Consider the following 72,089-nt stretch of genomic DNA (forward strand, 5'->3'; position numbering starts at 1 on the left):
ATATGGATAAATTCTTAACAATGAAGAATGGAATTACCCAGTGATTAGTATTTTTTATAGGTAAGTGATTTTTTGGAATTTATACATATTTATTATATTCAAAGTAACTTAAAAAGAAAACCGATTAAAAAAAAAACAAATATTGCATATTTTGCGAATAAACCGGCTATTATTTTAAAATTTGGTCTTTTCTCCTTGTATTGAAAAAAAAAATAGGGTTTAAATTACATTTTTCAAGTAGTTTTAAGCTTTGAAAGATAGTAAGTCTAATTATTCAAGTTTTTATCACGCATTTTTAATGGCAACGCCTGACACTGCTAGTGACGGACATGTCCCAAAAATTGTCTTTCTTCCGTTTTACTTGTAATTTATCCTGGAATATTTTACAAATGAGACACATTAAATCTTCCACTTGTAAAGTATTTCTTTCACCTCCTCATAACTTCTCCAAAATTGGCTCGTATTTTCCACATCCACCATTCAAAGGGTCAATAATGGTAGACGCACTGGTGCCAGATATCACGTGACCTAACTTTTCGGATTTTTCAGAACGAGGCTCGTCTGTTAACCCTACTTCCTTTATTCACACCGAATTTTCAATAAATGTTTTTAAATTATATTTTGATACATTTTTATACAATAAATAAGTAAGAGATTGGTCGAATTCACCGTCGCCTGGTATCACAGCTGTGGTGTGAGCATAGATAAATACCTCTCAACCCTTTTAAAACAATAAATAAATAATAAATCTATAATATAAATCTGAATGTGTGTGTGTCTGGTCGCGAATAGGCTCCTATATGATTGACTATTTAAAAAAACTGATTACAAGATCAAAGTGTAGTATCTGTTCTTCAGATGCTGCACTTCTATTTCTTGTTCTCTTTCGGTGGAGGAGAAGTCCTTCACGACTGAGACAATTTTTATTTTTGTACCTTTTCTCCACGTTAAAAAACGACCCTGGTGTCTAACTCTGTCCCGTGGGGAGGCATTGTAAATAGGTACATATAATGATAGAAGATGTATCGAGACACAGGAATAGGTATGTTTGATCTGGCAGAACGGTGGTTCATTAAAATTGTGGGGTCTGTATTCACGCCTGGCCTCCATAGAATGGAAATAGGCACAAACTTTAATAAAGACTTTTCATATCTATCTGCGTAAGTATACTTTTATAATTATGTTTCAGTTTGAAGAAATATGGTATAATAAAATTATAGGGTGTTCGTTCGCACCTGACCTCCATAGAATGGAAATATGTCACAAAGTTTAACAAGGTTTTTAAATATAGATCCACAGAATATTGTGATAAGTGTTTCAGTGTGAACAGGTATGGCATAATAAATTATGGGGTTTATCTATTTTATTTTTACTTTCGTCATATTTTACTTTTGTTTTGATACCACCAAATTCGAAGCTATCTCTTTACAACCCTTCCTTTTCATAACCTATCATCTATAAATATAAAAGCGAAAATGTATGTATGTGTGTTCGCTTTTTCTGTGTGTCTACAAAAGGCTTCTTTCAGAGAAGCGGTCGTTTGCTTCACAACATTTTAAAACTTATTATATCACATATAAATCGTAATATTTCACAGTTAACAACGAAGCTCGCCTGTCTATTTAATTTGCTCGATTTCGGGAAGATAAATATTCAACATTTGTCGCTCGCCGCATGTGGGTTAGTCCTTTTCCTATAACATCTTGGGGGGAAAAACAAAAAAGTGTTCAGCAGTAAATGAAATCCCACAGTCAAACTTGACCTCATTAACTCATTAAAACACACACCTGCTAAATCCAAGTAATTAAATAAATTCAAACGCATTTCCGTTAGCATGTCACGGTGGGGCAATGGTTAACGTTTCAACAACTCTCCCACAACGGTATAGGTTCGATCCTCATACTTACTTTTTTTTAACCCGCCCCCCCCACACACACACCTCCAAACACCCGGGCAACGACGGGTACCCCTCGCTAGTACTTTCATAAATCAGAGTCCATTTTCTGTAGGCTGTTTTTGAACCCAGTCAACGACGTGTACTTTTGCTAGTAAATAAAATCAAATAAAATAAAAGGTGTCAATGATTAGCAATATGAAGACCGGTTTCAACATTTGATATAGTAAATTTATTGAAGGAAACATCTTATTTTTTATGCATGTGCGCTCTGTTGTTGCAGAAAAGAAGAAATGATGAAATTTGTTTTTGATTCCGAAATTAAATGTGCGATTTTTCTGGACTTGCGGAAGTAATTATTCAATAAGAAACAACGAAATGGAGTTTCATTCTATATTCAAAAGCAACTTTATTTGTCATCTTTGTTAGCAGCGTGTACAAGAGAGAAACAGGTTAGTAGAAGAGTTCGGTGTTCGTGCGCGCTTGTATTTATAGTCGTGAAAAGAGTTCCTCATGTGGAAACGAAGATTAGATATCCGACAATTCGATATAGGTCAAGCCTGTTGAAAGAGAGAAAGAGAGAGAAAAGGATTTAATGTATTTACGCATGTAGGAACGTGCGTCCAACAGTAGAGACAGGGTAAAGGGTTAGTGTTTTGTGGTAAGAAAGAGTACGTGCGCTTGCCGCTTCACGCACGTGGAAGCAAGTTTTCACGCTAGACATGTTAACTTGTATTCACGTTCGGCCTGGGGCCAAAGCCTCAGGTTAAGTCTGCTGCCCGGCAAGGTCAGGAGGAAAGAGAGAGAGAGAGAGAGAGAGAGAGAGAGAGAGAGAGAGCGGTTTGTGATTTCGCCTTTTATGTACTCAGTCAGAATAAATTAGTTCCAGTTATGGGGAAATTCTTTACATGCAAATATGTCCGAGTCGATTGTCCAAGTAGTTATCCTGCTCGGCTTGAAAAACGAGCAATGTTGAGCGGCAAAAACATATTTTATCTTTTAGATGGGTCATGCGTTTTTGTGCTATATTGGTTAGCCTGGGGCCAAAGCTCACAGGCGGTTTGCTGACAGCCAGTAGGAAGAAAAGAGGCGATTTATGCATGATGTCTTTTATATGCTTTGGGTGGCTCCAACAAAGCTGTCAGAAAAAGATTTGAGAAATGTGTTTTTCTTTGAACGTTGATTGGATGGAAAGTGGATACCCTCAATCACGTGATCCCAGCCAGCCTGAATGATCGGCCCATCATCGGCCCATTACAAAACCGACGATAATGGGCTGATGATGAGCCGATCATTCAGGCTGGCTGGGATATTGCTCTGTTTTATGTCCACATGAAAAGACAAAATTTACTTTTTATCTCCACAGAATTTGCATGGGTTAGCAAATGTGCGCATCATAACTGAAATGTTATTTATTTTAATATCGCTGACGTATTCCTACAAATGTTTTGGTCTTAAATTATTTTTCTGTTTAGAAAAAAAAGTCTTGTTTGTTATCCATTTGCCGTGTTATTTGAGCAAGAAGAAATTAGAGTTAAGCCTCCCCCGACAATGGCGCCGCCCCTGTAATGCAGAAGTGCCAAACGTTTTAGTTTTTAAAGTTTTATTCATTTAAAAACACATCATATCACAAACTTATTTTAATTATAAATTATGTACAAATAAAGGGTAATTTTATGATTTTATAAATTTCCAACAATTGTTATTTGTTTTTATTTCAATAAATTGCTTCACAATAAAAATTATTACGTGATGAAAAACCTTTCTAATAATTAAAAAATAAATAAATGAACAAAAGGGACGATTCTGAGTCAGCACTGCTCTGGTAAGACGATCGCATAAAATCTCGAGGAACTTTAGTTGACTATAACTGATTAGAATCTCTAAAAATCATAAACTTTTGTTAATTTTTACAACTTACCCCAGCGTATTATAAACACCTCAACCTCCCCATATTAAAAACGGCTTTCAGAAATGGAGAGTAGAAAACGTAATTGAGAGTAGAAAACGGATTGTGGATGCATTATCGGCAGCTCCCATTACCCTCGCTTCTCTGTCCTCAATTTTTAATGAGTGATTTTTCTGACAAAGGGAGAAGAAAAAGCTGTTTTCTAGCTTGACAGTATTTTGCAGAGATGTCAGAAATTTTCTATTTCTATGTCCTTGTAGCCATGTCACTAGTAAGGGTGCTGGAGATAAACGTTTTATCTGGGCTGATGTTATTCGCCTGATAGTCAGGGATGCGAACCTTGGTTTAACCACTAAGGAGGCTGTCCTATCACCAGGTGCAAAGTACTGGAGCTGCTTTATTGCCATTTGGTGAATGGATTCTGGACCATGCAGTAGCTTCTGGTGGGGCCTCTCGATGCCATATTAGTGGGTAATTGTTACGGTTTTACCTTATCATGTTCTACAAATAAAAAAAACATTTCTTTGTTTCTTTTTCTCTCTTAGTTTCCCCTCTCTGTCCTGCTCTATGCAAGTCTGACGACCTAGTCCACAAATTCCAAAATTCCATTATGGCAAGTTTCAAGAAAAAATACACGATCAAACCCGGATCTCCAACTTCCAACGCAGACCCCCACTACCATGTCTCCTTCTCCAACATCAGGGGTCTACGTTCTAACCTTCTAGAGATTGAAACCGAATTACAGGAAACTAAACCTGACCTTTTATTTTTAAGTGAAACTGGCATTGGACAGGCTATTTCCCTAGATAAGTTCGTAATTAAAGGATACTCTAACTTAACTTCTAAATCTGACCCCCAAGATCGCCATGGGCATGGAATATGTGCCTATATTAAAGATGGCTTTTCATGTGGTAGGGATATCTCCAGAGAAGATTCTAACTTACCCTATATGTGCTTCCGGGGTACACTAGCTCACAGTACTGTATTTATATTTACTCTCTATCGCCCCCACAACAGCGGAGTTACTATCTTTAAAAGCATATCTGAGAAAATTGACCACGTCCTATCTGCTTATCCTTCAGCTAACATTCACATATGTGGAGACATCAATGTTCACAACGTGGAATGGTTGACCCACTCAAACAAGACCAATGGTGAGGGGAGGTTCTGTCATGATTTCTTCATATGCTTATGACCTCACTCAGATTGTTCACAAACCCACTCGTGGGCCCGACAATGACGACCAGTATGCGAGTCTACTAGACCTTTTTCTCACAACTTGCCCTGAACTATGTTCAGTTTCTGTTCTGTCTCCTCTTGGATCTTCCGACCACTCTGTTGTATCAATTATGATAAAAATGAAATATAATAAGTCCCCAGACGTACCACTCTATCATACAGTATATCAATACACTATGGCTGACTGAGACAGCTTCCATACATTTATATCGGATCTACCTCTGTGTTCCATGTTTAAAAATGATGTGTCCTCTATAGTATCATACCTGACGGAATGGTAAATTGTGGGTATAGACCGTTTCATACTCTCGAAAAAGTTCCAACAAAAACCTAACAGCCAGCTATGGTTCTCTCCAGAATGTGCTGCTGCCATTATGCACAGAAATCACTTTTTCCACTACTTCCAACGTAATAGACGTATGGAAACTAAGGCCGCTTTCAGGACTGCCAGCAACCATTGTAAGAAAGTAATAAAGAACACAAGAGAGTTGTATGCTCAGTTCGTCAAGTCCAAAGTTTCTGAGAAGCAGCTTGGTTTCCACCAGTTTTGGCAAATAGCAAACAGAATCCTGAACACAAGTGTGTGCTCTATCCCAACTATCATCAATATCTAAGGCCTTTGATAGGGTATGGCATGAAGGTTTACTTAACAAGATATCTTGCTATGATATAGCTGAAAATGTCTTTTAAATTATTAAATCATTTCTTTCTGACAGGTTCATAAGAGTAGTAGTTGATGGGCAAAAATCATAAGCTCACAGTATTAATGCTGGAGTCCCTCAGGGGTCCATTCTGGGCCCAACTCTATTCCTGATCTACATTAATGATCTTCCAAATCACATCCTTACATCATTTGTAGACATTTATGCTGATGACACTACCATTTATGGTAGCACATCTAAGTCAGTAAACGAGCAAGTTCTCTCCAATTCTCTCTCCTCTGATCTTGAACATGTGGTACAATGGGGAAAGGAGTGGCTGGTTACTTTTAATGCATTTAAAACCAAGCTTCTCTCTTTACATCATCAACGTTCTGATTCCCATCTGGCATCAGTTGAAATGAATGGCTCTCGTCTTGAGGAGGCCTCAAGTTTTGACAAGCTTCTAGGCTTGACCGTTACTCAGGATCTTAAATGGAACACGTACATCAAATCTGTTGCCAAGGCCGCTGGAAAAATGGTGGGATCTTTCTATCAATCCAGTAGATATCTCACTTCTGATGCAATTCTCTATCTATATAAGAGCCAGGTACGTCCAAGGATGGAATACTGTTGCCAAATCTGGGCAGGAGCTGCAACCTTTATTTCACAGAAGAGATGTTGCGAGTTTGTCTCTGCTGTATCGATATTTTCATAGAAAGTGTTCGACTGAGCTTCAGTCTATGATCCCCCCTCATCAAACTTTCACAAGAAATACTCGTCTAGCTGAAAACACTATCAATAATTCTCCCCACCCCCAATCGTTATCTGTGCCCAAACCTTAACGTAGATTCCATGAACAAAGCTTCTTTAACTGCACGCCTATGGAATTGTCTTCTGTTTTCCTGCTTTCCAGCTGACTACAATATGGTTGTCTAACGTAAACAAGTTCTTGATGAGCCGTTCCATATAAGTTAACAAATTTACCGAATCTGCATTACTAACGATTGCTATTGTACAATTTCTATTGTATACTCTTTAACCCTTATCTTCCAGTGGCCTCTTGGCCTTGATAAGTGGTGATGCCTATGTAAAAAAAAAAAAAAATATATCCCTCTAAGTCGTTCTTAACATGGGGTGGTCGGTTGGGAGGTGTTTAGTCCAAAAGCCGTTTTTAACATGGGGAGGTTGGGGTGTTTATCATACTCTCGTCGCTGGACGCTGGGGTAAGTCGTAAAAATTAACCTTTTAATGTGTATGTGTGTGGGGGCCAGGCTCCCCAAAATGGGGGGGGGGCAATTTAAAGCCGAATAAAAAAAATTATTTCAGCGCGTTTGGTCCACCGTAGTCGAAAGGCGGCAAACGTTTTCAAACGTGATCGAAAAAAATGATGCTATTTTTAACACAAAGGGCACAATATTTATCGAATTTTTTTTTTGTATCGATTATTCAAAGCATGCCCTGTTTAATAATGGTCATGCATTATTCAGCTCGCTAAAAAAAAAAATTGTTAATTTATTTATCAAAAATTTAAAAATGGCTTTTTTCGTGTAAATATTAAAAAAAATTTTTTTTTGTTTTGCTTAACTTAAATTAATTATTTTACTTAACATATTCACCGAATTTCACACTTCAAAACTCAAAAGCGGGATAATTAAACACAATCGAAGTTCTGATATTCAGACGTCAAAATAAGGTATGCAAATAATTTTTTTTTTTAATCTATAATTCTGTCCCTTACAACAACACAATATGTTGTGTTCAGTTTCAGATGATTATTTTAAGCATATTTGTTCCCACTTCAAAACAAGGGGGGGGTTGTAAGCAAAAAATATATATATATATATAAATATCGTTTATGAAAAATAAGTACACTGTTATAAAGTTCATTCTTCTCCTAATAATCGCTGAAAATTTCGTATTGATCGGATAATTACTTGATTTTTGGTAGATTTTTAAAAAGACGGTCCGTCAAAAAGTACTGACCTGCCCCTCCACCTCCACCCAGTTTTGGCGGTTCCTATCTTTAACCCTCATCCTCGAGTGGCCTCTTGGCCTTGATAAGTGGTGATGCCTATGTAAAAAAAAAAAAAAAAATATCCCTCAAAGTCGTTCTTAACATGGGGTGGTCGGTTGGGAGGTGTTTAGTCCAAAAGCCGTTTTTAACATGGGGAGGTTTGGGGTGTTTATCATACTCTCGTCGCTCTGGGGTAAGTCGTAAAAATTAACCTAATTTTTTTTATTTTCTTTAAGCTAATTGATCATTTTACGTGATTTTTTTAACAATAAGTTTATTTCTGAATAAAACCGAAAAATATATTGCTTTGGTCTTTATTTTCAACATTTTTGATTTTATGCGGAGCTGATTTTCGGCGTCACCCACCATTTTGAATTTTGACTGCGGACTGGATACTAAATTCGAAAATCTTTCCACGCGTTCATTTTTAAGCGAAAGAAAATCAGATAAAAGTAAGTATAATGTTACTTGAATTAGTTTATGTCTTTGGAGATGTGTTTTTTTTTGTTTTTTTACATTTTTCTTTATTAAAAAAAAACAAAAACAAGAAAAAACTTTTCAATTATTTGGTCAATGTGTACTAGTGTCGGTTGTCCAACCTGCAAAGGGTGTTTATTCCGAAAGCCGTTCTTAAGATGAGGAGGTTGAAAATAAGATAATGCAGGTTACAATACACAGGTGTATGAAAAAGTAAAAAATAAATTAAAATAAAATATTACCAAAGGCAAGATAAGTTACTCTTCTACCTATCTGGAAAAGTTTTTAGTGCTTTTACTCACTTTAAAACGTGTAATCGGTTCGAAAATTATACAGTGCTTATCGATATATGCAAAAAAGGGGCACTTGTACAGTTTAATCAAGAGATTAAAACATGAAAATATCGAAAAAAAGTTTAAATTGTACGTATCCGTTATGGAATGAAGTTTTCCAAAAAAAAATTTCACATCAAGTAGTTTTTGTTTTACAGCGAAAAAAACAATTTGTTATGATAACAGCAAAAGGTTCGATTTTTATAGGCACCGCCAAAATTGGGGGGAGGGGGTACTTTTTGACGGACCGTCTTTTTAAAAATCTACCAAAAATCAAGTAATTATCCGATCAATACGAAATTTTCAGCGATTATGAACTTTATAACAGTGTACTTATTTTTCATAAACGATATTTATATATGTATATTTTTTTTGCTTAACCCCCCTTGTTTTGAGGGGGTAGAAATATGCTTAAAATAATCATCTGAAACTGAACACAACATATTGTGTTGTTGTAAGGGACAGAATTATAGATTAAAAAAAAAAATGTTTGCATACGTTATTTTGACGTCTGAATATCAGAACTTCGATTGTGTTTAATTATCCTGCTTTTGAGTTTTGAAGTGTGAAATTCGGTGAATATGTTAAGTAAAATAATTAATTTAAGTTAAGCAAAACAAATATTTTTTTTTAATATGTATAGGAAAAAAGCCATTTTAAAATCTTTGATGAATAAATTAAGAATTTTTTTTTAGCGAGCCGAATAATGCATGACCATTATTAAACAGGGCATGCTTTGAAGAATCGATAAAAAAAAAATCGATAAATATTGTGCCCTTTGTGTTAAAAATAGCATCATTTTTTCGATCCCGTTTGAAAACTTTTGCCACTTTCGACTACGGTGGACCAAACGCGCTGAAATAATTTTTTTTTATTCTGCTTTAGCCTGGCCCCCACACACATACACATTAAAAACCAACTCAGACAAATGGTCACCCATCTGGTACTGGCCAGCCTCAGCGTTAATAATACATTGAAATTTTCGTCACTGAAAAATAAGTTATTTTTGGCCTGTTTGGTCTTCCATAGTTTGCTTTTTATCGAATACAAACGTAAACATTGTCGATCTAGAGTCTAGATCGACACAAAGTAACTGGTTGCCTATATGAAGAAGTGGAATTATTTGAAATCCAGGTACTTATATTATAATATTTTTGCATATTCTCATAGAAAATCATCCTAAATCTTACTTAAACAACAACTAAATAAATTATTTCAAAAACGTTTTTTTTATATATATATATTTATGTACGTTTTTTGTGCAAGACAAAAAATGTCAATTGTTAACTTTTTGGGGAAATTTAACATTATCAATTTAATTAAAAATAGAAAAAGGTTTACATTATTCTGTTTTCTATATGATAAAATTCAGGGTTTTATCTTTCTGGGGGAAAAAAAGTTACTCAGAAATAATGGATTTTAATAAATGTAATTTCGTTTTAAAAAACAACAACAACTTGATTTTTCGGCCATTTTTGGCGGTGCCTAGATTTTTAGGAAGAAAAGCTAGTATTAAAGATGGGGAGGGAGTGTCTGCGTTTTAAATGAAGTTATCTCCCCGTGGCGTTTCTAACCTCCAAACAAAAATTTAAAAAAATCGTTACTCATGCAGAGAGTGAGCAGTGCTGAAATAACGTTATTATTTAAAAAGCCATTCTTAACATGGGGAGGGAGGGTGTTTTGTAGATATTCTGTACTTTAACCTTACAATTGAAAAAAAAATGGGTTTGTATTACTATACACATTGATTCGAAAAAGTTGTCAAAAAACAAATATGTAACAAATAAATGTTATCAAAGGCAAGATAAGTTAACTTTCAACCTAACTGGATAATTTTTTTGTGTTTTTATTTATTGTAAAATGTTTATTCAGCTTGAAAAACATCCAGTGTTTACTGATGCGTTGGAAAATTCAAAATGGCGCTGAACTATCTGCTAAACACTGTAAGTTTGGGAAAATGAGGTAAAAATAAAAAACTATATCACATACTGTTAAAAACCCACCGAATATATGTCAGCGTATGTCACAGTAACATATATTGTGCTAGTTTCTAACAGTATTTTGCATATTTTTTATTTTAAACTCATTTTCCCAAACGTACTGTGTTCAGCAGAGAGTTTGGTGCCATTTTGAATTTGCCAACACATGTAAACACTGTATGTTTGTGGAACTGAATAAACATGTTACATTAAATAAAAACACTAAAAAATTATCCAGTTGGGAAGAAAAGTAACTTATCTTGCCTTTGATGAGATTTATTTGCTATATATTTGTTTTTTGACAACGTTTTCGAATCTATGTGTACAGTAAAACAAACCCCCAAAAAACATATAAAACTTCAATTAAACGTGGAAATCACTCTCTGCATTAGCACCAAAAAATCTAAGACGTCTGCCTTCAACGCGCTCTAATAAAAACGTGTTTTTCTGCTGTAAAAAAACAAAAAAACTACTCGATCAAATTAAGTGTAATTTTTTTTTTCGGAGATTGTCACTTCAAAACGGATATGTACAATATAACCTTTTTTCGATATTTTCATTTTTTTAATGTCTTGATTAAACTGTACAAGTACCTCGTCCATTTTTGCAAGGTAGGAAAACTGGTTAGTTAATGAATAAATATCGATTGAAAACACATTTTATGACCGTTCTTGAAGAAGATATTGTCTTTAAAAGAGAATACACATCCAATAATATTTTTTAAAATATTTTTACTTGTTTACTGTTGTTTGAAAAAATAAAATAGATTTTTCTAAGTTCGTTTTCTACCTAGCTTGGTAAGTCATTTAAAAGTGTTTATTTAGTTAAAAAACAAACAAACAAAAATAACAAGTAATGTTGTGTGTTACTTTTGAAAAAAAATAGATGTCTTCAAAAATAGAAAATTAAAGAAAATACTGAGGTAAATATAGTTTTAAAACGAGCCCATCCCTTCCAAAAGAAAATAAATTTGTATATTTTTCAGGTAATGTCCACGATCACTGCTCAGAAATAAATCAAACAACCAGAAGTAAATACAGTTGATTATGTAACAAAACTGAACAGAAGACACGGAAAACGAAATCATGTATATATTAAAAAATTACTTTAGTTTTTAACATTTCTTGTGTTATTATGAAACAAAAAAAAAAGAAAAGAAAATGCTCCTTGTATTATCAAATAATAAAACAAAGATGGAGTACTGCTGCCACATCTGGGCTGGAGCTTCAAAAAACAGCCTACCTGCCTTGACAAAGTACAAAATAGACTTCGTGGCTTAGTGGGGGATGCTCTCTTCTCTTCCCTGCAACCTCTCTGCCACAGAAGAGACGTTGCAAGCCTGTCTTTGTTTTATCGTTATTCCCATGGCAAGTGCTCATCCGAGCTCCAATTTCTTGTTCCCCCTCGCCAATCCTTCATGATAAACATCCGTCTAGCTAAAACCACTGTCAGTAATTTCTCCCACTCTTTATCTGTGCCTAAATCAAAACGTAGATTCCATGAACATAGCTTTTTTCTGAGAAGTCCACGCCTGTGGAATTCTCTTCCGTATGTTTGTTTCCCACCTGACTACAACTTGGACGTCTTGAAGTCCAACATATACAAATTCCTGATTAATCGCCCTCTTAAGTAAGATGCTTTATCAAATCTCCAACACCAGCTATTACTATGATATTATCCCATTAATTATTGCACACAAAATAACCCTTATCCCCGAGTGGCTTACGGGCCTTGATAAGTGGTGATCCTCATGTAAACAAAAAAAAACAAATATTTTATTTAGAAAAATTAATTTAATTTTAACACTTTTTCTGTTCACAAAACACCAAGAGGCACTTCTGCAGTATGCGGATAACAACTATCTTTTCTTCATGTGTTTCATTAAACTGTCGCAAGGTGGCACTTCTCAGTCAAAAAACATTTAAATTATTAATTTGTTGTTGACCCTTCAAAGTTGCTTTAATTAAAAAATGTTTCATTTAAAATATTTATGTGCAAGACTAAACAAGTAAAAATAATTTAAAAAATATTATGGAGGTGCATAGTCACCTTTAAAATTGTTATTGAATTGAAAATAAATCATGTCAGTTATAAGTTTAATCATTTTTATAAAAGTGTTGGGAGGAAATGGTAATTTTTTGTTTGATTTTTTTAGGTGTTTATGGAGTAAATTTAAACATTTTTTTGATTGGGACATTTGTATATAATAATGGTATATCTTAGCTGTGTATAGTTTTATTGGGAACATAATTTTCATTTCCTAAATTAACAATTTAAATATGCTATAGTGTTCATTTCTTATGGTCTCTACATGTCTTCCAGGACAAGAATTCATCTAGTCTGGTGGAATATCCAGATTCTTGCTCTTACTTGAAATAACATGCCTTGGAGAAGGTGCTTTATTCCTCGTAAAAGATTGAGTTAATAAAGAAGTTGGGAACATAATTTTCCTCTCCGCAATTGACCATTTGAATATGTTATACTATCTTCTTTGTGACGTCTTGATCTTACTGGATTCCAGGACAAGAATTCATCTAGTCTGGTTGAGTATGAAGCTTCTTGCTCTTACTTGAAGTAAAATCACTTGGAGAAGGTGCACTATTCCTCGTAAAAGCTAATGTAAGTTAGCCATAGTGAAGAGATCTTATTTGGGCACAGAATACTATTATGCCAGGTTATAGAGAGGACCTTAGACACTCAAGGCATTCAAGTTTCTCAGGAAAATTGTTTTATTTTGCATGGAAATTTTTTTCATTTTTGGCCTTGATTGAGTTTTGACAATGTTTCCATGCTTCAAGTTCTTTATATCTTCAAATATTTATTTATTGGGTTTAGTTTGATTGTTTTTCAGAAAAAATTTGGGTATTTCCATCTCAAAGCATCCAGACCATGACACCCTTACCTCACAGACTTTTTTCCAAACTTTCGCCATATGTTGGTATCATAAAAACTAGGGAATCCTGAAAATTTGAGCTTTTAACTCTAAGCGGTTCCAGAAATATCGCAATTTTGGTATTTTATGTACATCGTGTCGAGGCGCAAATTCGCAAAATTGTGAAATTACGTTTTTGGGCATAAATCAATTTCTAGACTAGGTAGAACCTTAAAAATTTGCATGGACTAGGTTTTCCATACAAGGAATCCAAAAATCACATTTAGAACCTCTGAAAATGAAGTGTTTCTGAGTTATTGAACTTTTAAGCTGAAATTTGGGTATTGGTCTAAGGTGACCTCCCAAAAAAAACATGTGGCACTATTGGTAATTGAATTTTTTTTATTCCTAAACATTCTTGATAGTCTGAACTTAAATTCCTCTAAAAAAATTGTTTGGTTCTTTCCTCGTTGGCTCACAATCGAACCTCAAAGATGGACAGTTTTATGGACCTCACTTCCAGACAGACGCCTCGAGGTGATATGTGTAAAATACCAAAATTGCGATAATTCCAGAACCGTTTGGAGTTAAAAGCTCAAATTTTCAGGATTCCCTAGTTTTTATGATACCAACATATGGTGAATGTTTGGAAAAAATCTGACAGGTAAGGGTGTCAAAGATGTTTTTTTCTAGATAATTTGAGATGGAATTACTCTATTTTGATTTTTGACTTTGCAGAGCATGACCGAGGAAAGAAAAAAGAAAACATTAATGTTTGGTGCATTTTAGTTTAGAATGCCAGTATTGGATATATTTCGAATATATTTTTTAAATACCAGCTTTTAAATAGAATGACATATTTAATAATACCTTCCTTAGAATATCAGCACTGGCTTTATAGGTGATGTCACTATATTTAAGTTCTTTAAAAGAGATTTTAAAAAATAATGTCAAAGTTAACTTCATGAACACGTATGGTTATAAAATTCATGATACAATAACAATTTATTTTAAGGGCTTTGGACGTATAAATTTTCAATAATAATGTTCATTCATTTATTATTATTATCCTAAAATTTATTATTATTATCCTAAATTTTATTATTATCCTAAAATTTATTATTATTATCCTAAAATTTATTATTATTATCCTAAAATTTATTATTATTAATATCCTAAAATTTATTATTATTATCCTAAAGTTATTATTATTATTATCCTAAAATTTATTATTATTTTTATCCTAAAATTTTATTATTATTATTATCCTAAAGTTATTATTATTATTATTATCCTAAAATTTATTATTCTTTTTATCCTAAAATTTTATTATTATTATTATCCTAAAATTTATTATTATTATTATTATCCTAAGATTTTTTATTATTATTATCCTAAAATTTATTATTATTATTATCCTAAAATTTATTATTATTATTATTATCCTAAAATTTATTATTATTTTCATCCTAAAATTTATTATTATTTTTATCCTCAAATTTATTATTATTATACTAAAATTTATTATTATTATACTAAAATTTATTATTATTATACTAATATTTATTATTATTATCCTAAAATTTATTATTATCCTAAAATTTATTATTATTTTTATCCTTAAATTTTATTATTATTTTTATCCTAAAATTTTATTATTTTTATCCTAAAATTTATTATTATTATTATCCTTAAATTTATTATTATTATTATCCTAAAATTTATTATTATTTTTATCCTAAAATTTATTATTGTTATCCTAAAATTTATTATTATTATCCTAAAATTTATTATTGTTATCCTAAAATTTATTATTATTATCCTTAAATTTATTATTATTATCCTAACATTTATTATTAATTTTATCCTAAAATTTATTCTTATTATCCTTAAATTTATTATTATTATCCTAACATTTATTATTAATTTTATCCTAAAATTTATTCTTATTATTCTAAAATGTATTATTTTTATCCTAAAATTTATTATTTTTCTAAAATTTATTATTGTTATCCTAAAATTTATTTTTATTATCCTTAAATTTATTATTATTATCCTAACATTTATTATTAATTTTATCCTAAAATTTATGCTTAGTATTCTAAAATTTATTATTTTTATCCTAAAATTTATTATTATTTTTCTAAAATTTATTATTATTATTATCCTAAAATTTATTATTATTATTATCCTAAAATTAGTTATTATTATTCTAAGATTTATTATAATTATTATCCTAAAATTTTATTATTATTATTATCCTTAAATTTTATTATTATTTTTATCCTACAATTTATTATTATTATTATTATCCTAAAATTTTTTATTATTATCCTAAAATTTATTATTATTATTATTATCCTAAAATTTATTATTATCCTAAAATTTATTATTGTTATCCTAAAATTTATTTTTATTATTTTTCTAAAATTTTTTATTATTATCCTAAAATTTATTATTATTATTTTTCTAAAATTTATTATTATTTTCCTAAAATTTATTATTGTTATCCTAAAATTTATTTTTATTATCCTTAAATTTATTATTATTATCCTAACATTTATTATTAATTTTATCCTAAAATTTATTCTTATTATTCTAAAATTTATTATTTTTATCCGAAAATTAATTATTATTTTTCTAAAATTTATTTTTATTATTATCCTAAAATTTATTATTATTATTATCCTAAAATTTGTTATTATTATTCTAAAATTTATTATTATTATTATCCTAAAATTTTATTATTATTTTTATCCTACAATTTATTATTATTATTATTATCCTAAAATTTTTTATTATTATCCTAAAATTTTTTATTATTATCCTAAAATTTATTATTATTATTATCCTAAAATTTATTATTATTATCCTAATATTTATTATTATTATTATCCTAAAATTTATTATTATTATCCTAAAATTTTTTTATTATTAGTATCCTAAAATTTATTATTATTATACTAATATTTATTATTATTATCCTAAAATTTATTATTGTTATCCTAAAATTTATTATTGTTATCTTAAAATTTATTATTATTTTCCTAAAATTTATTATTGTTATCCTAAATATTATTATTATTATTATCCTGAAATTTATTATTATTATTATCCTAAAATTTATAATTTTTATCCTAAAATTTATTATCATTGTCCTAAAATTTATTATTATCCTAAGATTTATTATTATTTTTCTTCTAAAATTTATTATTATTATCTTTAAATTTATTATTATTATCATCTTAAAATTGATTATCATTATCTTAAGATTTATTATCCTAATATTTATTATTATTACCCTTAAATTTATTATTATTATTACCCTTAAATTTATTATTATTATTATCCTAAAATTTAGTATTATTATCCTAAAATTTAGTATTATTATCCTAAAATTTAGTATTATTATTATTATCATTGTTATTATTATTATTATTATTATCCTAAAATTTATTATTATTATGATCCTAAAATTCTGAATTTGTCACAATCTCAAATCTTAATGTCATTATCTCATTTCTAGCAAACCTTTCAAACTTAATGATTAATGAAATCTGCATGAATTAAAATATATTTAAGCATATTTTACAACTTGGTCATGCCAGGGGTTACAAATATATATTGGGTACAATATAATAATAGAGAATTGACTCTATAACAATACACACACAATCTACACACATCAAATCATCATATTCAAGTTGTTTTCTGAAGGATATAGAAAAATTTATTATTATTATCCTAAACTTTAGTATTATTATTATTGTTATTATTATTATTATTATTATTATTATTATTATTATTATTATTATCCTAAAATTCTGAATTTGTCATCATATTCAATTTGTTTTCTGAAGGGTATAGAAAATTTATTATTATTATCCTAAAATTTATTATTATTATGATTCTAAAATTTATTATTATTATGATTCTAAAATTTGTTATTATTATGATTCTAAAATTTATTTTTATTATCCTAAAATTTAGTATTATTATCCTTAAATTTATTATTATTATTATTATTATTATTATTATTATTATTATTATTGTTATTATTCTAAAATTTATTATTATTATTATCCTAAAGGTTATTATTATTTTTATCCTAAAATTTATTATTATTATCCAAAAATTTATTGTTATTCTAAAATTTATTATTATTATTATCCTAAAGGTTATTATTATTTTTATCCTAAAATTTATTATTATTATACTAAAATTTATTTTTATTCTAAAATTTATTTTTATTCTATAGTGTATTATTATCAGAAATATCAGGATATAGAAAAGGTTACAGATATTCCATGTTTTAAACTATAATTCGAATAAAATTTTGTTTGAAATGTAATTTCACAACTTTTGAGGTCAGAGTTACAAGTATATTTTCTTTTTAATGTTATGAGTTCGCAAATACAGATTTTATTTTAGGAGTATTCCATTACACATGATGTACCTTAAACTTTCTTGTAATTGTACCTATTTACTCTGCCTCCCCACGGGACAGAGTTAGACACCAGGGTCGTTTTTTAACGTGGAGAAAAGGCACGAAAATAAAAATGGTCTCAGTCGTGAAGGATTTCTCCTCCACCGAAAGAGAACAAGAAATAGAAGTGCAGCATCTGAAGAACAGATACTACACTTTGATCTTGACCAAAAGGCCAAGGATTAAACTTTCTTGTAATTGTAGTGAGCTTTTAAATTCTTAAATTTAAAATATTGTAAATATTTGTGTACATCTATTTTTTTGTTGACACTAAAAATCTTTTTAAAGTTTATAAGTAAGAATACTCACATTTCAGTATTTTTGTTTTAATAAAAAATCGAAATATTTTAGTTTAGTGTTAGTCAACTAATAAAATACATGAATATGTTTTAAAAAATATTGTTTGTTAATTGAATCTCCGATTTCACAAGGTCACTGGAACAAATCATAATTGTTTTTAGGATATGTAAACAAAAAAATAATCATTTAAATATATAAAAATAACCAATATCTTTTGCTTTGATTGAAATTCAAATAAATAACTCATATTTTGTGTGGAAATTCAATTTTTCTCCATTTTGTCCAATTAAATATGATCAATTTTCTAGTGGATTTTTTAAAAAAATGTAAGTATTTTATGTGTAGATTTCTGTTGTTACTGAAATCTCTCATTTTACTTTAGGATCACTATAACAAACCATTAATTTATGAACACATACAGAATTAAAAACAACAACAAAATATATCATGTTTACATAATAATTCAAATAAAATTATTATGGTTTCTTAACTTAAATCTCTGTTTATATTCACAGAGTTAATGGAACAAACCATTATTTTTGTGCATATAGGGGAAAGGAAAAAATACTGTTTGTTTTAAGGATATATAAAATATAAAATATCTTTGCTTAAATAATAATTCAAATAGAGACGATAAACAAAAAATATGGTTTATCAACTTAATAACTCTGTTCGTGTACATTAATTTTTTTAGATATGTGGAATAGAAAATACTCTTTATTTTATAGATACATTAAAACACAGTATGTTTCGTTCAAGTATAATTTATATAAATAATTCTTATTTTGTGTCAAGGTATAACTGAGCATGTGTGAGCGCATGTGAGAAAATTATCACCAGCAGACAAAGGATAGCTGACTGACGAAAATATTAGCAGCAGCTGTTAAAGCACGTATGTAAATTACCAAGTGTGTGTGAGCTTGTGTCGCAAAAAAAAAGGAGACAAAAATACAAGACAAGCAAATTGGACGCCAGGAAAGATGGTTGCGTAAATTTTAGGGATGGTTGGCTCGTGTCAGGGTGAAGTGATGGCTACAGAGACTTTTAAAAATCACATGTGTGCAAACAAGGCTTAGGAAAGATAATGAAATGCGTTCTTTTGGAGGAACCTTGAATAAATGCATTTAACTTGCACTTAAAAAATGCTTATTTGTTTTATGTGTTTGTTCTTCTGTGATGGTATCTAACAGTGTGTGAGCCTGAGACATTTGTAGTGTAATGACACAGTAAAAAAAAATAATGGCCACGTAACAAAGCATATGTCTCATAAATTGAGGTTGAATAATAATTAAATGAAAATCAGTTTCTTTAAAGTTTATGCCCCACACTTCTCACAACTATCGGGTTAGAATCATAAAAATGCAGTTGAATTGTTGATAAAACATTATGTTGGATATGAAGCTTGGGCAAGGCCGATGAAAGCAAAGGTGTGCACACATGCAGATTTTAGATGGATTTTTTATCTACATTCTTGTGTTCCATAATAATAACCAGAATTGTAATTATCACCAAAAACAAAGAAATGTTTATATTTCAGGTCACGAAGTTGTGAATTGTGAAAAATAAAAAATAAAATTGTAATAGTTTTAATATTACATTTCTGGAATGCAGGTTGATGTCTATGTAAGACAGTTGATATAAACTACAGAAAAAGAGAGAAAGGCAAAATAGAAGACGGACAGCCTTTAACCATGATTGACATTTCTCCACAATGCTAAGACACACACACAAACAAACCCCTACAACGAAACATCTCTCTCTTTGTTGATGGGGAAAAGCTTAATTTTAAATAAAACTTGATAAATTCGTTTCTCTGTTGATTTTAAACGACAGAAAAATTGTCAGGTGTATATATGATTTTAGCAAGCATATTTATTTTCAGAGTCAGTAGTATCCCATTTTTTTATATATACTAAACTATATACACATAATTATCATAACTATTTAGATTAAAATTTGTCATCAATGTAATGAATTCACAGTACAATTTTTATACTAGAAATATTCCATTTCACATGACATACTTAAAATATTCTTGCAATGGTGATAAGTATTCTAATGCTTATATTGAACATATTTGAATATTTGTGTACAATTTATTTTTTAAATAATATTATTGTACAGTTTATTAACAAAACCTCTTATTTTATTTGCAGGGTTTATAGCACAGACTATTACTTTATGAACTTGTGAGGAATAAAAGTATACATAGTCACATTCACAAAAGGCTCATTTTCGTATTTGAAGATCATATGAATTAAATGTGAACATGGGAAAACAAGCTGGAAAAAAAGCTTTTCCTTGCCAAGAGTGTAACTCATCACTCGCGACGATGTCAGATTTGAAAAAAACATATGAGAATTCACACTGTTAACAAACTTTGCAAAGTGTGTGGGTTATCATTTCCTAAGGGAATCAAGTTACAAAAACACATGCAAACGCACAAGAAAGAAAAACATTGTCCATGCCAAGTTTGTGGAAATTCATATTCAAACAAATCTAAATTGAAAATCCACATGATGACACATACTGGCGAAAAACCCTTTTCTTGTGAACTTTGTGGCTCATCTTTTACAATGAAGTCAAGTCTGAAAATCCACCGGCGAACACATACAGGCGAGAAACCTTATTCCTGTCAGGTCTGTGGGGCATCATATGCGCAGAAAGGTGGTCTGCAGGCACATATGTACGTCCATACAGGAAATAAACCTTATTCGTGTAAAGTGTGTGGATATGAGTGCATAGCAAGGTCACACTTGCGTGACCACATGCGTATACACACTGGAGAGAAACCTTTTTCGTGTGAAGTCTGTGGAAAAGCATTTTCACTCCAATCGACTCTAAAAAAGCACATGTATACACACACTGGTGAAAAATTCCATTCTTGCGCCGTATGTGGCGCCTCGTTTGTAACAAAGTCTGATCTGAAGACCCATATGCGTGTACATACTGGAGAGAAACCATATTCTTGTGCAGTTTGTGGCTCTTCTTTTAAATCAAGCAGCGGATTAAAATCACATGAACGGACACACAGTAGAGAAAACCACTACACTTGTTCCATCTGTGGATCTTTGTTTGCATCGCTATATGGACTAAATACACACAGAATAAAACACACTGGAGAAAAACCTTCCTGTGATATATGTAATGCGTCGTTCGCAGGCAAATATCATTTGAAACGACACATGAGAGTTCATACTGGAGAGAAACCTTACTCTTGTGACGTTTGTCCTTCATCGTTCCCTGTTAAATCCAGCCTTATTGCCCACATACGAACCCACACTGGAGAGAAACCATATGCTTGCAAAATGTGCAACTCTGCATTTAATACAGTAAACAGTTTGAAACTTCACACATGGACGCACACAGGAGAAAAACCTTTTACCTGTGAAGTGTGTGGTGCAGGATTTAGAGAGAAAGCAAAGGTTACAGTACACATGCGAACACACACCGGAGAGAAACCTTATCATTGTGAATTTTGTGGGTCAACATATGCCAGCAGGTCACAGCTAACAAGACACAAAAGACTAATTCATGGATATGTAAAGAAAGTTTAAGTGCCTACAAGACACTACCCTCAAGTGTGTTCAGTCGCTTTATACAGGGGTTTGTTAAGACACTTTTTAGTTATAGATGATGAAACACAGTCTCTAAATTACGAATATATATAAATGGAAATTATGTAGAATTACAGTTAAATTTATTGTTTGAAAAAAGAATACGATTATTAAAGTATTTCCTTATCTCATGGATTATCAATGAATGGCTCATTTCATCAGAGGAAATGCTATTTGCAAAATAGATATTCGTAATTATTAAGTTTGCTTATCACATCAATTGGAGATTAACGTTGACAGTATTATACAACCTGTAATTGTTTTAATATATAAAAAGATACAATTGAAGACTAAATTATCATTTACAAGAATTTATTTATGTCTTGATTATATATATATATATATATATATATATATATATATATATATATAGTCATAATATATTAAATCAGGAAAACTTATTTTTTCTGACAGTGACTGAGACAACAATACTAATTCATTGATATTCCAAGAAAATCTGAATGTCTACTAGATACTGCCTTTGCATTTATTTTATTACTTTATACAGTAGTTTGTAAGACACTTTGAAATACAGATACTTAGAAATAAACCCTGATGAAGTTGTACGAGCCTTTTTCAAGTCTCACACAAAACACATTCATATTTCAAGCTGTCATATACATACGCGCACACAAACATACGCGCCCACGTCCACACATGTACATACACTAACATTCACGTATATATACACACACACTTACGTATACACATGTACTCACACATGGACGACGTCACTTCCGCTTTCTAAGGAAATACACATGCGCAAAATACACTCTGGAAACGAGTATAAAAACAAGGCGATAAGCTGTTTCTAACTCTCTTTGGAACCAACTCTCAACTAGAAAGGTTGGGCGAACAAGCCGCGCGCCGTTTCGGCGCACGCGCACGTGCACCTCATGCCCACTTCCTACTATGTATGGGGCACGAGCTAAAGGCTGTATGTATACATTCTCACCCTTTCTCTTTCCACCTACTTCTGGCCACTAAGAACACCTTCGCGTCGCTGACTACTAACTGATGACAACTCTGATATCCTCTCCTTTGTCTACACGCTGGGCTACCATTCTCAATTTTCCTACAACATTTATTTCTCTTCCCACGCGCGGACATGTTATAACTAAAATGTTCATTTCTTTCAACAGCAAATAAACGACATTTATCTTATCCATTAATTGTGTCTTTGTTTCCTTCAATTCCCATTCGTTTCATTATTATTTTGTAACGGGATTAGGGTATTTATATATCCTAGTCCCCTACAAAGTCTTCCCACAAATAGCCTGTGCAACCCTATGCCCCTCTTGCTCAACAACACTCAACAACCCATGGGTTTTCTCTTTCATCTCTTCTAATCATGTAGTCTTGACGAGTTCACATGTATAAAAAAACAAAACACAGAAAACAAAAATTCAGACACATTCTATATGCATCAGTTGTACTCTGGGCCTCTTTGCGACCATGTCAACCCTCTTAATTTTAATGTCTTTATTATCAGTCGACTCATGTCGACCACCTAAAGGTCTCTTTTGTTGGTCCAAGTTGCAACCTGCCTTCTATTCTTCTCATGATAGCCTGCTAAAGATCTCTTTATTTGGTCAAAGCTGCAACCTGCCTTCAACTCTTTTCATCTCAGTCTCATAAATGCCTCTCTATTTGGTCCTTTTATTCTTTTCATCATGCCTGCTAAAGGTCTCTCTATTTGGTCCAATTGACAACCTCTTCAAATCTCTTCATCTCGGCCACATATAAATGTATCTTTTATTTGAACAAAGATGCAACCTGCTTTCACCTCTCATATAAATAGACATTTTGCCATTTTGTTTTCTCATTCCCAGAAAAAAAAAATTCAGGAGTATTTTTCATAGAGTGTGTTATTCACACCCATAAACTTGTCTGGCATTCTACTTTATTTTACAAAAGATCAAAACAATGTCCTTTTAACATAAAATAAAATGTCTATATCTTTTGAACTCATGAACAAAAATGTAAAGACAAGACTAATTCCATGAAGAAAATACAACGTGTAACACATATAAGTCTCTTGTTTGTTTTTTTCATTCTGAATTTTTTTACACAGAAAAAAACCCCTAAAAGTCTTTTTTATAACAAATAGCATATTTGACATGAAATACAATATCTCTGCAGTTTCCATTTTTTAACTCATAAACAAAATTTCAGTCAAGACCGATCACAAAGAAAATACAACTGTAACATATCATATGTATATAAATATATATGGAAGTTTTTAAAAAGCTGAGAGCAATGCAGAAAGGACTGGAGCCACAATAGTAAGGAAAGGAAAAACAAACAAACAAATAGACAAGTGTGTTTGACTAATTATTTATTCATTTATCACTCTCTCATCTTGTTAAATAATCAGCTGCAAGTTATTGGGATGTCAGGTGTATATCAAGTCTGTTGGTGGTATGGAACTTTAATTTTCATACCACCAACAGACTTGATATACACTGGTCCTTTTTGCATTGCTCTCGGGTTTTTTTAAAACTTCCATATATTCCTTTACTAGCAATGCTTCAAGCAAACTATCATTTACTTGCATATAAATATATATAATTCAAGCCTATGCATATTTCAATTTTATGAAAAAAAATGCATTAACTGATATTTTAACATTTTTCATGCAATATTGTAAATTTTGGTCCAAATTTGAACAAAGAAATGTTTGGTGTTTTTATTTCTTAACTGGATAAAATTATAAAAGAAAAATTATGATTTTACTAACATCAATATCATATCTAAACAATTTACAATGTTATGAGTAGGACTAGGACAACAGCATATTCTAGCCTTTTTTTACACAGGCATCACCACATTATCAAGGCCAAGAGGCCACTCGAGGATAAGGGTTAAAGAGTGTACAGTAGAAATTGGACAATATAGTAATCAATTCGTTAAATTTGTTAACTTATATGGAATGGCTCATCAAGAACTTGCTTACGTTAGACTTGAAGACAACCATATTGTAGTCAGCTGGAAAGCAGGAAAACGGAAAACAATTCCACAGGTGTGCAGTTCTAAGAAAGAAGCTTTGTTCATCGACTCTACGTTTAGGTTTAGGTGCAGATAAAGAGTGGGGGAAATTATTGATAGTGTTTTCAGCTAGACGAGTGTTTCTTGTGAAAGTTTGGCGAGGGGGGACCTTAGACTGAAGCTCAGTTGAACACTTTCCATGAAAATACTGATACAGCAGAGACAAACTTGTAACATCTCTTCTGTGAGATAGAGGTTGCAGGGAAGAGAAAAGGATCTCCTACGAGGCTACAAAGTATATTTTGAACTCTATCAAGGCAGGACAAGTCCTTTCTAGCTGCTCCTACCCAGATGTGGAAACAGTACTCCATCCTTGAACGTACCTGGCTCTTATATAGCTAGAGAATTGCATCAGAAGTGAGATATCTACTGGATCAATAGAAAGACCCCACCATTTATCCAGCGGCCTTGGCAACAGATTTGATGTACATGTTCAATTTAAGATCAGGAGTAACATTCAAGCCCAGAAGCCTGTCAAAACTTGAGGCCCCTTGAAGACGAGAGGCATTCATTTCAATTGATGCGAGATATGGATCAGAATGTTGATGATGTAAAGAGAGAAGATTGGTTTTAGATGTATTAAAAGTAACCAGCCACTCCTTTCCCCATTGTACCACATGCTCAAGATCAGGAGAGAGAATCAGAGAGAACTTGGTCGTGTACTATCTTAGATGTGCTGCCATAAATGGTAGTGTTATCAGCATAAATGTCTACAAATGATGAAAGGATGTGATTTGGAAGGTCTATATATCACAAATTGAAGATAAAAGATAAATAAATGAATAATCTAATTAAAAAAAAGAATAGTTTTGTGCAAATTTACCTTTAAAGTCAAAAGTTTAAAACCTTTTTTTTAAACCATGTTGATTTTTTTTAAGTGGAACCTCACATTTTTAAAATATTGTCAAGTAAATACAAAGCACTTACTATAATTTTTTCTATTTCATTCAATGTTGTTTTATTTTAGATATTTAAAAAAAATGATTCGATAAAGAAGAAATAAAATATTTTAAATCAAAAACTGACGCATTTCTTTAAGAGAATAATAAAAAATATGGAAAATTTGTTGAAGGCTTTTTTTTTATAAAAGTAAACTTGCTTATGAGTGAAATGTGATCATTTTCAAATACGGTGACCAATCTTTAACTAACTTTGGTTGACAGCAAACACATGTCAGAAATAGAAAGGGGAGATTAATTATTGCGCTTTTAGGCCACCAAAGTTCTCAACTGGAAGAAAGGGACACGTTTGTCTCCCTTTCTTCCAGTTGTGACGATCTGATATGACGCAGTATTTTTGAATCCTTGCTTAAAAAATATTTTATTTAAAAAGTACATGGAATATAAAATATAAATATGGTTAAATTCTTAACAAGGAAGAATGGAATTACTCAGTGATTAGTATTTTTTATAGGTAAGTGATTTTTTGGAATTTATACATATTTATTATATTCAAAGTAACTTAAAAAGAAAACCGATGAAAAAAAAAACAAATGTTGCATATTTTGCTAATAAACCGGTTGTTATTTTAAAATTTGTTCTTTTCTCCTTTTATTGAAAAAAAAATAGGGTTTAAATTACATTTTTCAAGTAGTTTTAATCTTCGAAATATAGTAAGTCTAATTATTCAAGTTTTTATCACGCATTTTTAATGGCAACGCCTGACACTGCTAGTGACGGACATGTCCCAAAAATTGTCTTTCTTCCGTTTTACTTGTAATTTATCCTGGAATATTTTACAAATGAGACACATTAAATCTTCCACTTGTAAAGTATTTCTTTCACCTCCTCATAACTTCTCCAAAATTGGCTCGTATTTTCCACATCCACCATTCAAAGGGTCAATAATGGTAGACGCACTCGCACTGGTGCCAGATATCACGTGACCTAACTTTTCAGATTTTTCAGAACGAGGCTCGTCTGCTAACCCTACTTCCTTTATTCACACCGAATTTTCAATAAATGTTTTAAAATTATATTTTGATACATTTTTATACAATAAATAAGTAAGAGATTGGTCGAATTCACCATCGCCTGGTATCACAGCTGTGGTGTGAGCATAGATAAATACCTCTCAACCCTTTTAAAAAAATAAATAAATAATAAATCTATAATATAAATCTGAATGTGTGTGTGTCTGGTCGCGAATAGGCTCCTATATGATTGACTATTTAAAAAACTGATTACATATAATGATAGAAGATGTATCGAGACACAGGAATAGGTATGTTTGATCTGGCAGAACGGTGGTTCATTAAAATTGTGGGGTCTGCGTTCACGCCTGGTCCACAAAGTATGAAAATAAAAAATTTAAAAATTAAAAAAAAAAAACGTTTACAAGTGTTTGGATATAGATGTACATAATAATACTTTATAAGTATGTTTTAACTTAAATAGTGATGATATAATAAAATCGTGGGGTCTGCATTCACGCCTGGCCTCCATAGAATGGAAATAGGCACAAACTTTAATAAAGACTTTTCATATCTATCTGCGTAAGTATATTCTTATAATTATGTTTCAGTTGGAAGAAATATGGTATAATAAAATTATAGGGTGTTCGTTCGCGCCTGACCTCCATAGAATGGAAATATGTCACAAAGTTTAACAAGGTTTTTAAATATAGATCCACAGAATATTGTGATAAGTGTTTCAGTGTGAACAGGTATGGCATAATAAATTATGGGGTTTATCTATTTTATTTTTACTTTCGTCATATTTTACTTTTGTTTTGATACCACCAAATTCGAAGCTATCTCTTTACAACCCTTTCTTTTCATAAACTATCATCTATAAATATAAAAGCGAAAATGTATGTATGTATGTATGTATGTATGTATGTATGTATGTATGTATGTGTGTTCGCTTTTTCTGTATGTCTACAAAAGGCTTCTTTCAGAGAAGCGGTCGTTTGCTTCACAACATTTTCAAACTTTTTATATCACATATAAATCGTGATATTTCACAGTTAACAATGAAGCTCGCCTGACTATTTAATTTGCTCGATTTCGGGAAGATAAATATTCAACATTTGTCGCTCGCTGCATGTGGGTTAGTCCTTTTCCTATAACATCTTGGGGGGAAAAAAACAAAAAAGTGTTAAGCAGTAAATGAAATCCCGCAGTCAAACTTGACCTCATTAACTCATTAAAACACACACATGCTAAATCCAAGTAATTAAATAAATTCAAACGCATTTCCGTTTGCATGTCACGGTGGGGCAATGGTTAATGTTGCAACAACTTTCCCACAACGGTATAGGTTCGATCCTCATACTTACTTTTTTTTTAACCTCACCCCCACCTCCAAACACCCGGGCAACGCCGGGTACCCCTCGCTAGTACTTTCATAAATCAGAGTCCATTTTCTGTAGGCTGTTTTTGAACCCAGTCAACGACGTGTACTTTTGCTAGTAAATAAAATAAAATAAAATAAAAGGTGTCAATGATTAGCAATATGAAGACCGGTTTCAACATTTGATATAGTAAATTTATTGAAGGAAACATCTTATTTTTTTATGTATGTGTGCTCTGTTGTTGCAGAAAAGAAGAAATGATGAAATTTGTTTTTGATTCCGGAATTAAATGAGCGATTTTTCTGGACTTGAGGAAGTAATTATTGAATAAGAAACAACGAAATGGAGTTTCATTCTATATTCAAAAGCAACTTTATTTGTCATCTTTGTTAGTAGCGTGTACAAGAGAGAAACAGGTTAGTAGAAGAGTTCGGTGTTTGTGCACGCTTGTATTTATAGTCGTGAAAAGAGTTCCTCATGTGGAAACGAAGATTAGATATCTGACAATTCGATATAGGTCAGCCCTGTTGAAAGAGAGAAAGAGAGAGAAAAGGATTTAATGTATTTACGTATGTAGGAACGTGCGTCCAACAGCAGAGACAGGGTAAAGGGTTAGTGTTTCGTGGTAAGAAAGTGTACGTGCATGAAGCGCATGTGGAAGCAAGTTTTCACGATAGACATGTTAACGTTGTATCCACGTTCGGCCTGGGGCCAAAGCCTCAGGCTAAGTCTGCTGCCCGACAGGGTCAGGAGGAAAGAGAGAGACAGAGAGAGAAAGAGAGAGAGAGAGAGAGAGAGAGAGAGAGAGAGAGAGAGAGAGAGAGAGAGCGGTTTGTGATTTCGCCTTTTATGTACTCAGTCACGTGATTGAGAGCTGGCTTGTGACTGGACAAGCCAGGGAGAAAATGGATTTCAAATCTCGAGCCGCAAGAATTAGCTCCTGCCTGTTATTGTAGCAAGTTCTGACTCTTTCATAATGTTCCTTAAAGAAAAATAAGGCAAAAAGGAATTAAATTTCTTCTTAGAATAAATTAGATCCAGTTATGGGGAAATTCTTTACATGCAAATATGTCCGAGTCGATTGTCCAAGTAGGTATCCTGCTCGGCTTGAAAAACGAGCAATGTTGAGCGGCAAAAACATATTTTATCTTTTAGATGGGTCATGCGTTTTTGTGCTATATTGGTTAGCCTGGGGCCAAAGCTCACAGGCGGTTTGCTGACAGCCAGTAGAAAGAAAAGAGGCGATTCATGCATAATGTCTTTTATATGCTTTGGGTGGCTCCAACAAAGCTGTCAGAAAAAGATTTGAGAAATGTGTTTTTCTTTGAGCGTTGATTGGATGGAAAGTGGATACCCTCAATCACGTGATATTCCTCTGTTTTATGTCCACATTAACAGACAAAATTTACTTTTTATCTCCACAGAATTTGCATGGGTGGATATAGCAAATGTGCGCGTAACTGAAATGTTATTTATTTATTTTAATATCTCTGACGTATTCCTACAAATGTTTTGGTCTTAAATTATTTTTCTGTTTGGAAAAAAAGTCTTGTTTGTTATCCATTTGCCGTGTTATTTGAGCAAGAAAAAATTAGGGTTAACCCTCCCCCGACAATAGCGCCGCCCCTGTAATGCAGAAGTGCCAAACGTTTTAGTTTTTAAAGTTTTATTCATTTAAAAACACATCATATCACAAACTTATTTTAATTATAAATTATGTACAAATAAAGGGAAATTTTATTATTTTATAAATTTCCAACAATTGTTATTTGTTTTTATTTCAATGAATTGCTTCACAATAAAAATTATTACGGGATGAAAAACCTTTCTAATAATTAAAAAATAAATAAATAAACAAAAGGGACGATTCTGAGTCAGCACTGCTCTTGTAACACGGTCGCATAAAATCTCGAGGAACTTTAGTTGACTATAACCAATTAGAATCTCTAAAAATCATAAACTTTTGTTAATTTTTACAACTTACCCCAGCGTATTATAAACACCTCAACCTCCCCATATTAAAAACGGCTTTCAGAAATGGAGAGTAGAAAACGTAATTGAGAGTAGAAAATGGATTGTGGATGCCTTATCTGCAGCTCCCGTTACCCTCGCTTCTCTGTATTTGTCCCTCAGTCCTCAATTTTTAATGAGTGATTTTTCTGACAAAGGGAGAAGAAAAAGCTCTTTTTCTAGCTTGACAGTATGGCAGAGATGTCAGAAATTTTCTGTTTCTATGTCTATCCTTGTAGCTATGTCTGGAGGTAAACGTTTTATCTGTGCTGATGTTATCCACCTGATAGTCAGGGACGCAAACCTTGGTTTAACCACTAAGGAGGCTGTCCTATCAGCAGGTGCAAAGTACTGGAGCTGCTGTATTGCCATTTGGTGAATGGATTCTGGACCATGCAGTAGCTTCTGGTGAGGCCTCTCGATGCCATATTAGTGGGTAATTGTTACGGTTTTACCTTATCATGTTCTACAAATAAAAAAAATTTCTTTGTTTCTTTTTCTCTCTTAGTTTCCCCTCTCTGTCCTGCTCTAAGCAAGTCTGACGACCTAGTCCACAAATTCCAAAATTCAATCATGGTAAGTTTCAAGAAAAATACACGATCAAACCCGGATCTCCAACTTCCAACGCAGACCCCCACGACCATGTCTCCTTCTCCAACATCAGGGGTCTACGTTCTAAACTTCTAGAGATTGAAACCGAATTACAGGAGACTAAACCTGACCTTTTATTTTTAAGTGAAACTGGCATTGGACAGGCTATTTCCCTAGATGAGTCCGTAATAAAAGGAAACTCTAACTTAACTTCTAAATCTGACCCCCAAGATGCCATGGGCATGGAATATGTGCCTATATTAAAGATGGCTTTTCATGTGGTAGGGATATCTCCAGAGAAGATCCTAACTTACCCTATATGAGCTTCCGGGTTGCACTAGCTCATAGTACTGTATATATATTTACTCTCTATCACCCCCACAACAGCGGAGTTACTATCTTTAAAAGCATATCTGAGAAAATTGACCACGTCCTATCTGCTTATCCTTCAGCTAACATTCACATATGTGGAGACATCAATGTTCACAATGTGGAATGGTTGACCCACTCACTCAAGACCGATGATGAGGGGAGGTTCTGTAATGATTTCTTCATATTCTTATGACCTCACTCAAATTGTTCACAAACCCACTCATGTGCCCGACAATGATGGCCAGTATGCGAGTCTACTAGACCTTTTTCTCACAACTTGCCCTGAACTATGTTCAGTTTCTGTTCTGTCTCCTCTTGGATCTTCCGACCACTCTGTTGTATCAATTAAGATAAAAATGAAATATAATAAGTCCCCAGACGTACCACTCCATCGTACAGTATATCAATACACTATGGCTGACTGGGATAGCTTTTATATCAGAATACTTTTATATCAGATCTACCTCTGTGTTCCATGTTTAAAAATGATGTGTCCTCTATAGTATCATACCTGACGGAATGGTTAATTGTGGGTATAGACCGTTTCATACTCTCGAAAAAGTTCCAACAAAAACCGTACAGCCAGCCATGGTTCTCTCCAGAATGTGCTGCTGCCATTATGCACAGAAATCACTTTTTCCACTACTTCCAACGTAATAGACGTATGGAAACTAAGGCCGCTTTCAGGACTGCCAGCAACCATTGTAAGAAAGTAATAAAGAACACAAGAGAGTTGTATGCTCAGTTCGTCAAGTCCAAAGTTTCTGAGAAGCAGCTTGGTTCCCACCAGTTTTGGCAAATAGCAAACAGAATCCTGAACACAAGTGTGTGCTCTATCCCAACTATCATCAATGGACCTCAGGTAATATCATCAGCATCAGACAAAGCCAAACTCCAAGAACTTTGCAGCTAATTCTACCCTTTGCGACCAAGGCCGCCAACCCCCAATATTTCCTCCTGTATCAGAAAACACACTATGTGATATATATATATCTGTACGTGATGTTGCCCCGCTAATCAAAAACCTTGATTCCAGTAAAGCAACTGGCCCTGATGATATTCCAATTATAGTACTCAAAAAACTTCAACCAGAACTAGCGCCCATACTTACAAAACTGTTTAAACGTTGTCTTAAGGAGAATTGCTTCCCATCACCCTGGAAAATCTCACCAGTATACCCTGTATTTAAGAATTCAGGTGATTACTCATCCCCCCTCTCAGTATAGGTCAATAAGTCTCCTGTGTGTCATGAGTAAGTTGCTGGAATCTGTGTTAAATAGAGAAGTAATTAATCATCTCAGCAAAAATAACCTTCTTAGTGACACTCAATATGGTTTCCGTTCTGCTAGATCTATAGCAGATGTGCTTACAGTTATATCTCATAGGATTAGCAAATCTCTCAACGGAGGCAACCTTTCTATGGCAATTGCTCTTGACATATCTAAGGCCTTTGATAGGGTATGGCATGAAGGTTTACTTAACAAGATATCTTGCTATGATATAGCTGAAAATGTCTTTTAAATTATTAAATCATTTCTTTCTGACAGGTTCATAAGAGTAGTAGTTGATGGGCAAAAATCATAAGCTCACAGTATTAATGCTGGAGTCCCTCAGGGGTCCATCCTGGGCCCAACTCTATTCCTGATCTACATTAATGATCTTCCAAATCACATCCTTACATCATTTGTAGACATTTATGCTGATGACACTACCATTTATGGTAGCACATCTAAGTCAGTAAACGAGCAAGTTCTCTCCAATTCTCTCTCCTCTGATCTTGAACATGTGGTACAATGGGGAAAGGAGTGGCTGGTTACTTTTAATGCATTTAAAACCAAGCTTCTCTCTTTACATCATCAACGTTCTGATTCCCATCTGGCATCAGTGGAAATGAATGGCTCTCGTCTTGAGGAGGCCTCAAGTTTTGACAAGCTTCTGGGCTTGACCGTTACTCAGGATCTTAAATGGAACAGGTACATCAAATCTGTTGCCAAGGCCGCTGGAAAAATGGTGGGATCATTCTAGCGATCCAATAGATATCTCACTGCTGATACAATTCTCTATCTATATAAGAGCCAGGTACGTCCAAGGATGGAATACTGTTGTCATATCTGGGCAGGAGCTGCTAGAAAGGACTTGTTCTGCCTTGATAGAGTTCAAAATAGACTTCGTAGTCTCACAGAACATATCCTTTTCTCTTCCTGCAACCTCTATCTCAGAGAAGAGATGTTGCGAGTTTGTCTCTGCTGTATCGATATTTTCATAGAAAGTGTTCGACTGAGCTTCAGTCTATGATCCCCCCTCATCAAACTTTCACAAGAAATACTCGTCTAGCTGAAAACACTATCAATAATTCCCCCCACCCCCAATTGTTATCTGTGCCCAAACCTAAACGTAGATTCCATGAACAAAGCTTCTTTAACTGCACGCCTATGGAATTGTCTTCTATTTTCCTGCTTTCCAGCTGACTACAATATGGTTGTCTTCAAGTCTAACGTAAACAAGTTCTTGATAAGCCGTTCCATATAAGTTAACAAATTTACCGAATCTGCATTATTACTAGCGATTGCTATTGTACAATTTCTAAACCCTTATAACCTCGAGTGGCCTCTTGGCCTTGATAAGTGGTGATGCCTATGTAAAAAAAAAAAAAAAAAAAAATATCCCTCAAAGTCGTTCTTAACATGGGGTGGTCGGTTGGGAGGTGTTTAGTCCAAAAGCCGTTTTTAACATGGGGAGGTTGGGGTGTTTATCATACTCTGGTCGCTCTGGGGTAAGTCGTAAAAATTAACCTAATTTTTTTTTATTTTCTTTAAGCTAATTGATCATTTTACGTGATTTTATTAACAATAAGTTTATTTCTGACTAAAACCGAAAAATATATTGCTTTGGTCTTTATTTTCAACATTTTTGATTTTATGCGGAGCTGATTTTCGGCGTCACCCACCATTTTGAATTTTGACTGCGGACTGGATACTAAATTCGAAAATCTTTCCACGAATCCACGCGTTCATTTTTAAGCGAAAGAAAATCAGATAAAAGTAAGTATAATGTTACTTGAATTAGTTTATGTCTTTGGAGATGTGTTTTTTTTTGTTTTTTTTACATTTTTCTTTATTTAAAAAAAAAACAAAAACAAGAAAAAACTTTTCAATTATTTGGTCAATGTGTACTAGTGTCGGTTGTCCAACCTGCAAAGGGTGTTTATTCCGAAAGCCGTTCTTAAGATGAGGAGGTTGAAAATAAGATAATGCAGGTTAACAATACACAGGTGTATGAAAAAGTAAAAAATAAATTAAAATAAAATATTACCAAAGGCAAGATAAGTTACTCTTCTACCTATCTGGAAAAGTTTTTAGTGCTTTTACTCACTTTAAAACGTGTAATCGGTTCGAAAATTATACAGTGCTTATCGATATATGCAAAAAAGGGGCACTTGTACAGTTTAATCAAGAGATTAAAACATGAAAATATCGAAAAAAGTTTAAATTGTACGTATCCGTTATGGAATGAAGTTTTCCAAAAAAAAATTTCACATCAAGTAGTTTTTTTTTACAGCGAAAAAAACAATTTGTTATGATAACAGCAAAAGGTTCGATTTTTATAGGCACCGCCAAAACTGGGGGGGAGGGGGTACTTTTTGACGGACCGTCTTTTTAAAAATCTACCAAAAATCAAGTAATTATCCGATCAATACGAAATTTTCAGCGATTATGAACTTTATAACAGTGTACTTATTTTTCATAAACGATATTTATATATGTATATTTTTTTTGCTTAACCCCCCTTGTTTTGAGGGGGTAGAAATATGCTTAAAATAATCATCTGAAACTGAACACAACATATTGTGTTGTTGTAAGGGACAGAATTATAGATTAAAAAAAAAAAATGTTTGCATACGTTATTTTGACGTCTGAATATCAGAACTTCGATTGTGTTTAATTATCCTGCTTTTGAGTTTTGAAGTGTGAAATTCGGTGAATATGTTAAGTAAAATAATTAATTTAAGTTAAGCAAAACAAACATTTTTTTTTTAATATGTATAGGAAAAAAGCCATTTTAAAATCTTTGATGAATAAATTAAGAATTTTTTTTAGCGAGCCGAATAATGCATGACCATTATTAAACAGGGCATGCTTTGAAGAATCGATAAAAAAAAAATCGATAAATATTGTGCCCTTTGTGTTAAAAATAGCATCATTTTTTCGATCCCGTTTGAAAACTTTTGCCACTTTCGACTACGGTGGACCAAACGCGCTGAAATAATTTTTTTTTATTCTGCTTTAGCCTGGCCCCCACACACATACACATTAAAAACCAACTCAGACAAATGGTCACCCATCTGGTACTGGCCAACCTCAGCGTTAATAATACATTGAAATTTTCGTCACTGAAAAATAAGTTTTTTTTGGCCTGTTTGGTCTTCCATAGTTTGCTTTTTATCGAATACAAACGTAAACATTGTCGATCTAGAGTCTAGATCGACACAAAGTAACTGGTTGCCTATATGAAGAAGTGGAATTATTTTAAATCCAGGTACTTATATTATAATATTTTTGCATATTCTCATAGAAAATCATCCTAAATCTTACTTAAACAACAACTAAATAAATTATTTCAAAAACGTTTTTTTTATATATATATATTTATGTACGTTTTTGTGCAAGACAAAAAATGTCAATTGTTAACTTTTTGGGAAAATTTAACATTTAAAATTTAATTAAAAATAGAAAAAGGTTTACATTATTCTTTTTTCTATATGATAAAATTCAGGGTTTTATCTTTCTGGGGGAAAAAAAGTTACTCAGAAATAATGGATTTTAATAAATGTAATTTCGTTTTAAAAAACAACAACAACTTGATTTTTCGGCCATTTTTGGCGGTGCCTAGATTTTTAGGAAGAAAAGCTAGTATTAAAGATGGGGAGGGAGTGTCGGCGTTTTAAATGAAGTTATCTCCCCGTGGCGTTTCTAACCTCCAAACAAAAATTTAAAAAAATCGTTACTCATGCAGAGAGTGAGCAGTGCTGAAATAACGTTATTATTTAAAAAGCCATTCTTAACATGGGGAGGGAGGGTGTTTTGTACCTATTCTGTACCTTACAATTGAAAAAAAAATGGGTTTGTATTACTATACACATTGATTCGAAAAAGTTGTCAAAAAACAAATATGTAACAAATAAATGTTATCAAAGGCAAGATAAGTTAACTTTCAACCTAACTGGATAATTTTTTTGTGTTTTTATTTATTGTAAAATGTTTATTCAGCTTGAAAAACATCCAGTGTTTACTGATGCATTGGAAAATTCAAAATGGCGCTGAACTATCTGCTAAACACTGTAAGTTTGGGAAAATGAGGTAAAAATAAAAAACTATATCACATACTGTTAAAAACCCACCGAATATATGTCAGCGTATGTCACAGTAACATATATTGTGCTAGTTTCTAACAGTATTTTGCATATTTTTTATTTTAAACTCATTTTCCCAAACGTACTGTGTTCAGCAGAGAGTTTGGTGCCATTTTGAATTTGCCAACACATGTAAACACTGTATGTTTGTGGAACTGAATAAACATGTTACATTAAATAAAAACACTAAAAAATTATCCAGTTGGGAAGAAAAGTAACTTATCTTGCCTTTGATGAGATTTATTTGCTATATATTTGTTTTTTGACAACGTTTTCGAATCTATGTGTACAGTAAAACAAACCCCCAAAAAACATATAAAACTTCAATTAAACGTGGAAATCACTCTCTTCATTAGCACCAAAAAATCTAAGATGTCTGCCTTCAACGCGCTCTAATAAAAACGTGTTTTTCTGCTGTAAAAAAACAAAAAAACTACTCGATCAAATTAAGTGTAATTTTTTTTTTCGGAGATTGTCACTTCAAAACGGATATGTACAATATAACCTTTTTTCGATATTTTCATTTTTTTAATGTCTTGATTAAACTGTACAAGTACCTCGTCCATTTTTGCAAGGTAGGAAAACTGGTTAGTTAATGAATAAATATCGATTGAAAACACATTTTATGACCGTTCTTGAAGAAGATATTGTCTTTAAAAGAGAATACACATCCAATAATATTTTTTTTAATATTTTTACTTGTTTACTGTTGTTTGAAAAAATAAAATAGATTTTTCTAAGTTCGTTTTCTACCTAGCTTGGTAAGTCATTTAAAAGTGTTTATTTAGTTAAAAAACAAACAAACAAAAATAACAAGTAATGTTGTGTGTTACTTTTGAAAAAAAAAATAGATGTCTTCAAAAATAGAAAATTAAAGAAAATACTGAGGTAAATATAGTTTTAAAACGAGCCCATCCCTTCCAAAAGAAAATAAATTTGTATATTTTTCAGGTAATGTCCACGATCACTGCTCAGAAATAAATCAAACAACCAGAAGTAAATACAGTTGATTATGTAACAAAACTGAACAGAAGACACGGAAAACGAAATCATGTATATATTAAAAAATTACTTTAGTTTTTAACATTTCTTGTGTTATTATGAAACAAAAAAAAAGAAAAGAAAATGCTCCTTGTATTATCAAATAATAAAACAAAGATGGAGTACTGCTGCCACATCTGGGCTGGAGCTTCAAAAAACAGCCTACCTGCCTTGACAAAGTACAAAATAGACTTCGTGGCTTAGTGGGGGATGCTCTCTTCTCTTCCCTGCAACCTCTCTGCCACAGAAGAGACGTTGCAAGCCTGTCTTTGTTTTATCGTTATTCCCATGGCAAGTGCTCATCCGAGCTCCAATCTCTTGTTCCCCCTCGCCAATCCTTCATGATAAAAATCCGTCTAGCTAAAACCACTGTCAGTAATTTCCCCCACTCTTTATCTGTGCCTAAATCAAAACGTAGATTCCATGAACATAGCTTTTTCTGAGAAGTCCACGCCTGTGGAATTCTCTTCTGTATGTTTGTTTCCCACCTGACTACAACTTGGACGTCTTGAAGTCCAACATATACAAATTCCTGATTAATCGCCCTCTTAAGTAAGATGCTTTATCAAATCTCCAACACCAGCTATTACTACGATATTATCCCATTAATTATTGCACACAAAATAACCCTTATCCCCGAGTGGCTTACGGGCCTTGATAAGTGGTGATCCTCATGTAAACAAAAAAAAACAAATATTTTATTTAGAAAAATTAATTTAATTTTAACACTTTTTCTGTTCACAAAACACCAAGAGGCACTTCTGCAATATGCGGATAACAACTATCTTTTCTTCATGTGTTTCATTAAACTGTCGCTAGGTGGCACTTCTCAGTCAAAAAACATTTAAATTATTAATTTGTTGTTGACCCTTCAAAGTTGCTTTAATTAAAAAATGTTTCATTTAAAATATTTATTTGCAAGACTAAACAAGTAAAAATAATTTAAAAAATATTATGGAGGTGCATAGTCACCTTTAAAATTGTTATTGAATTGAAAATAAATCATGTCAGTTATAAGTCTAATCATTTTTATTGAAGTGTTGGGAGGAAATGGTAATTTTTTGTTTGATTTTTTTAGGTGTTTATGGAGTAAATTTAAACATTTTTTTGATGGGGACATTTGTATATAATAATGGTATATCTTAGCTGTGTATAGTTTTATTGGGAACATAATTTTCATTTCCTAAATTAACCATTTAAATATGCTATAGTGTTCATTTCTTATGGTCTCTACATGTCTTCCAGGACAAGAATTCATCTAGTCTGGTGGAATATCCAGATTCTTGCTCTTACTTGAAATAACATGCCTTGGAGAAGGTGCTTTATTCCTCGTAAAAGATTGAGTTAATAAAGAAGTTGGGAACATAATTTTCCTCTCCGCAATTGACCATTTGCATATGTTATACTGTCTTCTTTGTGACGTCTTGATCTTACTGGATTCCAGGACAAGAATTCATCTAGTCTGGTTGAGTATGAAGCTTCTTGCTCTTACTTGAAGTAAAATCACTTGGAGAAGGTGCACTATTCCTCGTAAAAGCTAATGTAAGTTAGCCATAGTGAAGAGATCTTATTTGGGCACAGAATACTATTATGCCAGGTTATAAAGAGGACCTTAGACACTCAAGGCATTCAAGTTTCTCAGGAAAATTGTTTTATTTTGCATGGAAATTTTTTTCATTTTTGGCCTTGATTGAGTTTTGACAATGTTTCCATGCTTCAAGTTCTTTATATCTTCAAATATTTATTTATTGGGTTTAGTTTGATTGTTTTGCAGAAAAAATATTGGGTATTTCCATCTCAAAGCATCCAGACCATGACACCCTTACCTCACAGATTTTTTTCCAAACTTTCACCATATGTTGGTATCATAAAAACTAGGGAATCCTGAAACTTTGAGCTTTTAACTCTAAGCGGTTCCAGAAATATCGCAATTTTGGTATTTTATGTACATCGTGTCGAGGCGCAAATTCGCAAAATTATGAAATTACGTTTTTGGGCATAAATCAATTTCTAGACTAGGTAGAACCTTGAAAATTTGCAAGGACAAGGTTTTCCATACGAGGAATCCAAAAATCACATTTAGAACCTCTGAAAATGAAGTGTTTCTGAGTTATTGAACTTTTAAGCTGAAATTTGGGTATTGGTCTAAGGTGACCCCAAAAAAAAACATGTGGCACTATTGGTAATTGAATTTTTTTTTATTCCTAGACATTCTTGATAGTCTGCACTTAAATTCCTCCAAAAAAGGTGTTTGGTTCTTTCCTCGTTAGCTCACAATCGAACCTCAAAGATGGACAGTTTTATGAACCTCACTTCCAGACAGACGCCTCGAGGTGATATATGTAAAATACCAAAATTGCGATATTTCCAGAACCGCTTGGAGTTAAAAGCTCAAATTTTCAGGATTCCCTAGTTTTTATGATACCAACATATGGTGAATGTTTGGAAAAAATCTGACAGGTAAGGGTGTCAAAGATGTTTTTTTCTGGATAATTTGAGATGGAATTACTCTATTTTGATTTTTGACTTTGCAGAGCATGACCGAGGAAAGAAAAAAGAAAACATTAATGTTTGGTGCATTTTAGGTTAGAATGCCAGTATTGGATATATTTCGAATATATTTTTTAAATACCAGCTTTTAAATAGAATGACATATTTAATAATATCTTCCTTAGAATATCAGCACTGGCTTTATAGGTGATGTCACTATATTTAAGTTCTTTAAAAGAGATTTTAAAAAATAATGTCAAAGTTAACTTCATGAACACGTATGGTTATAAAATTCATGATACAATAACAATTTATTTTAAGGACTTTGGACATATCAATTTTCAATAATAATGTTAATTCATTTATTATTATTATCCTAAAATTTATTATTATTATCCTAAAATTTATTATTATTATCCTAAAATTTATTATTATCCCAAAATTTATTATTATTATCCTAAAATTTATTATTATTATCCTAAAATTTATTATTATCCTAAAATTTATTATTATTATCCTAAAATTTATTATTATTATCCTAAAATTTATTATTATTAATATCCTAAAATTTATTATTATTATCCTAAAATTTATTATTATTATCCCAAAATTTATTATTATTATCCTAAAATTTATTATTATTATCCTAAAATTTATTAATATCCTAAAATTTATTATTATTATCCTAAAATTTATTATTATTATCCTAAAATTTATTATTATTAATATCCTAACATTTATTATTATTATCCTAAAATTTATTATTATTATCCTAAAATTTATTATTATTATCCTAAAATTTATTATTATCCTAAAATTTATTATTATTATCCTAAAATTTATTATTATTATCCTAAAATTTATTATTATCCTAAAATTTATTATTATTATCCTAAAATTTATTATTATTATCCTAAAATTTATTATTATTACTATCCTAAAATTTATTATTATTATTATCCTAAAATTTATTATTATTATCCTAAAGTTATTATTATTATTATCCTAAAATTTATTATTATTTTTATCCTAAAATTTTCTTTTTATTATTATTTTTATCCTAAAATTTATTATTATTATACTAATATTTATTATTATTATCCTAAAATTTATTATTATTTTTATCCTAAAATTTATTATTATTATTATCCTCAAATTTATTATTATTATACTAATATTTATTATTATTATCCTAAAATTTATCATTATTATCCTAAAATTTATTATTATCCTAAAATTTATTATTATTTTTATCCTTAAATTTTATTATTATTTTTATCCTAAAATTTTATTATTTTTATCCTTAAATTTATTATTATTATTATCCTTAAATTTATTATTATTATTATCCTAAAATTTATTATTATTATCCTAACATTTATTATTAATTTTATCCTAAAATTTATGCTTAGTATTCTAAAATTTATTATTTTTATCCTAAAATTTATTATTATTTTTCTAAAATTTATTATTATTATTATCCTAAAATTTATTATTATTATCCTAAAATTAGTTATTATTATTCTAAAATTTATTATAATTATTATCCTAAAATTTTATTATTATTATTATCCTACAATTTTATTATTATTTTTATCCTACAATTTATTATTATTATTATTATCCTAAAATTTTTTATTATTATCCTAAAATTTATTATTATTATTATTATCCTAAAATTTATTATTATTATTATTATCCTAAAATTTATTATTATTATCCTAAAATTTATTATTGTTATCCTAAAATTTATTTTTATTATCCTTAAATTTATTATTATTATCCTAACATTTATTATTAATTTTATCCTAAAATTTATTCTTATTATTCTAAAATTTATTATTTTTATCCTAAAATTAATTATTATTTTTCTAGAATTTATTATTATTATTATCCTAAAATTTGTTATTATTATTCTAAAATTTATTATTATTATTATCCTAAAATTTTATTATTATTTTTATCCTACAATTTATTATTATTATTATTATCCTAAAATTTTTTATTATTATCCTAAAATTTATTATTATTATTATCCTAAAATGTATTATTATTATCCTAAAATTTATTATTATTATACTAATATTTATTATTATTATCCTAAAATTTTTTATTGTTATCCTAAAATTTATTATTGTTATCTTAAAATTTATTATTATTTTCCTAAAATTTATTATTGTTATCCTAAATATTATTATTATTATTATCCTGAAATTTATTATTATTATTATCCTAAAATTTATAATTTTTATCCTAAAATTTATTATCATTGTCCTAAAATTTATTATTATCCTAAGATTTATTATTATTTTTCTTCTAAAATTTATTATTATTATCTTAAAATTTATTATTATTATCATCTTAAAATTGATTATCATTATCTTAAGATTTATTATCCTAAAATTTATTATTATTACCCTTAAATTTATTATTATTATTATCCTAAAATTTAGTATTATTATCCTAAAATTTAGTATTATTATCCTAAAATTTAGTATTATTATCCTAAAATTTAGTATTATTATTATTATTATCATTGTTGTTATTATTATTATTATTATCCTAAAATTTATTATTATTATGATCCTAAAATTCTGAATTTGTCTCAATCTCAAATCTTAATGTCATTATCTCATTTCTAGCAAACCTTTCAAACTTAATGATTAATGAAATCTGCATGAATTTAAATATATTTAAGCATATTTTACAACTTGGTCATGCCAGGGGTTACAAATATATATCGGGTACAATATAATAATAGAGAATTGACTCTATAACAATAAACACACAATCTACACACATCAAATCATCATATTCAAGTTGTTTTCTGAAGGATATAGAAAAAATTATTATTATCATCCTAAACTTTATTATTATTATTATTGTTATTATTATTATTATTATTATTATTATTCTAAAATTTATTATTATTATTCTAAAATTTAGTATTATTATCCTTAAATTTATTATTATTATTATCATTATCCTAAAATTTATTATTATTATTATCCTAAAATTAGTTATTATTATTCTAAAATTTATTATAATTATTATCCTAAAATTTTATTAATGTTATTATCCTTAAATTTTATTATTATTTTTATCCTACAATTTATTATTATTATTATTATCCTAAAATTTTTTATTATTATCCTAAAATTTATTATTATTATTATTATCCAAAAATTTATTATTATCCTAAAATTTATTATTGTTATTTTTCTAAAATTTATTATTATTTTCCTAAAATTTATTATTATTATTTTTCTAAAATTTATTATTATTTTCCTAAAATTTATTATTGTTATCCTAAAATTTATTTTTATTATCCTTAGATTTATTATTATTATCCTAACATTTATTATTAATTTTATCCTAAAATTTATTCTTATTATTCTAAAATTTATTATTTTTATCCGAAAATTAATTATTATTTTTCTAAAATTTATTTTTATTATTATCCTAAAATTTATTATTAATATTATCCTAAAATTTATTATTATTATCCTAATATTTATTATTATTATTATCCTAAAATTTATTATTATTATCCTAAAATTATTTTATTATTAGTATCCTAAAATTTATTATTATTATACTAATATTTATTATTATTATTCTAAAATTTATTATTGTTATCCTAAAATTTATTATTGTTATCTTAAAATTTATTATTATTTTCCTAAAATTTATTATTGTTATCCTAAATATTATTATTATTATTATCCTGAAATTTATTATTATTATTATTATCCTAAAATTTATAATTTTTATCCTAAAATTTATTATCATTGTCCTAAAATTCATTATTATCCTAAGATTTATTATTATTTTTCTTCTAAAATGTATTATTATTATCTTTAAATTAATTATTATTATCATCTTAAAATTGATTATCATTATCTGAAGATTTATTATTATCCTAAAATTTATTATTATTACCCTTAAATTTATTATTATTATTATCCTAAAATTTATTATTATTATCCTAAAATTTAGTATTATTATTATCCTAAAATTGTGAATTTGTCACAATCTCAAATCTTAATGTCATTATCTCATTTCTAGCAAACCTTTCAAACTTAATGATTAATGAAATCTGCATGAATTAAAATATATTTAAGCATATTTTACAACTTGGTCATGCCAGGGGTTACAAATATATATTGGGTACAATATAATAATAGAGAATTGACTCTATAACAATAAACACACACTCTACACACATCAAATCATCATATTAAAGTTGTTTTCTGAAGGATATAGAAAAATTTATTATTATTATCCTAAAATTTAGTATTATTATTATTGTTATCATTATTATTATTATTATTATTATTATTATTATTATTATTATTATTATTATCCTAAAATTTATTATTATTATTATCCTAAAATTCTGAATTTGTCATCATATTCAATTTGTTTTCTGAAGGGTATAGAAAATTTATTATTATTATCCTAAAATTTATTATTATTATCCTAAAATTTGTTATTATTATGATTCTAAAATTTATTATTATTATTCTAAAATTTATTATTATTATTATTATTATTCTGAAGGGTATAGAAAATTTATTATTATTATCCTAAAATTTATTATTATTATCCTAAAATTTATTATTATTATTATTATTATTATTATTATTGTTATTATTCTAAAATTTATTATTATTATTATTATTATTATTATTATTATTATTATTATCCTAAAATTTATTATTATTATTATCCTAAAATTCTGAATTTGTCATCATATTCAATTTGTTTTCTGAAGGGTATAGAAAATTTATTATTATTATCCTAAAATTTATTATTATTATCCTAAAATTTGTTATTATTATGATTCTAAAATTTATTATTATTATTCTAAAATTTAGTATTATTATTATTATTATTCTGAAGGGTATAGAAAATTTATTATTATTATCCTAAAATTTATTATTATTATCCTAAAATTTATTATTATTATTATTATTATTATTATTATTGTTATTATTCTAAAATTTATTATTATTATCCTAAAATTTATTATTATTATCCTTAAATTTATTATTATTATTATTATTATTATTATTATTGTTATTATTCTAAAATTTATTATTATTATCCTAAAATTTGTTATTATTATGATTCTAAAATTTATTATTATTATTCTAAAATTTAGTATTATTATTATTATTATTCTGAAGGGTATAGAAAATTTATTATTATTATCCTAAAATTTATTATTATTATCCTAAAATTTATTATTATTATTATTATTATTATTATTATTGTTATTATTCTAAAATTTATTATTATTATCCTAAAATGTAGTATTATTATCCTTAAATTTATTATTATTATTATTATTATTATTATTATTGTTATTATTCTAAAATTTATTATTATTATTATCCTAAAGGTTATTATTATTTTTATCCTAAAATTTATTATTATTATTCTAAAATTTATTTTTATTCTATAGTGTATTATTATCAGAAATATCAGGATATAGAAAAGGTAACATATATTCCATGTTTTAAACTATAATTCGAATAAAATTTTGTTTGAAATGTAATTTCACAACTTTTGAGGTCAGAATTACAAGTATATTTTCTTTTTAATGTTATGAGTTCGCAAATACAGATTTTATTTTAGGAGTATTCCATTACACATGATGTACCTTAAACTTTCTTGTAATTGTACCTATTTACTCTGCCTCCCCAGGGGACAGAGTTAGACACCAGGGTCGTTTTTTAACGTGGAGAAAAGGCACGAAAATAAAAATTGTCTCAGTCGTGAAGGATTTCTCCTCCACCGAAAGAGAACAAGAAATAGAAGTGCAGCATCTGAAGAACAGATACTACACTTTGATCTTGACCAAAAGGCCAAGGATTAAACTTTCTTGTAATTGTAGTGAGCTTTTAAATTCTTAAATTTAAAATATTGTAAATATTTGTGTACATCTATGTTTTTGTTGACACTAAAAATCTTTTTAAAGTTTATAAGTAAGAATACTCACATTTCAGTATTTTTGTTTTAATAAAAAATCGAAATATTTTAGTTTAGTGTTAGTCAACTAATAAAATACATGAATATGTTTTAAAAAATATTGTTTGTTAATTAAATCTCCGATTTCACAAGGTCACTGGAACAAATCATAATTGTTTTTAGGATATGTAAACAAAAAATAATCATTTAAATATATAAAAATAACCAATATCTTTTGCTTTGATTGAAATTCAAATAAATAACTCATATTTTGTGTGGAAATTCAATTTTTCTCCATTTTATCCAATTAAATATGATCAATTTTCTAGTGGATTTTTTAAAAACATGTAAGTATTTTATGTGTAGATTTCTGTTGTTACTGAAATCTCATTTTATTTTAGGATCACTATAACAAACCATTAATTTATGAACACATACAGAATTAAAAACAACAACAAAATATATCATGTTTACATAATTCAAATAAAATTATTATGGTTTCTTAACTTAAATCTCTGTTTATATTCACAGAGTTAATGGAACAAACCATTATTTTTGTGCATGTAGGGGAAAGGAAAAAATACTGTTTGTTTTAAGGATATATAAAATATAAAATATCTTTGCTTAAATAATAATTCAAATAGAGACGATAAATAAAAAATATGGTTTATCAACTTAATAACTCTGTTCGTGTACATTAATTTTTTTAGATATGTGGAATAGAAAATACTCTTTATTTTATAGATACATTAAAACAGTATGTTTCGTTCAAGTATAATTTATATAAATAATTCTTATTTTGTGTCAAGGTATAACTGAGCATGTGTGGACGCATGTGAGAAAATTATCACCAGCAGACAAAGGATAGCTGACTGACGAAAATATTAGCAGCAGCTGTTAAAGCATGTATGTAAATTACCAAGTGTGTGTGAGCTTGTGTCGCAAAAAAAAAGGAGACAAAAATACAAGACAAGCAAATTGGACGCCAGGAAAGATGGTTGCGTAAATTTTAGGGATGGTTGGCTAGTGTCAGGGTTAGGTGATGGCTACAGAGACTTTTAAAAAGCACATGTGTGCAAACAAGGCTTAGGAAAGATAATGAAATGCGTTCTTTTGGAGGAACCTTGAATAAATGCATTTAACTTGCACTTAAAAAATGCTTATTTGTTTTATGTGTTTGTTCTTCTGTGATGGTATCTAACAGTGTGTGAGCCTGAGACATTTGTAGTGTAATGACACAGTAAAAAAAAATAATGGCCACGTAACAAAGCATATGTCTCATAAATTGATGTTGAATAATAATTAAATGAAAATCAGTTTCTTTGAAGTTTATGCCCCACAATACTCACAACTATCGGGTTAGAATCATGAAAATGCAGTTGAATTGTTGATAAAACATTGGATATGAAGCTTGAGCAAGGCCGATGAAAGCAGAGATGTGCACACATGCAGATTTTAGATGGATTTTTTTATCTACATTCTTGTGTCCCATAATAATAACCAGAATTGTAATTATCACCAAAAACAAAGAAATGTTTATATTTCAGGTCACGAAGATGTGAATTGTGAAAAATAAAAAATAAGATAGTAATAGTAATATTACATTTCAGGAATGCAGGTTGATGTCTATGTAAGACAGTTGATATAAACTACAGAAAAAGAGAGAAAGGGAAAATAGAAGACGGACAGCCTTTGAGCATGATTGACATTTCTCCACATTGCTGAGACACACACACAAACCAACCCCTATGACGAAACATCTCTCTGTTTGTTGATGGGGAAAAGCTTAATTGTAAATAAAACTTGATAAATTCGTTTCTCTGTTGATTTTAAATGACAGAAAAATTGTCAGGTGTATATATGATTTTAGCAAGCATTTGAAAAGTATATATACATTTAATACAAAAATTATTGTAAAGTGAAAAGTCCTCACGGGAAAGCAGGCTAAAAAATGATATTCTGGCAATGAATATAGATCATTCCACATCGACAATTATTGTGATAATAATGCAAATAAAATAAGATATTTTAGTTAATAAACCATATAAAAATAATTGAAAAATAGATGTGTACAAACATTTACAATATTTTAAATATGAGCATTTGAATACTTACCAATATTGTAAGTATTCAAATGCTCATATTTAAAATATTGTAAATGTTTGTACACATCTATTTTTCAATTATTTTTATATGGTTTATTAACTAAAATATCTTATTTTATTTGCATTATTATCACAACTATTAAGTAGATTTTATTTTTAATATACAATTTTTATCTATAAGTATTCCATTTCTAATAGTAATAAGTATTTTAATGCTTACATTCAAAATATTTAAATATTAGCACACATCTATTTCTAAATATTATTTATTATTGTACAATAATAAACTAAAATATCTTATTTCATTTGCAGAGTCAACCATTATTTTATGAACCTATGTATACTAAACTATATACACATAATTATCACAACTATTTAGATTAAAATTTGTTATTAATATAATGAATTCACAGTACAATTTTTATACTAGAAATATTCCATTTCACATGACATACTTAAAATATTCTTGCAATGGTGATAAGTATTCTAATGCTTATATTGAACATATTTGAATATTTGTGTACAATTTATTTTTTAAATAATATTATTGTACAGTTTATTAACTAAAACATCTTATTTTATTTGCAGGGTTTATAGCACAGACTATTTATGAACTTGTGAGGAATAAAACTATACATAGTCACATTCACAAAAGGCTTATTTTCGTATTTGAAGATCATATGAATTAAATGTGAACATGGGAAAACAAGCTGGAAAAAAAGCTTTTCCTTGCCAAGAGTGTAACTCATCACTCGCAACGATGTCAGATTTGAAAAAACATATGAGAATTCACACTGTTAACAAACTTTGCAAAGTGTGTGGGCTATCATTTTCTAAGGGAATCAAGTTACAAAAACACATGCAAACGCACAAGAGAGAAAAACATTGTCCATGCCAAGTTTGTGGAAATTCATATTCAACCAAATCTAATTTAAAAATCCACATGATGACACATACTGGCGAAAAACCCTTTTCTTGTGAACTTTGTGGCTCATCTTTTACAATGAAGTCAAGTCTGAAAATCCACCGGCGAACACATACAGGTGAAAAACCTTATTCCTGTCAGGTCTGTGGGGCATCATATGCGCAGAAAGGTGGTCTGCAGGCACATATGTACGGCCATACAGGAAATAAACCTTATTCATGCAAAGTGTGTGGATATGAGTGCATAGCAAGGTCAAACTTGCGTGACCACATGCGTATACACACTGGAGAGAAACCTTTTTCTTGTGAAGTCTGTGGAAAAGCATTTTCACTCCAATCGACTCTAAAAAAGCACATGTATACACACACTGGCGAAAAATTCCATTCTTGCGCTGTATGTGGAACTGCGTTTGTAACAAAGTCTGATCTGAAGACCCATATGCGTGTACATACTGGAGAGAAACCATATTCTTGTGCAGTTTGTGGCTCTTCTTTTAAATCAAGCAGCGGATTAAAATCACATGAACGGACACACAGTAGAGAAAACCACTACACTTGTTCCATCTGTGGATCTTTGTTTGCATCGCTATATGGACTAAATACACACAGAATAAAACACACTGGAGAAAAACCTTCCTGTGATATATGTAATGCGTCGTTCGCAGCCAAATATGTTTTGAAACAACACATGAGAGTTCACACTGGAGAGAAACCATATGCTTGCAAAATGTGCAACTCTGCATTTAATAGGTACAACAGTTTGAAACTTCACACATGGACGCACACCGGAGAAAAACCTTTTACCTGTGAAGTGTGTGGTGCAGGATTTAGCGAGAAAGCAAAGGTGACAGTACACATGCGAACACACACCGGAGAGAAACCTTATCATTGTGAATTTTGTGGGTCAACATATGCCAGCAGGCAACAGGTAACGAGACACAAGAGACTAATTCATGGATATGTAAAGAAAGTCTAAGTGCTTACAAGACACTACCCTCAAGTGTGTTCAGTCGCTTTATACAGGGGTTTGTTAAGACACTTTTTAGTTATAAATGATGAAACACAGTCTCTAAATTACGAATATATATAAATGGAAATCATGTAGAATTACAGTGAAATTTATTGTTTGACAAAAGAATACGATTATTAAAGTATTTCCTTGTCTCATGGATTATCAATGAATGGCTCATTTCATCAGAGGAAATGCTAATAGCAAAATAGATATTGGTAATTATTAAGTTTGCTTATCACATCAATTGGAGATTAATGTTGACAGTATTATACAACCTGTAATTGTTTTAATATATAAAAAGATACAATTGAAGACTAAATTATCATTTACAAGAATTTATTTACACCTTGATTATATATATATATATATATATATATATATATATATGTGTGTATATATATATATATATATATATATGTGTGTATATATATATATATATATATATATATATATATGTGTGTATATATATATATATGTGTATATATATATATATATATATATATATATATATATAGTCATAATATATTAAATCAGGAAAACTTATTTTTTCTGACAGTGACGGAGACAACAATACTAATTCATTGATATTCCAAGAAAATCTGAATGTCTACTAGATACTGCCTTTGCATTTATTTGATTATTTTATACAGTAGTTTGTAAGACACTTTGAAATGCAGATACTTAGAAATAAACCCTGATAAAGTATTCCCAAAATAGTCTGTGCAACCCTGTGCCCCTCTTGCTCAACAACACTCAACAACCCATGGGTTTTCTCTTTCATCTCTTCTAATCATGTAGTCTTGACGAGTTCACATGTATAAAAAAACAAAACACAGAAAACAAAAATTCAGACACATTCTATGTGCATCTCTTGTACTCTGGGCCTCTTTGTGACCCTGTCAACCCTCTCAATGTTAATGTCTTTATCATCAGTCATCGGCTCATCTTGACCACCTAAAGGTCTCTCTATTTGATCAAAGCTGCAACCTGCCTTCAACTGTTTTCATCTTAAATGTCTCTCTATTAGATCCAAGTGAAAACCTGCCTTCAAATCTCTGCATCTCGGCCACATGTGCTTTTTTTCTACATAGCCATCACCACTTATCAAGGCCAAGAGACCACTCGAGGATAAGGGTTAAAGAGCGTACAGCAGAAATTGGACAATATAGTAACCGTTAGTAATGGAGATTCGGTAAATTTGTTAACTTATATGGAACGGCTCATCAAAAACTTGTTTACGTTAGACTTGAAGACAACCATATTGTAGTCAGCTTGAAGAAACAGGGAGGACCATAGAATGGAGCTCAGTCGAGTACCTGCCATGAAAATAACGATAAAGCAGAGACAAACTCGCAACATATATACTTCCACAAAATTCGACACTACACAAACATATTTTACATTAATTTAGAAAATCTATTATTTGCTTTAATTGAATTATTTTTAGTGATTGTTTGTTTAGTTATTAACTGCAGCAGCAGTTTGGGAAGACATAAGGAAAAAGCGCGATCTCAAATAACTTTGGGGCGTATTTTATTAAATTGCAAGCAGTTTTGTTGCAATAAATCCCTTGTGATTAACCGATACATTAGTGGTTTCTTAGACGTCTTTACTCGAATGCATTGATTAATGACGTTTTACTAAAAGAAAACTTTGCATGATCGACATGCTAAGGTGAACACAATAAGCAAATGTACTTAAAAAGGTTGTCTAATAGGAATCACAGTCTAATATAATAAAAATCAACGATAAATGCGTGGAAAATATTGTGAGAAAGAGGTTGCAGGGAAGAGAAAAGAGCATCCCCCACTAAGCTATGAAGTCTATTTTGAACTCTATCAAGGCAGGATAAGTCATTTTTAGCAGCTCCTGCCCAGATGTGGCAACAGTACTCCATCCTTGGACGTACCTGGCTCTTATATAGATAGAGAATTGCATCAGCAGTGAGATATCTACTGGATCGATAGAAAGATCCCACCATTTTTCCAGCGGCCTTGGCAACAGATTTAATGTATGTGTTCCATTTAAGATTAGGAGTAAAGATCAAGCCCAGAAGCTTGTCAAAACTTGAGGTCTCCCCAAGACGAGAGCCATTCATTTCAATTGATGCCAGATGGGAATCAGAGCATTGAAGATGTAAAGATAAAAACTTGGTTTTAGATGCATTAAAAGTAACAAGCCACCTATTTCCCCATTGTACCACTTGCTCAAGATCAGAGGAGTTTATGGTCTTAGATGTAGTAGTGTCATCAGCATAAAAATGTCACATAAAAGTCTCTTTTATTTGAGCACAGATGCAACCTGCTTTCAACTCGAAAAGAGTTGAAAGCAGGTTGTACCTGCATCTCGACTTCCTACAGGTCTCTCTTTTTCGTATAATCCGCAACCATCCTTCAATTCTAATCCTCACCACCGAAATGTCTCTCTATTTGGTCTATTAGGTCAAAGCTAAAACCTGCCTTTAACTCTCCTCATCTCGACCTCTTAAATGTCTTTCTATTTTGTCCAAACTGCAACCTGTCTTCAACCCTCCTCATCTTGGCCTCTTTAAGGTCTCTCTATTTTGTCTTCTGTTTAACCTGCTTTCAACTCTTTATATCTCAGCCTCCTTAATATCTCTTCATTTGGTCCAAGCTAGAACCTAACTTCAAATCTCCAACTGAAGCAAACTCCAGACTGTCTACAAAATGTCACTTACTGCCGACTTGTCACAAAACTAACTTTAACTAATGACAGTTAGGTGTTTCTGTGAATGCTGAAAATATATGAGATACAAACTCTTAACAATATTTTAGAATCCAGTTTCGTTGTCCGGCAACCTCTTAGCGAACAATCTCGCCTTGCAATCTTAAGGACTAAGTCAAATTTATCTTTGACTGTGTGTTGCAGTTGCCCCAAGGATGCTCAGAGAAACTAGTAAGAAAGACATTTTCAGGACAAACATGAGCATCGCGACACTTACCAGTCTCTCTATAGCCAAGACATTGCTCACTGTGACATTTGCTTGTCTTTTTTCTGGAAATGTATTTAAGGCACTTCGAATGCATTAATTCTTTGACTTTTATATCTGCTCTTTTGTCATAGTTACTGCCAGTATCTTAATAAACAATTCTATTTCAGCTTTCTTTTGTCTGCCTTAGTGAACAACTTTCTCCCCATTGTTTTTCTACTCACTCCATTTGCTATACCTTTATTCTGATGATTAACTATTCCTCTTTTTGTTATGGATTTCCTTTTTTTCACTTTTCTTTTGGGGGAATACCCAGAGTATCATACACATACCATTCTCGACTTATCACTACAAAAAAAGCATGCATTCGTATTCCATAAATTTACACAATTCTTACATCCCTAAGTAAGCCAGAAACAAGAACAACAAAACTAAACCTGATCAGATAATTTCAGAATCACAATCATGCATCTAACCCTCACCAGCCATAGTGTTGCACATAGTGACGTGATGATGTACATTTGAAATCAGAGGTGTGCACACAGATACATTCCAGATGGAGTTGACCTACATTTTTCATCCCATAAAAGTGACTGGAATTGTAGTTATCACGAAAACAAAGAACTGTTTTCATTCCAAGGTCAGAAGTTATGAATTGCACATTGCAAAATAGAAAAGAAGAATGTAATATCTTGATGCTTACAATTCCAGGAATGTCTATTTAATACATGAGAAAAATAAACCACAGAAAAGGGAGAGGACAAACATTGGCAAGCAAAATTTAACATCTTGACGCTTCTTCATTGGCGAGCCACACACCAACCAATGTCTCTCGCTTTGTCAATGAAGTAGAAACTTAATTGCAAATAAAACTTATACTTTTAAATCCGTCTTTGTGTTGATTTTCAGATTAGTGACAAAAGAATTGTCAGTGTGTATATATTATATAAATTATATATACATTCAACAACACAACAGTAGGATATATTGGAGACCTTAAAAAATATACAGCAAAACAACTTTTTGGACAGGCTCCTGTATATGCTTCTATACAAGAGAGGAAATTAACTCCGTTCCTCCATCAAGGTAAAAAAAATGACAGTAAGAATTTTAACTCCTGTCTGACAGGATTTTTAACACACCTTCTATCACCACCTCCCATTTGAACAGCCTTATATCATTGTATTTCCCCTACAAAAAAATCAAAATTCTTTTTTATCTCCTACCAGAAGAAGTTTTAAATCACTTTTCATATAAATAGGCTATTATACATTCTTAAGTTTAATTGAGGCAGCAGGAGGTTAGAAACTCGCGGAACTGGCAATGATGGACAGCCCTATTAACCAGGCGTAAAGGTCGAATCGCAAGGAGTCGAGAAACCTTCAGTGGTCGATCTTGTTTCCTGACTAGGGCAATGAATGCCGTTTTCCCCACTCCCGACACATCCCATCCCCTAAACTGGGCACTTGGGAGTGCTTGAATGCCATAATGCCAGTACAAGTAGATTGGGTTGACCATCGTCTGATGGGTTGAGGGTACCAGATAGACAGTTCCTGGCTGCTGTTCCCGACTGGTAGTACAGGAGCCTTAACTCTTTGGTAGCGCTTAGAGTGGCTGCTCCATCAACAGTTGTATAATATCGGGTTGTTTGTAGTGCCATGTTGCGTATGAAAAGGGACCTTGCACTCATCCCCAGTGGGCTATCCCGAGGCCACAATCCTAGTTGATGGAAGGACAACTGATGGTCTGCTTGTGTTGCATGTCTGGTATTCTGCATAACCACTTGTTCAGCACCCCTTACCTAAACTGAAACTCTTAAAAAAAAATGATGTCAGTACAATAAAAAAATTATGCTAAAACCAGGTCCAAACTCAAACAAAATCAACCTGCCGTCTCCCTTGAGGCTTGCATTTATGAACATCCGTGGGTTTAGAACTAATTTAAATGATGTTGAAGCATTTTTCCTAACAAATACCCTGGATATCTTAGCACTAAGTGAGACTAACCTACACTCCTCCATCCCCTTTAATTACTTTAACATGCCTGGATATCTCCCACTCTGCCATAAGGACTCTGACAGGCATATGCACGGGCTTGGAGTATATATTCGAAACACCCTCTCCTTGACTAGAGAAACTAAACTAGAATCGGATGCTCAAGCCTTTATGTGCTTTAGACTTAACATTAGCTACGTTTATTTTCTCTACCGCTCTCCCTCGACCCAGGACTGTACCCTAATAAACAAAGTCTCTGACAGCATAGATACAGCACTTTCCCTCGACACTACCACACAAGTGCATGTATTTGGTGACTGTCTATCACAGATGGTTACGTTTCCAACCCATTTCCCAGACCAGCATGAACAACACGCATCACTTCTAGATCTGTTTCTGACCACAGTTCCAGATGATTGTGTAACTAAGAGCCAGTGCTCAAAACGACGAGATATTATAAAAAGGCTGACTGGGAAGCAATCAGGGATGCCCCCATGGCAAAATATCTTTTCACTTTCTGCTGAACATTGCGCAAATGAGGCCATTCAATGGTTCAAAACAGCAATTGAAGCACATGTTCCCACACGCAAATGTTATAGCAAATCCCACTCCCCTCAATGGTTTACTTCTACTTGTGTAGCTGCCATAGCGCAAAGGCAGCATGCGTACCACAAATTTAACCAACATAAGTCCAGTTCAAACAGGCAGAAGTATATAGAAGCTAGAAGTAACTGTAAGAAAGAAATAGCGACAGCTAAGAGAGAATTTACTGAAACCACTAAAAAACGCATCGAAGCACAGAAATTAGGAATCTGCGACTTCTGGAAAATCTACAACAGTGTAGTAAATAATGGGCAATCAACAATTCCCCCACTATCCAACAATCATGAGGTTGTTTGCTCTGCAACTGAGAAGGCTAACATGCTTTCCAGTCAGTTTGCCTCCAACTCCACACTGAGCCCTGCCAACCACTCCCTCTCTGACTTTCCTTTGCGGACAGACGCCACACTAGACGATCTGAAAATCACCCCTGCTCAGGTGCATGCTATCATAAAAAATCTTGACACTGCAAAAACAGGTGGACCTGATCTCATCCCGGCTGTGCTATTAAAAAAGTGCTCTGCCGAAGTAGCTCCAGTTCTCTCCAAGCTTTACAACAACTGCCTTAATGAATCTTGCTTTCCTGCCTGCTGGAAAACTGCTTCTATAGTACCAGTTTTCAAGAATTCTGGCGAAAGAACTGACCCCAGTAAATTATCGCCCCATTAGCCTCCTCCCACTTTTCGCCAAAATATTTGAGACCTTAATTACCCAAGCTCTAGTCCATCACCTTACAAATGCTAAACTTCTGACTGACCAACAATATGGATTTAGACAAGCCCGTTCCACAGCAGACATCCTAACTGTAATCTCAGAATGTATATACCAGTCACTGGACAAAGCGGGGGTGGGGTAGCTCTAGATATATCTTAGGCTTTTGACAGGGTATGGCATGAAAGTCTTCTCATGAAAATCAGATCATATGGTATCACTGGAAGAATACATAGCATAATTAAATCCTTCTTAGATAAGAGAAAAATCCAGGTTGTCCTCGATGGTTGTACATCTAAACAATATGGTATAAATACGGGAGTACCTCAGGGGTCTATTCTTGGACCTCTGTTATTCCTAATATTCATAAATGAAAACAAATGAACACATATTTAAAGAAATGGCAGAAACACTAGATGATGACCTCCGATCTGTAGTGGAATGGGGATATTAATGGATGGTCACATTCAATGCTGCCAAGATTAAACTCATTTCCTTCAATAATTACAAGAAACCTTCTTTACCACCAATAGCAACGGCCAACGACTCTTTATCTGAGAGTACATCTTTTAAACTCCTCGGCCTAACACTCACAGGAAACATGAGTTGGAACAATTACATTGAGAGTATCGCCAGGACAGCTACAAAGAAGGCAGGTTCTCTCTACTGTGCTAGAAAGATACTAACGCCCGAAAGTATCCTACACCTCTATAAGGCCACCATTCACCCATGTATGGAGTATTGTTGCCATATTTGGGCTGGTGCATCTGCCACTAGTCTCTCACTCTAGGTTCAAAAGAAAGTCGCCAATCTGATAGGTCTTGAACTGTCATCTAAACTTCAGGCTCTGTCCCATCGACAAAACGTTGCATCCCTTTGCCTGTTCTACAAGTTCTTTAATGATGAATGCTCTGACAAAGTGCAAGCACTTGTTCCCCCTTGACGTAAATACTTCTGACAAACCCAACAAACAGCTAAATCCCACCCCTTCACAGTAGAGATCTCTAGATGTAAGAGAGCCTTCTACTCCAGTAGTTTCTTCCCCAGAATAGCTAGACTTTGGAATTCCCTTCCAGGTCCCTGCTTCCCCAACTGTACTGACATGCAGAAGTTCAAGTGTAATGTGAACTGACAGCTTGCTGCCCAACTCCCTACACAGTACCGCTGATGCCTATGTCCCTGATAGTAGCCCCCTACAAAAAAGTGGCAATGTGCCTTGTTTGGGGTGTAAATGTAATAAAAAAAAAGAATAGGTTTGGGTGAAAGTGAGGATAGCAAGTCTGTCACAAAGAACATGAATACCGAAACTGTCCAAATGGGCATCAGTTAGTGTTTGAACGGGTTTCTAAGTGATACGTTGTTTTACGAAGGTTTGAGCACAATGGGAACAGTTAGAATCTGGGATATCAGCCTCCATAAAGAACTGTCTCCATTCAGCTCAGCTACTGCATCATAACACCATATTGAAATTTATGTCTAAAGGCGAGTCAGCTGCTGAAATAAAAGAAAAAGACATTTTACATCAGACTCACATGTATAAGAAAATCACATGTATAAGAAAATCACATGTATAAAAAAATCACATGTATAAAAAGATCACATGTATAAAAAATCACATGTATAAGAAAATCACATGTATAAAAAAATCACATGTATAAAAAAATCACATGTATAAAAAAGATCACATGTATAAAAAAATCACATGTATAAAAAAAATCACATGTATAAAAAAAATCACATGTATAAAAAAATCACATGTATAAAAAAATCACATGTATAAAAAAATCACATGTATAAAAAATCACATGTATAAAAAGATCACATGTATAAAAAGATCACATGTATAAAAAAATCACATGTATATAAAAAGATCACATGTATAAAAAAAACACATGTATAAAAAAATAACATGTATAAAAAAACACATGTATAAAAAAATCACATGTATAAAAAAACACATGTATAAAAAAGTCACATGTATAAAAAACACATGTATAAAAAAACACATGTATAAAAAATCACATGTATAAAAAAAATCACATGTAATAAAAAATCACATGTATAAAAAAATCACATGTATAAAAAAAACAAAACACAGAAAACAAAAATTCAGACACATTCTATATGCATCAGTTGTACTCTGGGCCTCTTTGCGACCATGTCAACCCTCTTAATGTTAATGTCTTTATCATCAGTCGGCTCATGTCAAGGTCTCTCTATTTGGTCCAAGTTCCAACCTGCCTTCTATTCTTCTCATGATAGCCTGCTAAAGATCTCTCTATTTGGTCAAAACTGCAACCTGCCTTCAACTCTTTTCATCTCAGTCTCATAAATGCCTCTCTATTTGGTCTTTTTATTCTTTTCATTATGCCTGCTAAAGGTCTCTCTATTTGGTTCAATTGACAACCTCTTCAAATCTCTTTATCTCGGCCACATATAAATGTATCTTTTATTTGAACAAAGATGCAACCTGCTTTCACCTCTCATATGAATAACAATGTAAAGACAAGACTAATTCCTTGAAGAAAATACAACGTGTAACACATATAAGTCTCTTGTTTTTTTTTTTCATTCTGAATTTTTTTTACACAGAAAAAAACCCCTAAAAGTCTTTTTTATAACAAATAGCATATTTGACATAAAATACAATATCTCTGCAGTTTCCATTTTTTAACTCATAAACAAAATTTCAGTCAAAACCGATCACAAAGAAAATACAACTGTAACATATCATATGTATATAAATATATATGAAAGTTTTTAAAAAGCTGAGAGCAATGCAGAAAGGACTGGAGCCACAATAGTAAGGAAAGGAAAAACAAACAAACAAATAGACAAGTGTGTTTGACTAATTATTTATTCATTTATCACTCCCTCATCTTGTTAAATAATCAGCTGCAAGTTATTGGGATGTCAGGTGTATATCAAGTCTGTTGGTGGTATGGAACTTAAAGTTCCATACCACCAACAGACTTGATATACACCGGTGCTTTCTGCATTGCTTTCGGGGTTTTTTAAAACTTCCATATATTCCTTTACTAGCAATGCTTCAAGCAAACTATCATTTACTTGCATATAAATATATATCATTAAAGCCTTTGCATATTTCAATTTAGTGAAAAAAATAGATTCACGGATATTTTTTTTTTTTACTCAGTGATCACTACTTATCAAGGTCCGGAAGCCACTCAGGGATAAAGGTTATTGCAAGTACATTACGTTAGTGTGGAGATTTGATGAAGTGTTTAATTAAGGGGGCGGTTCATTAGGAATTTGTTAACATTGGACTTGAAGACATCAAAGTTGTAGTCCGGAGAGAAGCAGGCAGACAGAACAGAGTTCCACAGGCGTGTAGTTCTAAGAAAGAAGCTTTGTTCATGGAATCCGCATTTTGATTTAGGCACAGATATAGAGTGGTGGAAATTTTTCACAATGGATTCAGCTAGACGGGTGTTTTTCGTGAAATATTGGCGAGGGGGGACCAGAGATTGGAGTTCAGACGAGCACCTGCCATGGGAATAACGATAAAACAAGGATAGGCTCGCAACGTCTCTTCTGTGGGAGAGAGATTGCAGGGTAGAGAAAAGGGCATCCCCAACTAAGCCACGAAGTCTATTTTGTACTCTGTCAAGGCAGGATAGGCTGTTTTTCTGCCCTCCCCCGCTTTGTCCAGTGAATGGTATATACGTTCAGAGATTACAGTTAGGATGTCTGCTGTGAAACAGGCTTGTCTAAATCCATATTGTTGGTCAGTCAGAAGTTTAGCATCTGTAAGGTGATGGACTAGAGCATGGTTATAAAATTTTCACATGCGCTTCGATTGCAGTTTTGAACTAGTCAGTGGTCTCGTTTGCACACTGTTCAGCAGGGAGAGAAAAAATATTTCCTCATGGAGCATCTCTGATTAGTTCCCTGATGGCTTCCCAGTCAGCCTTTTATAATATTTCGTTGTTTTGAGCACTGGCTCTTCAGTTTTGGCTCTAGAGTTTAGGGCGATTTCAACCATTATCACTGCATGATCAGCGTTCCCGAGTGGGCTGTCGGCCTTCGTTATGCAATCATCGGGAACTGTGGTCAAAAACAGATCTAGAAGTGATGCGTGTTGTTCTTCCTGGTCAGGGAAATGATATTAGGATAAGGTTAGAATTGAACCCTGTAGGAAAGTGTTAAAGATAATGGAAAATGGAATGTTAGAAATTAAATCCATTGTTAATTCTATTAGAAATAGTTAAATCTTGTTTATGTCGGAAAAAGAGTCGATTGTCCATTCTTTTAGAAATCTGAATATTAAATATGTCAGTTAAAAGAATGGACAATGCAAATTAAAAATATATTGTTTAAAAATAGGTTAGAATTGGAATTGAGGATTCTTTTGTTTGCCAAAAGTGTGTTTGGACAAACATATGTAAAGCCATGTGAAATTTAGTCATGTTTGAAAACCACACTTCTGATGTCATAAACAAAGGAGATTTCTCAATATAGGATTCTGTGGGTTCGGAGTAAGAAGTCAGTTGGAAGACAGAGTTGAGTCAAGAGTTGATGAGAGATAGTCAGTTGGAGAGGAGAGCCCATTAGAAGCGAAGGGTAGGTGATTAGACCATGTAGCTTCAAGTTTGAATTCCTGACGTCACTGATCGGTCGATTGAATAAAGAAGCAAATATGTTTGTAACTGTTCGTCTCGCCATTCGTTACAGCAAAAAGGTAAATGTGTTTTATCATCATCTTGTAACGAACATTGTGTAAACCCGTCCAAGTATTATTTGTCCTCCCCTCTATATGTGTATTAGAACAGTTGTATATATATCTCCCAGTCCGTATTCATATGAAACCTCCTAGAAATGTCACAGTCGTCATCATGATGTAATGATCTAAATGTCATTATCAGCGTCTGTTCTGAGTCCCTGTTGATGTGTCCTCAATATGTACCCCTATGCAACAAGTGGAGAAATCCTTCACGACCGAGACGATTTTTTATTTTTCTTCCTTGTTCACCCACATTAAAAACCGACCTTAATGTCTAACTCTGACCTCGTGGCGAGGCAAGTAAATAGGAACGTATTATTCACTACCAGAACTTCTATATTATGATAACGAAATATATTGAACTTCAAGAAAACAAATGCTACCTGCGTAATTATAATGTGGCAAATAGTAACATATCCAAGAATTATGGAAAACAGTATGATAGGAAAATAGTTATTCATGAAAAACAATTCCGATAAGGTTACATGCTGGGGCGGACATAATGGGCTACGTGACTTAAGCAAAAGTGGAAGTAACTATGTTGAAACAATTTGTAGCAGACAAGATTTATTCAGAAAACAAAAATAAACAACATACATTCATAATTTGTGAATTAAAACAAAAAGTTTTTTTAACTGAATTTTTTTTATTATTTTTTTATAAAAATAATTGATTAAATTTGAGAACTCCCCTATTAACTGTTTGTTTCTTGGCCTTCGGGACAAGATCAAAGTGTAGTATCTGTTCTTCAGATGCTGCACTTCTATTTCTTGTTCTCTTTCGGTGGAGGAGAAATCCTTCACTACTGAGACAATTTTTATTTTTGTACCTTTTCTCCACGTTAAAAAACGACCCTGGTGTCTAACTCTGTCCCGTGGGGAGGCATTGTAAATAGGTACATCCCCTATTAACTACCCAATTCCAATTGGTAGATTTTGAAACCAAATCGCTAGATTTTACAAATAACTTTTTTCATGATTAATTGTTTTTCTACCATATTATTTTCTATAATTTTTGTATATGTCGATATTGTGAGGAAATTCCACGCATAGGTTTTGCCCCTGGCAGAATGGAAGAAAACCAATCAGAATTACAACAGGCTCACCTTTTAAACTTCAACGTAAATTTTATTGAAGCAAAAAGATCCAAATTGCAAAAGATGCGTCATCTTCAGCTATCAGCCGTAATGACTGGTAACATCACAAAGGGGTAATAGTTCATCTTTGATAAAAGCTGGGTACAAAACTCTGCTGACGAAGAATGCTGCTGCACAGGTTGAAGAATTGAATATCTTCCAAGATGGTTACTGCAAGTCCGGTAGCCTCGAGTAGTTCACTGTAGATAACTGTCCAAATGGCAGACCAATGACAGATCAAACAGTAGACATTAAATTCATCTCTGACAGACATTATATTGCAATGATGAAAGTCAATTGATTCACAGAGCACAACAGCGTTCGATAATATAATAATTCGCCTAACATAAAGGCATTGGGGTTTGCAAATGATTGCCAACATTTCGCCCCACATTAGGGCATTAAAACGTCTCAAAGAGACAAAGTAAGTTTGAGGCTATGAGTGAGAACTCATGACATCCTTTTCAACCCGTGTCTGTCTTGAATCTGAAGATCCAAAAGGATAAATTTGGCACGAAACACATCCTCAGCAATTAGTAAATAACAAGCAATCTGAATGGTTCAAATAAAATTGTGGGCGGACAAATCGACCAATAAGGAGCCTGCTTATTCCTGCAGAATTTCTTACACACTGCCAAGGAAAGGAAGAAAAAGTAATGGATAATCATTACTTTTTTAGAAAAGATAATGATGGACTTTTAAAAACTGTCAATAAGTGACAGGTAAGAAATTTGTCCCAAGGGACTTAACGTCAATACAAGTAATCCTTAGTAATGTATTCAATGTGTGTCTGCTGCCAAAATTCAAAATTTATAACCAGTAATTCTAGTCTAACAAGATGAATTATCAATAATAAAAAAGTGACTTTAACTTAAGTCGATGACCCAGATAATAATTAATTTTGATATTTTGTCTGTACAACCCGGGCAAACCTACTCACCAATAGTGTCCCACCCACTGGTAAACTCCAACATAACTGAAATGATACCAATTATCACATGAGTCGCAACACAACACACCATAGGTGTTGTTCCATCATTGACGATCAAACATGTAGGGCAGAAGAAGGGGCCTCCTTCTTCCATAAATTCTACTACTACAGATTCAGAATCATGTTTTACCTCTATATTTTTTTAATGAATGAAGTTGGACACACCCGTCCCTCAAAACTGAGGCCGAGCGGACCTTATGGTCATTATCAACCAATAATTTAATTACTTTGCCCAAACCCCAGAAGGGTCGGGACTTATTTTGGTGATTTGATAAGAACGATTTCACCCTCCAACACCTTCGGGGGAGGGGGACCGCCATCTTTAATGTTGGCGCCTACTTCTCTAATTGAGAGCAAATAGCCATTGTGCCAAATACGTTGAAATTTACTGAAAATTAATCCCTCAGTTCAAGGGAATGCAAAAGTGTATTTCTATTAAGAGATTATGGAGAACGATCCTTCGAACTATTATTGATAAGCAGGCGGGGGTGATAGCCCGTCTGCAAAAAATGATTATGAGTCAGAATATCAAGGCTTCTATCTGAAGCTAAAGTAAACGTTGGTGGCCTATCATTTATGGCCTTTTGAGCGTCCGAAAGGCCGGGGGGTTAGGAAATCAAAATAACCGACTTTCCTCCTGCCCAACAACTTTGAAAAATTGTCTCAGTCGTGAAGGATTTCTCCTCCACTAACCGAGAACAAAAGATCAGTCTTTCCCATGCTCCCCCATGCCAAGCAGAGTAAAGGGGGATGGTATAATAAACAATAGTGGTTGATTTGAACCGTTCTTTAAATTCGTTAGAGATAAATACGTCTGACAATATAATACGCGACGCTAAAAATGATTTAGTATTGTCGAAATACACATGGGTGGGCACCACACCAAATAATTAGGTGAGCCTAATAAAAGCTAATAAGAAAAGGCGTGTGTTCATGTCTAGCAGTAATTCCAGATGTGTAAAGTAAACAGTAGAATGTACATTTTGACATCCTGATTATTATTTTTAACTGTTTCATGGACTGAAATTTTGGTTGAATTTACAAGACCTTTCCCATCTAGAAACTATCAGAAGTCAAGATGTGGAAAAAAAAAAGGACAATACACAGATACGTGTTGACTATTGCCTACAGCTCAGTTGCCATTAAACTGACTAGCAAGCCTTATTTTATTTACTGCACATGCTTATGTAAGGTAGATAACTCTTTGGGATTATGTCTCTTTACACTAGTTATAATCCGTTATTATACCTATTTACAATGCCTCCCCCACGGGACAGAGTTAGACACCAGGGTCGGTTTTTAACGTGGAGAAAAGGTACAAAGATACAAAATTGTCTCAGTCGTGAAGGACTGCTCCTTTCACCGAAAGAGAACAAGAAATTGAAGTGCAGCATCTGAAGAACAGATACTACACTTTGATCTTCGCCAGGTATTTATTTGCTCCCCCACCGAGCAAATTAGGCACAAGGCCGATTTTTAATGTGAGGAGTAAAGGGGAAATGGGGACCAACTCCCCGGGGAGTAGGGGAGCTGGATAGTGACAATTGGTATGAAGGGTTGCCCCTACATTGACCAAGGTCTTATATGTGGCGTTTCCCCCACATATGGTCTTTGCTTGCAGTAGTACCTGCCGGAACAGATACTACATTTTGATCTTGGCCCGAAGGCCGTTATTATAGCACTGAAGTCAAAATACTCCCCTCACTGTTTGCAAGTACAGTCATATCGCGCCTTAATATGATTTTCACCAAACAAAGGTATTCAACTGTTTTCAAATCCGATAATGCCCCCCCCCCTCATTTCAAGGATAATGTAATATATTGGACAGGATTATCTCCCTTGCACTTGAATGAACTACCACTACAGGGCGCGACAGTCTTGAAATTTTTTTCTTTAGTAAATAAAAGGACCGGGAGACGATCTTTCCCTACGAGACGTACCGTCTGCCGATCTATCTATAATGTTATTTTGTCTTGTGCATTTTTATTCATTATGCATTGTTAATGTTGATATACTTCAGATAAGATTTCAGAAACTTTGCCATTCAGTCAGATTTTAGACAAAGAAAAATCTATGAAGAGGTGGAGAAAAAAAAGATGTATACTTTCTACCATTGTGGAAAATCACAACTAGAAAACCTAGTTACGTTACTTCCTAAGGCAATATAGAGCCACCCCACATACCATCACAAAAATATATCTGTTCGAAGGCGGGACTGACAGAAAAATGAATATCGGCATCAAATATTAATAACTACATTTCATTTCAGTACTTAATTTATATTTTTATTTTCTGATTGTTTTATTTAATGATAGCGTTTTCTCGTCATAAATGTTTATTATATCTACCAAGTTGATATGTATGAACAGATTAGGGAATTTTATTTATTGTTATTTCGTGAGAAATGAATCTATCACCATACTTTCCCTTTAAAACACGCCAATTGGACTTTTATTAAGTACAATACTTAATAATTTTTTTTTTTTAATGGAGAGTAGAGAACGCTTTATGGATACGTTATCGGCAGCTCCCGTTACCCTCACTTCTCTCTCAGTCCTCATTTTTTTTAATGAGTGATTTTTCTGACAAAGGGAGAAGAAAAAGCTGTATTCGAGGTTGGCAGTATTTTGCGTGAACAGTCGGTACAGGTGGTGGAAATTTTCTGTTTCTATGTCTATCCTTGTAGCCATGTCACTAGTAAGGGTGCGGGGGGGGGTAAACGTTTTATCTGGGCTGATGTTATCCACCTGATAGTCAGGGACCCGAACCTTGGATTAACCACTAAGGAGGCTATCCTATCAGCACGTGCAAAGTACTGGGGCTGCTGCATTGCCATTTGGTGAATGGATTCTGGACCATGCAGTTGCTTCTGGTGGAGCGCCTCGATGCCATATTAGTGGGTAATTGTTACGGCTTTACCTTATCATGTTCTACAAAAAAAAATTCTTCATTTCTTTTTCTCTCTTAGTTTCCCCTCTCTGTCATGCTCTAAGCAAGTCTAACGACCTAGTCCACAAATTCCAAAATTCCATCATGACAAGTTTCAAGAAAAAATGCATGTATAAACCCGGAACTCCAACATCAAACGTAGACCCCCACTACAATGTCTCCTTCTCCAACATCAGGGGTCTACGTTCTAACCTTCCAGAGATTGAAGCCCAATTACAGGAGACTAAACCAAACCTTTTATTTTTAAGCGAAACTGGCATTGGACAGACCATTTCCCTAAATGAGTTCGTAATTAAAGGATACACTAACTTCCAAATCTGACCCTCAAGATCGCCATGGGCATGGAATATGTGCTTATATTAAAGATGGCTTTTCATGTGGTAGGGACATCTCCAGAGAAGATCCTAACTTACCCTATATGTGCTTCCGGATTGCAATAGCTCACATTACTGCATTTATATTTACTCTCTATCGACCCCTCAACAACGGAGTTACTATCTTTAAAAGCATATCTGAGAAAATTGACCACGTCCTATCTGCTTATCCTTCAGCTAACATTCACGTATGTGGAGACTTCAATGTTCACAATGTGAAATGGTTGACCCACTCAAACAAGACCGATGATGAGGGGAGGTTCTGTCATGATTTCTCCATTGCTTATGATCTCACTCAGATTGGTGACGAACCCACCCGTGTGCTCGAAACTGATGGCCAGTATTCCAGTCTCCTAGACCTTTTTCTCACAACTTGCCCTGAACTATGTTCAGTTTCCATTCTGTCTCCTCTTGAATCTTCCAATCACTCAGTTGTATCAATTAAGAAAAAAACGAAATGTAATAAGTCCTCAGACGTACCTCTCCATCGTACAGTATATCGATACACTATGACTGACTGGGATAGCCTCCGTACATTTATATCGGATCTACCTCTGTGTTCCATGTTTAAAAAGGATGTGTCCTCTATAGTATCAGAACTGACGGAATGGTTAATTGTAGGAATAGACCGTTTCATACTGAAAAAGTTTCAACAAAAACCTAACAGCCAGCTATGGTTATCTCCAGAATGTGCTGTTGCCATTGCGCACAGAAATCACCTTTTCCACTGCTTCCAACGTAATAGATGTGTGGAAACTAAAGCCGCTTTCAGGACTGCCAGCAACGATTGTAAGAAAGTAATAAAGAACACTAGAGAGTTGTATGCTCAGTTCGTCCAAAGTAGCTGCGCAGCGGCTTGGTTCTCACCAGTTTTGGCAAATAGCAAACAGAATCCTGAACAGAAGCGTGTGCTCTATCCCAACTCTCATCAATAGACCTGAGGTAATCTCGTCAGCATCAGACAAAGCCAAACTCTTTGCCATCCCCCTCTCAGTACAGGCCAATAAGTCTCCTGTGCGCCATGAGTAAGTTGCTGGAATCTGTGTTAAATAGAGAAGTAATCAACCATCTCAGCAAAAATAACCTTTTTAGTGACACACAATATGGTTTCCGTTCTGCTAGATCTACAGCGGATGTGCTTACAGTTATATCTCATAGGATTAGCGAATCTCCTGATGGAGGCAACCTTTCTAGGGCAATTGCTTTTGATATATCGAAGGCCATTGAAGGCCAAAATCTCTTGCTACAGTATAGCTGGAAATGTCTTCAAAATTATTAAATCATTTCTCTCTGATAGGTTCATAAGAGTAGTAGTTGATGGGCAAAAATCAGAATCTCACAGTATTAATGCTGGAGTTCCTCAGAGGTCCATTCTGGGCCCAACTCTTTTCCTGATCTGCATTAATGATCTTCCAAATCACATCCTTACATCATTTGTAGACATTTTTGCAAATGACACTACCATCTTTGGTAGCACATCTAAAACAGTAAACGACCAAGTTCTTTCCGATTCTCTCTCCTCTGATCTTAATCACATTGTACAATGGGGAAAGGAGCGGCTGGTTACATTCACTGCATCTAAAACCAAGCTTCTATCTTTACATCATCAACGTTCTGATCCCAATCTGGCATCAATTAAAATAGATGGCTCTCGTCTTGGGGAGGCCTCAAGTTTTGACAAGCTTCTGGGGTTGACCTTTACTTCTGAACTTAAATGAAATACGTACATCAAAGCAGTTGCCAAGGCTGCTGGAAAAATGGTTGGATCCTTCTATCGATCCAGTAGATATCTCACTACTGATCCAATTCTCTATCTATATAAGAGACAGGTATGTCCAAGGATGGAATACTCTTGCCACATTTGGGCAGGAGATGCTAGAAAGGACTTGTCCTGCCTTGATAGGGTTCAAAATAGACTTCGTGGCCTCATGGGAGATATCCTTTTCTCTTTGCTGCAACCTCTATCTCACAGAAGAGATGTTGCGAGTTTGTCTCTGCTTTATTGTTATTTTCATGGCAAGTGTTCAACTGAGCTTCAATCTATGGTGCGCCTCACCAAACTTTCACAAGAAACACTCGTCTAGCTGAAAACACTATCAATAATTCCCCTCCCCCCACTCTTTATTTGTGCCTACAACTAGATTCCATGAACAAAGCTTCTTTCTTAGAACTGCACGCCTGTGGAATTGTCTTCCATTTTCCTGCATTCCAGCTGTCTATAATATGGTTGTCTTCAAGTCCAACGTAAATAAGTTTCTGATGAGCCGTTCCACTTAAGTTAATAAATTTACCGAATTCCATTACTATCGATTACTATATTATCCTTTTGACTACTCTACACTCTTTAACTCTTATCCTCGAGTGGCCTTTCGGCCTTGATAAATGGTGACGCCTATGTAAAAAAAACAAAAAAACTAATACCATTGAGAAACAGCATAGAAAAACAAAAATTCAACGGAAGTATAGTGGACTGGTTGATATGTTATACATATCCCACATTTCTTTTAAATTCGGTATGAAGCCGAGAGCTCCGTGTTTATTTTTCTGCCGAGTCTGACGAGGGTTTTCGTCATTGTAGTTCGCTGAGGTTTTTGTCTGCAGAAGTTCACTTGTTTTTCTTTGTTGAAAAGTTCGTTTTTTTCTTTATCAAATAAAACGCACGTCTTGCTCAAAACAATTCCTTTAAAAAAAAGTAGGATCACCATGCGTGTTCGTTTCACGTCCGTCACCAATTTGTAGTGGACTAGTGGATATATTATACATATCTCCAAGTCGTACAAAATATGAGAAATGATTTGAATTGAGACAGGAAAAATGAATTGCTTTGAGGAAGGAATGAACAATGCGTTTACTTGAATTAAACAAACAGGAATTTATTTCGTGAAGAAACAAGTGAAAGAAAAGGGTACAACACATGTTCATGTCCATGTTCGTCTCTCGCTGTTTACTGGTGAGAAGGAGAAGGTCTATTGTTGTAGAGAGAGAAAGAAAGAAAGTCAATCCAGTTTGGTGTGCATCTCTTGCTGTTAGCTGGTGAGGAGGAAAGTCCGTTGTAGTATAGAGAGAGAATGAGAAAAAGTCAATCCAGGGCATAGAGAGAGAAAACATATAAAGTGTATGTACGGTCTGTTAGCTCGTGCCCCTACATAGTAGCAGGGGATGTGACGCACGTGCCTCTCGAAAGGGAGGCGGCTGGTTCGTCGAACCTCTCAGCCCGAGAGCTGGTCCTAAAAGAAAGAAACCGGTTATTGCTCTTTGTTTTATACTTGTTTCCGGTGATCTTTTGCGCATGTGTGGGTTTCCTTTGAAAGGAAGTGACGTCGTCCTTGTGTGCATATGTGTGCACGTGTGTGAGTACATGTGTGTACGTTAACGTGTGTGTATATACACGTGAATGTGAGTGTATGTACGCAAACATGAATATATGTACGTGTGTGGACGTGCGCACGTATGTTTGTGTGCGCTTATGTATATGACAAGTAATATAGCTTGAGATGTGAACGCGTGTTTTTGTGTGAGACTAAGAAAGGCTCCCACAGAAGAAAAAATGAAAGAGTGTGTGGAAAAAAAAATACAAATCCAACACGCCTCTGCCCAGCTGGCAAAATCCTGATCAGGCAAGAGAAACTAAACAAGCTGTCCCCCACATACAACCCCCAAACTATATATAGTAAAAAATAAAAAAAAAATTAAAAAAAAAAAACGGGAGGTGTGATAACCATGTAAAAGGAAACCACACATTCATCAGAAACTCATCTCTGTCCAAGCAAGTAAGCATGAAATTGACAAACGAATGGGGTTAAGCTTAAACTTTTATTTAAGTTAACTGATCGTGAAAGATACTTCTGGCATGTCAGGATGTTGGTGATGGCAGCGGCTTGTTGTTGATAGAGCTGTGATCACAATGCAGTTCATAGTAGTTAATGGTGACGGCGGAGGTGGCGGCGGCGATGACTACTTGTTGTTGATAATGCGAGCGGATTGCGTTGCACACATTAGCCCCGGTGTTGAGAAGATTAACGTCTTTATAATTGTGGCGCGGACGTAGTTGAAGACAAAGGGCAAATTTAAAATTAACTTGCATTTTGCCTTTTTTAATTGTGTTTGTTTATTGTGTCTTGATGCGTTGTAGGGAATGGAATCATCTGTTTGGTGTATGTATGTATATGTTATATTGATTTACAGCTGAAAAAATTGTGAATGTAACCTAGTTTTTGTTGAATTGTTACAATGTTTTGCATAATATTTATTTGCATTAATATGGTATCTAAGTTGCGTTTGCTGTGATGCTTATGCTTCAACTTTGGTTTTCTCTTTTGTTGTGCATCCTTATCTGACGGTTTTCTTGGTTGAAGTGATGCGTGAGCTATTCTATTGATGTGTGTATGTGAGAGAATGGGATTTGAAATTGTTGTGTGTATTTATTGAGTCCATTTGTATTGCATCGACGAACATCTTTTTCTTAGCGTCGCCATTATTGACTGTCTTAGCTGCTGCTGCTGCTTCCTCGATTCATCGTGAATATGAAGGGATATGCGATATAACAAGCACAATAAGGACGAAGAGTCAGATTTTGATTCTGGTGATGTGTGGGGATAGGTAAGAGTTGGCGGCAAAACTGGAGGAGGGAGAAATCAACAGTCGGAGACAAAGGAAGGAGGTCTCATGCGCACCCGAAGAAAGCGCAGGACTTCCGGTTGAAGGAGAGGAGATTCGAGAAGGGGATTCGTCCCCACTGCGTCAGTGAACGCAGGGACGGATCCTCCCACCCAACCTAAAAATATGAGGATTTGCCCTGCTGTGTCAGTGAACGTACGGGCGGATTCTGTCATCAAACCTTAAGAGACATAATGAAGAAAAAAGAAGAAATAAGGCACCAGTGAACTGAAGCCGATTACGCTCTCATGTTATGGGCCAAACGCCTTCAATTACTAAACGCTGCCTAACTCAGACTTAAACCAGAAGTAAGAAGACACCGGAGTGAACTTGGGGCAACTCTGCTCCCACGTTACGAGCTGAACACTTTCCTTTTACTACTGTTGTCTTTTATACCTAAACTGATAAGTACTACCTAATGAACATTCATTTTGTTGATTTCTCTCCACGCCACTTTTCTCTCACACATTCATGAACATTCTCTTCTGCCACTAAAACGAACTCTCTCTACATATATCCCACCAATAAATAAAGCTGCTTTTTTTTACTCTTAAAATACAATGTCTGTTTTATTTATTTCTATGGAGTCAGATAGTTATACGTTAAAAACACAAACCTGATAAACCCACTTCGATATCCCATAAACTCGAAAAATTTTCTGTTGAATTCAAGAATCTGCATAGAATTACGAAACACTGCCTAACGCACACAACCAGAAAAAGAAGACACCGAAGTAAATTCAAGTCAACTTTGTTTTCCACCTAAACCGATAAATACAAACCAAATGAACATTCTCCTTTTGTGGATTTCTCTCCATGCTAACCTTTTCTCTCACAAATTCACGAACATTCTCTTCTGCCACAAAATCTCTCTCTCTCTCTCTCTCTCTCTCTCTCTCTCTCTCTCTCTCTCTCTCTCTCTCTCTCTCTACCTACCTCCCACCAATAAATAA

At 32.5% G+C, this 72,089-nt stretch overlaps 1 protein-coding gene across 4 annotated transcripts; it reads left to right on the forward strand.

Moving 5' to 3' along the window:
• Positions 1-7,780: 7,780 nt before the first annotated feature.
• LOC145269703 (uncharacterized) lies at positions 7,781-50,405 on the forward strand. Of its 4 annotated transcripts, XR_013865178.1 has the most exons (3): positions 7,794-8,149; positions 20,300-23,276; positions 23,339-26,321. XR_013865178.1 is itself a non-coding variant. In XM_080125427.1 (2 exons), the coding sequence occupies exon 2, from the start codon at positions 48,795-48,797 to the stop codon at positions 49,995-49,997; it is 1,203 nt and encodes a 400-aa protein (XP_079981553.1). In that variant the 5' UTR covers positions 7,781-8,149; positions 48,686-48,794; the 3' UTR covers positions 49,998-50,405. The 4 variants fall into 4 exon arrangements, 3 of the variants coding, with proteins under 3 accessions (XP_079981553.1, XP_079981551.1, XP_079981552.1); XM_080125427.1 differs by lacking the exons at positions 20,300-23,276; positions 23,339-26,321 and adding an exon at positions 48,686-50,405 and having other exon boundaries at positions 7,781-8,149; XM_080125425.1 differs by having other exon boundaries at positions 20,300-26,321.
• Positions 50,406-72,089: the final 21,684 nt, after the last annotated feature.

This window comes from Euprymna scolopes, chromosome 45, assembly GCF_053919585.1.
Source record: "Euprymna scolopes isolate OS-2025 chromosome 45, ASM5391958v1, whole genome shotgun sequence".
Lineage (NCBI taxonomy): Eukaryota > Metazoa > Mollusca > Cephalopoda > Sepiida > Sepiolidae > Euprymna > Euprymna scolopes.

Bases quoted from the DNA above. Each gene is read 5' to 3' on its own strand.
- LOC145269703 (XM_080125427.1), top strand. From the start codon at position 48,795: ATGGGAAAACAAGCTGGAAAAAAAGCTTTTCCTTGCCAAGAGTGTAAC.